At 48.1% G+C, this 71897-nt stretch overlaps 2 protein-coding genes and 1 pseudogene across 10 annotated transcripts; 1 reads left to right on the top strand and 2 right to left on the bottom strand.

Moving 5' to 3' along the window:
* The first annotated feature begins 15401 nt into the window (after positions 1 to 15401).
* LOC122371298 (troponin I-like) lies at positions 15402 to 34351 on the top strand. 9 transcript variants are annotated; one of them, XM_043347504.1, is made up of 12 exons: positions 15402 to 15543; positions 17939 to 17984; positions 21502 to 21523; positions 22008 to 22046; positions 23336 to 23464; positions 23721 to 23844; positions 25189 to 25289; positions 26583 to 26626; positions 26939 to 27080; positions 30477 to 30518; positions 33471 to 33525; positions 33947 to 34351. In XM_043347504.1, the coding sequence occupies exons 2-12, from the start codon at positions 17962 to 17964 to the stop codon at positions 34030 to 34032; spliced, it is 807 nt and encodes a 268-aa protein (XP_043203439.1). In that variant the 5' UTR covers positions 15402 to 15543; positions 17939 to 17961; the 3' UTR covers positions 34033 to 34351. The 9 variants fall into 9 exon arrangements, with proteins under 9 accessions (XP_043203439.1, XP_043203440.1, XP_043203445.1 ...); XM_043347505.1 differs by lacking the exon at positions 21502 to 21523 and adding an exon at positions 20748 to 20769 and having other exon boundaries at positions 22008 to 22025; XM_043347503.1 differs by lacking the exons at positions 21502 to 21523; positions 25189 to 25289 and adding exons at positions 20748 to 20769; positions 25471 to 25571 and having other exon boundaries at positions 15459 to 15543.
* A 288-nt stretch (positions 34352 to 34639) lies between these two features.
* On the bottom strand, positions 34640 to 61378 carry LOC122371297 (sodium-dependent proline transporter-like). The gene is made up of 15 exons (XM_043347501.1): positions 61043 to 61378; positions 57882 to 58231; positions 54198 to 54369; positions 52164 to 52295; positions 45070 to 45234; positions 43792 to 43927; positions 40704 to 40836; positions 40241 to 40381; positions 39329 to 39557; positions 38864 to 39108; positions 38473 to 38673; positions 37991 to 38155; positions 37411 to 37656; positions 36673 to 36903; positions 34640 to 36322 (listed from the first exon to the last, which is right to left on the bottom strand). The coding sequence occupies exons 2-15, from the start codon at positions 58215 to 58217 to the stop codon at positions 36155 to 36157; spliced, it is 2700 nt and encodes an 899-aa protein (XP_043203436.1). The 5' UTR covers positions 58218 to 58231; positions 61043 to 61378; the 3' UTR covers positions 34640 to 36154.
* Positions 61379 to 71268: 9890 nt separating this feature from the next.
* LOC122371292 overlaps positions 71269 to 71897 on the bottom strand; it is a 2515-nt pseudogene continuing 1886 nt past the window's right edge.

Here is a 71897-nt window from a genome sequence, read left to right as displayed (position 1 = left end):
CAATTTTCTTTTTGCACCTGTCCAACTCACAGTTTTTGACTGATTTCCTTCAGACTTTCAGGATGTGCTAAGTTCACCGAGTTGTATAACATATAGTTCGGGTTTTTTGAGGTCACTGACCTGAGGTCAGTTAGAGGTCATTACGTCGCAATGTTAAGCCTATGGGAAAATACTAAATTCGGAAAATACTGGAGAAATCCGCTTCGCTCCATCACTTTTGTGCTTTGAAACCACAGTACTTAACAGCAGGTCACTTGGTGCCTCTTTGTTTGGTGTACTTATCCATGGGTCAGGTCAAATGAGGTCAACTGAGGTCAAATGACGTTTTTGCCAATAACTTGGCACATAATGACGCTAGAGCTTAAAAAATGATATCATTGTGTTCCTGGTGATCAGTCGAATCGAATGATATGCGATATGATGCAATTTGGTTATCTTGAACTTAATTTATAAATTTAAGTTTACTTAAGATTTAAGAAAAACTTTAAGTACACTTAAGAAAGCTAAAAAGTATATCATTCGACGCGCCTTGACGTGCTGAGTTCACTGGTGCTTTTCTTTTTGCTCTATCTTAATTTAATCAAAAGTTATAAGCGAAAAACTTTTGACCTGTTTTTAGCGAAATTTTTACATTTATACCCCCTAAACCCCCCTAAATATTGACCTAGAGCAACCAAATTTGCACAGGGGCGAGAACTCCAGGGGGCCCACCTACCTACCAAATTTGGTGTTTCTACGTGCCATAGGAGCCAATCGCGAGGGGGGTCGCATCGACCCCCCCCCCCCCTGCCAGGCCGTGTTATGAAAAATGCCCTGCCAGGGCGAGGGTTAAGCGAACTTAATAACTGGCTGAAGTTTAAATGGATTTGTGAGTTCTTCACCTAATAGCAAGGGACATTATTCGACGCGCATTGACGGGCTGAACACGCTCGTGACCTTATTTGATGCTGCTCATTCATTGCTAGAAGGAAAGTTATTTGAACGTTTAACTGTTACTAGAGGTACAGGTTTGCGCGATAACTGTATGTTTTGATTAATTATATGTGACGGATGCATTAGTTTGGGTGAGTAGCTTGTATTTTAGCTGTATTATTTGGGTAGATTTGGGTAGCTGTTTTTAATATAATAGCGATAGTTGCGGAGTGTCCAAGTCTTTTGTATGTTAGGCCCTTTTTTAACTCAACCCTACCCCTACCCTACCCCTACCCTACCTTACCCCTACCCTACCTTACCCCTACCCTACTCCTACACTACACTACACTACACTACACTACACTACACTACACTACACTACCCTACCCTACCCTACCCTACCCTACCCTACACTACCCTACCCTAGGCCCTATTTTAACTCAACCCTACCCCTACCCTACCCTACCCTACCCCTACCCCTACCCCTACCCTACTCCTACACTACACTACACTACACTACACTACACTACACTACACTACACTACACTACCCTACCCTACCCTACCCTACCCTACCCTACCCTACCCTACCCTACACTACCACCGACAGTCCAAGTTTCAGGTAAATCGGCCCAGAAACGGCTGAGATATTGCAAAAATAAATTAATTGTATTTTCTGGTGAATCCTCTTGGCGAGCGGTGCCTTGTGTCGGCCTTCGTTGTCAAAGGCCAATGACATGCCGGCCCACTCAGTTTTTTTAAGCGAACAACTGAGCCTAAAGCACGTGCCCTCTGCTCGGCGCCGGTCGCGGCCTCACCACGTGCACACCGCTGAACCAACCCCCTCGAAAATTTAATACGACAAATGAGTGCACGCGTCCGACTTGCAGTGAAAATTTCACCCCCGTAGCCCTTACCGTTCCCGAGCAATAGCGTGTTTTTGCCGATTCTAATGTTAACCCTATGGGCACGCGAGCACGCGCCGCGGGCGCACCCCCGGCCGCATCATGTCCAAAAGTTAATACGACCTACGTGTAAAGGTGGCCCACATCTCTGTAAAATTTCACGGCCGTAGGTCAACAGACGCCGCCGCAATAAGCGCTACAAAGTGACTACGTCGCACACGGCGGCGGCGGATTATTTAGGATTTATAATATACCGGGTGGCCCAGAAAAAACGTTCCCAATTTTAAATCAATATTTCTCGGAAAGTGATAAAGATACAACATTGAAACTTCCAATAATCAATGCGGCATATATTTTTAGCAAATGGTATGATTTTTATGTTATTCGGTCAATTACTTTTTAAACGGTTTGTGTTTCTAGCATGCCATGTAAAAATCACTTTTTTGCTCAGATGTTTACTAAAAATGTGAGTGAACGGGCCACTTCCATCTCGGCACCACGGCCTGCAGCCATGACTGCTACTGGCAACTAGCCTCATTGATGGTTCAGGCCTCAGGGTGACACATTCCCTCTAGCTTTTTTCCTCATTCGGTCAATTTACTATTTGATCTTCTTGAAGGGAGGGCGATCAGCAGTAGCCCATGCACCGTGCCGCTCCTTCTCTTCGAAACAGGACTTGTGTTGAAACGAATGACATCCATTAACGCAAGTTTGGCCTAGCATTTGAATATTTGGCACATAAGTGGGACAAAAATATTTAAAATAACCACACGTGCTGGTATCATCCACGTGTTCTATTTTTCTATTTTTTTCTAACATGGTACGTCTAAGCCAATCATTACGACCGTTTAACAACGGCAAAAAAAGCAAAAACGTCTTACTTAATTCAACATAAGATTGCTGGCTTGAAAATGATGGTACAGTGTTATAATTTGGCATACCAATGCGCAAAGAAATGACGCAAACTTGGTGAAAATTTTGGCTCGTTATTTGCACTCGAATTTGAGATATAGGCCTCCAAAGTTCGGAACGTTTTTTTTGGGCCACCCGGTAGACTAGAGGTACAGGTTTGCGCGAAACTGTATGTTTTGATTAATTATATGTGACGGATGCATTAGTTTGGGTGAGTAGCTTGTATTTTTAGCTGTATTATTTGGGTAGATTTGGGTAGCTGTTTTTAATATAATAGCGATAGTTGCGGGGTGTCCAAGTCTTCTGTATGTTAGGCCCTTTTTTAACTCAACCCTACCCCTACCCTACCCCTACCCTACCCTACCCTACCCTACCCTACCCCTACCCCTACCCTACTCCTACACTACACTACACTACACTACACTACACTACACTATACTACACTACACTACACTACCCTACCCTACCCTACCCTACACTACCAGCGACAGTCCAAGTTTCAGCTAAATCGGCCCAGAAACGGCTGAGATGTTGCAAAAATAAATTAATTGTATTTTCTGGTGAATCCCCTTGGCCAGCGGTGCCTTGTGTCGGCCTTCGTTGTCAAATGTCAATGACCTCCCGGCTCTGATTATTTCCACTCGGTCTTTTTAAGCGAACAACTGAGCCTAAAGCACGTGCCCTCTGCTCGGCGCCGGTCGCGGCCCCACCACGTGCACACCGCTGAACCCGCACCCCCAAAAAATTGATACGACAAATGGGTGCACGCATCCGACTTTCCGTGAAAATTTCACCCCCGTAGCCCTTACCGTTCCCGAGCAATAGCCTGTTTTTGCCGTTTTTAATGTTAACCCTATGGCGCACTTGAGCACGCGCCAAGGGCGCACCCCCGGCCACATCATGTCCAAAAGTTAATACGACCTACGTGTAAAGGTGGCCCACATTTCTGTAAAATTTCACGGCCCTAGGTCAACGGACGCCGCCGCAATAAGCGCTACAAAGTGACTACGTCGCACACGGCGGGGTACTTTTTAGGATTTATAATATAGACTAGAGGTACAGGTTTACGCGATAACTGTATGTTTTGATATGTATGATTAACGGATGCATTAGTTTGGGTGTAGAAACTTGCATTTTTATTGGTATGATTTTTGTAGAACTGGGTAACTGCTTTTAATTGAACTGTAAAGTATGATGGTGATGCATGCGAGTTGTTCGAGCCCTTTGTAAGTTAGGATGTTACTAAACGCAACCCTACCCTACCCTACCCTACCCTACCCTACCCCTACACTACCCTACCCTACCCTATCCTACCCTATCCTACCCTACCCTACCCTACCCCTACACTACCCTACCCTACCCCTACACTACCCTACCCTACCCTACACACCCTACCCTACCTTACCACTACCCTACCTACCCTACCCTACCCTACCCTACCCTACCCTACCCTACCCTACCCTACCTACCCTACCCTACCCTACCCTACCCTACCCTACTCCTACCCTACCCTACCCCACCCTACCCTACCCTACCCTTACCCTACCCTACTCCTACACTACCCTACCCTACCCTACCTTACCCTACCCTACCCTTACACTACCCTACCCTACCCTACCCTACCCTACCCTACCCTACCCTACCCTACCCTTACACTACCCTACCCTACCCTACCCTACCCTACCCTACCCCTACCCTACCCCTACCCTACTCCTACCCTACTCTACCCTACCCTACTCCTACCCTACCCTACCCTACCCTACCCTTACACTACCCTACCCTACCCTACCCTACCCTACCCTACCCTACCCTACCCTACCCTTACACTACCCTACCCTACCCTACCTTACCCTACCCTACCCTACCCTACCCTACCCTACCCTACCTAACTGTACCCTACTTAACTCTACCCTACCCTACCCTACACTACCCTACCCTACCCTACAATCCCCTACCAAACCCTACCCTACAATCCCCTACCCTACCCTACCCTACCCTACAATCCCCTACCCAACCCTACCCTACAATCCCCTACCCTACCCTACCCTACCCTACCCTACCCTACCCTACACTACACTTCCACCGACAGTCCAAGTTTCAGCTAAATCGGCCCAGAAACGGCTGAGATATTGCAAAAACAAATTAATTGTATTTACTGGCGAATCCCCTTGGCGAGCGGTGCCTTGTGTCGGCCTTCGTTGGCTCTGATGCTTTTCACTCAGTTTTCTAAGCGAACAACTGAGCCTAAAGCACGTGCCCTCTGCTCGGCGCCGGTCGCGGCCCCACCACGTGCACACCGCTGAACCAACCCCCTCGAAAATTTAATACGACAAATGAGTGCACGCGTCCGACTTGCAGTGAAAATTTCACCCCCGTAGCCCTTACCGTTCCCGAGCAATAGCGTGTTTTTGCCGATTCTAATGTTAACCCTATGGGCACGCGAGCACGCGCCACGGGCGCACCCCCGGCCGCATCATGTCCAAAATTTAATACGACCTACGTGTAAAGGTGGCCCACATCGCTGTAAAATTTCACGGCCGTAGGTCAACAGACGCCGCCGCAATAAGCGCTACAAAGTGACTACGTCGCACACGGCGTGGGCGGCGGCGGGGTACTTTTTAGGATTTATAATATAGACTAGAGGTACAGGTTTACGCGATAACTGTATGTTTTGATACGTATGATTAACGGATGCATTAGTTTGGGTGTAGAAACTTGCATTTTTATTGGTATGATTTTTGTAGAACTGGGTAACTGCTTTTAATTGAACTGTAAAGTATGATGGTGATGCATGCGAGTTGTTTGAGCCCTTTGTAAGTTAGGATGTTACTGAACGCAACCCTACCCTACCCTACCCTACCCTACCCTACCCTACACTACCCCTACACTACCCTACCCTACCATACCCTACCCTACCCTACCCCTAGGCCTACACTACCCTACCCTACCCCTACACTACCCTACCCTACCCTACCTTACCACTACCCTACCTACCCTACCCTACCCTACCCTACCTACCCTACCCTACCCTACTCCTACCCTACCCTACCCCACCCTACCCTACCCTTACCCTACCCTACCCTTACACTGCCCTACCCTACCCTACCCTACCCTTACACTACACTACCCTACCCTACCCCTACCCTACTCCTACCCTACCCTACCCCTACCCTACCCTACCCTTACACTACCCTACCCTACCCTACCCTACCCTACCCTTACACTACCCTACCCTACCCTACCCTTACCCTACCCTACCCTACCCTTACCTACCCTACCCTACCCTACCTAACTGTACCCTACTTAACTCTACCCTACCCTACCCTACACTACCCTACCCTACCCTACAATCCCCTACCCAACCCTACCCTACAATCCCCTACCCTACCCTACCCTACCCTACAATCCCCTACCCTACCCTACAATCCCCTACCCAACCCTACCCTACAATCCCCTACCCTACCCTACCCTACCCTACACTACACTTCCACCGACAGTCCAAGTTTCAGCTAAATCGGCCCAGAAACGGCTGAGATATTGCAAAAACAAATTAATTGTATTTACTGGCGAATCCCCTTGGCGAGCGGTGCCTTGTGTCGGCCTTCGTTGGCTCTGATGCTTTTCACTCAGTTTTCTAAGCGAACAACTGAGCCTAAAGCACGTGCCCTCTGCTCGGCGCCGGTCGCGGCCCCACCACGTGCACACCGCTGAACCCACCCCCTCGAAAATTTAATACGTCAAATGAGTGCACGCGTTCGACTTGCAGTGAAAATTTCACCCCCGTAGCCCTTACCGTTCCCGAGCAATAGCGTGTTTTTGCCGATTCTAATGTTAACCCTATGGGCACGCGAGCACGCGCCGCGGGCGCACCCCCGGCCGCATCATGTCCAAAAGTTAATACGACCTACGTGTAAAGGTGGCCCACATCGCTGTAAAATTTCACGGCCGTAGGTCAACAGACGCCGCCGCAATAAGCGCTACAAAGTGACTACGACGCACACGGCGGGGTACTTTTTAGGATTTATAATATAGACTAGAGGTACAGGTTTACGCGATAACTGTATGTTTTGATTTATGTTATGTTACGGGTGCATTAGTTTGGGTGATTGACTTGTATTTTTATCTGTATTATTTGGGTAGATTTGGGTAGCTGTTTTTAATTAAACTGTAAGGCGGGCCCGGGCAGCGCTTGTCGAACAGCACTGCGGATCCGAAGGTTGGGACTTGAATTGTGAAAAACCGCCCGCCCGCCGCAAAACGCAAACACCGCAAAACGCGCAAAACGCCAACGCAAACTTCGCAAAAAAGAAACAATCGCCCGCCCGTCGAAAACCGCAGAAAAAAAAAACCGCAAAAAAAACCGCAAAAAAACGCCCGTCCGCCGCAAAACGCAAACACCGCAAAAAAAACGCAAACACCGCCGCCGCAAAAAAACCGCATCGCCCGCCGCCAACCGCGAAACGCCGCAAAAAACGGCCGCCCGCCGCAAACCGCAACACCGCAAATAACGGCCGGCCGCCGGCAACCGCAAAACGCCGCAAAAAAACGGCCGCCCGCCGGAAACCGCCGCAAAAAACGGCCGTCCGCCGCCAAACGCAGACACCGCAAAAACACCCGCAACGCCCGCCCGCCCGCCGCCAAACACAAACACCGCAAAAAACGCAAATACCGCCGCAAAAAACGCCCGCGACGCCCGCCCGCCCGCCTACCCTACTCTACCCTGCTCCTACTCTACCCTACTCCTACTCTACCCTACCCCTACTCTACCCTACTCCTACTCTACCCTACTCCTACACTACCCCTACACTACCCCTACACTACCCCTACTCCTACACTACCCTACTCCTACTCCTACACTACCCCTTCTCCTACACTACCCTACTCCTACACTACACTACACTACACTACACTACACTACACTACACTACACTACACTACACTACACTACACTACACTACCCTACCCTACCCTACCCTACCCTACCCTACCCTACCCTACCCTACACTACACTACCACCGACAGTCCAAGTTTCAGCTAAATCGGCCCAGAAACGGCTGAGATATTGCAAAAACAAATTAATAGTATTTACTGGCGAATCCCCTTGGCGAGCGGTGCCTTGTGTCGGCCTTCGTTGTCAAAGGTCAATGACCTGCCGGCCCACTCAGTTTTTTAAGCGAACAACTGAGCCTAAAGCACGAGCGTTTTGCTCGGCGCCGACCGCGGCACGTCGAAAATTTAATACGACAAATGGGTGCACGCATCCGACTTGCAGTGAAAATTTCACCCTCGTAGCCCTTACCGTTCCCGAGCAATAGCGTGTTTTTGCCAATTGTAATGTTAACCCTATGGGCGCGCGAGCACGCGCCGCGGGCGCACCCCCGGCCGCATCATGCCCAAAATTTAATATGACCTACGTGTAAAGGTGGCCCACATCGCTGTAAAATTTCACGGCCGTAGGTCAACGGACGCCGCCGCAATAAGCGCTACAAAGTGACTACGTCGCACACGGCGTGGGCGGGGTACTTTTTAGGATTTATAATATAGATTGAGACCTGCCGATGTTTACATTGTTCTAATAAACTAATGCTTCAAAAAAGAAGTTTGTACTCAAAGGATATGCTGCATGAAGATATAGATGAATCTCTGGGCGATGCTCGAAAGCACAATAGCCGCTGTCACACGCACAAGAGTATTCACATCTTTTCTTGTGCCGTGTCCAGTAGCTGAAGTGCAGTCGAATTCGATGGTGCTGACGCACGGTGTCTTCAAACCGGTCGGGGTATTTTCTTCTTGCTGGGTGACCTACGGTACAGCTATTTCATAACTTTGTCAGATTAATAGTCTGCCTAGATGTCTACGAACAGGCGGATTGAAGCATTCAAAACCACTTACCAATGGTGCCCGTGGAGAAATGATATTCTGTCGTTATTGTTCCGGCTTCACTATAAAGTAGGGGAGAGTGGGGCAAAGCGGCCACCCTAACGCTTCTCACGATGCCAACGCTTGATTTTTAAACTTGGAAAGATTCTTTCTATACCAATGTGATCCCTGTTAAGTTGCCTTTTATTTCAACTGCGTTTTATTTCCAAAGGCGTTCACATATGAAAGATATTGACAAAACTTTAAACCTATGCATATTGGCCACTTTGCCCCATACCCTGGGGCAAAGCGGCCACCGGCGTTTTCTCAAGTCCCGATATGAGAAACAAAATAGTTGCCTCGTGTACGACTAGGGTATTTGATGGTGATAAGGTTAAGCGAGGATGGATGTTTACTTTATCATCTTCCACCTGTAGGTAAACAAAGAAAGGATTTTCATGAAAATAAACATTTAATTGCATTATTTGGTAACTCATGCAACTGAAAAGTGGCCAAGATGAATGCATGACGACAAATTTGAAGATCAATAATGTTTTTTATCCAGATGGAAGCAACTTATGGCCAATTGGGGGGTGGCCACTTTGCCCCGGCCACTTTGCCCCGCGCATACCGTCCGAGACAAAAATATTCCAGCTTAGCTATTGGTGGGGTAAAAGACATTAAAATTGGTAGAATACATGTACGATAACCATGCAATGCACGGACAAGAACGCTTATAAAAATTCCAAACGGTTGTGGAATAACATAACATTTAAAAATTGTAAACATAGTTGGTAACCTGGCAAGAAATGCTTTTCCGTGTTTCACAGAACAATGGTGATGGGCCTGAAACCCCGGTCTGGCTCATTCGAACGACCGTGAAGAGAAGCATAATTGGAAACCATAAATTTGAACTGACGCCAGCTATGAAGGGCTAAAACGATGGGTGGCCGCTTTGCCCCGGGTGGCCGCTTTGCCCCACTCTCCCCTATACGTTTTTATGTTTATCGATAGCTAAAACAGCTTGACAACTACGGTTGGAGTTTTTTACATGTAGTCAGTACTTTGTTTTTTCTTCCCATTTAATAGCAGGCTAATAGCGACACCTGCAAATAAGTAAAAACGCTTAAGGTGGATAGATAATCCCGATTCGTTTTGTGGTGCCATTTTTTCATTTTCATTTAAAAGAATGTTCAGAGTGGGCGAATCATAGAAGTTCTACTGACCTTACTGTCGCCAACATCACCGCTGCTGTTGCCGTGTCACTGCCGCTGCTCTTGCTGCTTCACTGCCGCTGCTGCGGTATCCTCCACCGCTGCTGCTGCCCCTGTCGCCACCACTGCTGCTGCAGCTCTCCCGGCCCCCAGACGCCTGACACCCGGCCGCCCCGGAGCGCTGCCACACCTCCGAGTGGCGCCCGCACTGTTGTCTGTTCGCTCTCCCGGCGATCGGTTTTGTACCCGACTGCTAACAGGATAGAGCTATCCGCTTTTGAAGACTGGCAAGTGGAAGTCGTAGTGTGGAGACTGGGGTGGGAGGCGGCCGGCCGTGTCCGCCGGAGAAGCCCCACCAGTGGAGCGGCCGCCGCTCCTCCTCCGGTGAGCCGAGCCGGCCAGTTCGGCACAGCTGAACCCTCGCCGGAAGCCAGGTGGCCGGCGAGCGAGCCCGGCAGGGGAGGGAAGCGCCTCGCGCCAGGCGGAAGCGACCGCACGCGACACCAACCGCAACCAGAATTGGATTATGCTGGACGTTTTTCCTTGGGTAGGAAAATTATGGCGCTTATCGTTTTCTTTATTTTAGGTGTGTATAGTTTACCCATAATAGGCGATATTGCTGGTTAAAATGGAAGGTGTTCTGGCCGTTGCATTTATACAGTTAAACGGTATACGAACAACTGATTACGAGGCGCGAAGAATAGTGAAAGATCACCGAAGGTTTGTGTTCAAAATCAATAGCTTAACCTTCCAGGCGGTGGGGGGGGGGGCAATTTTTTGCCCCCCCTTTAGTTTTTTCGATATATCTCGAGAACCGCTGCGCCGATCGTCACCAAACTTTCAGTACCCTCCCGGGAGCAGCTAGCGCACATGGTGACAAAAATTTTTTCCAAAGGCTATGATAGGTTGGCCGCTAATGACGTCAGAGTGACGTCATTTTTGCCGTTTTCGACCCAAAAAAAGGTTTCGCGGGAAGAGCTGTCAGGCCTACAGCTTTAGAGATACAGAAAAATGTTTCAGACATAAAAGGTGTGGAATTCAAAGGGCTACAAAACTGCTATTTCGGTTTTTCGAATTTTTTGGATTTTGACTCCCAAAAATCAAAAAAATAGATTTTTTGAATATAATAGCCAAAAAATCCAAAAAGTTTTTTGAATTTCGAAAAACCCGGAATATATGTGATAGCCCCTACCACCTTCTATCTACATACCAAATTTGAGATCGATACCTCTTTTTTTGGCCAAGTTATAGCGAAAAAACTGTTCAAAATTGATGACGTCAAATTTTCAAACTCAATTTTTAGCAATTCTAGACCTCGTAGCGCAAAACAAAGACCACCATTAGACTCCCCGTGACGAGCTGCATCGAATCGATACCCATTTTATGCAAAAATATCAACTTTGAAATTTGACCTTTTTTGACCTGACCTTGACCTAACCTCCACCAGAAAGTGACCTAAACCGTATCTGATGGTCTTATAACCAACACCATTGAGTTGGAAATGAAAAACTGGCCATAAAACACGCATCGCATAACCCTAGTAAAGTTGGGCTCATGTGGTGACCCTTGGTGACCTTTGGTGACCTGACCTGTGACCTGACCTGGTATGACCAGTGACCTCTAATAGCAACATATGTACTAGACAAATGACGCCTTATCGCTGATTTTCGACAAAATGCGTTTTACTCGGTGTTATAGCGCTTTCCCTAGAAGCCCCGTGAACGGTGAAACATTTTATCTTTGACCTGACCTGTGACGTCATCGGTGACCCCGAGGTCAATAAAATTTGGTTTCCCTCGACAAATTTGACAGGGCTATCGAACGCCGTTTGAATTTTCCGGATCCGTCCAGTAGTTTCGGAGATACGGGGGGGGGGGGCAAAAAATTGCCCCCCCCCCACCGCGCGGAAGGTGGCTGGTAGGCCCACCGCCTGCCGGGTTAAAACAATAATCGTTCAAACTGTGTTATGTTTCTTGAAATATTGGAATTTGGTTTGCATTTCGCTTTCAATTTTAGATATTGTAGGTAGGTGTATCGATTTAAAATTGTAAGCAAAAAGGACAAAAAGAAACATTGAACTGTGTGCACTTGGAAAGGCAACTGGCATTCTGATCACCGCCTAACGAGACAGTGAATCTCTAAGTTGCATTTGGAGTTAACCCTGAAATTTTTCAAACAAATGTTGGACGTATAGTGCAGCGGAAGGAATTCCAAGTCAAACTGAGACCGTTAGCCACTCCAGTCACGGCGTTTTTGCTAATGCTCTGTCCATGAAGTGCAATTGAAATTGACACCGAGTTGAACATAATCGCACTGTTCCATCGACTTTGCGCTGTAGGGCTGCATGGATAAGATCTTTGCTGACAAACCTCTTCACACGGCATTCCAGGAACTCGAAACCTATCTTCAAATCCGAATAGGTCAGATATCTTTCACTAGACAGCTGGCCGAGTGAGCGCGTCGGTGGCATTTTATAACGGTCAGCTCCACGTTGAAAATCCTCGACAGCTCCGGTCGGCTGAGCGGCCAATTTTAAATTGGCCGCCGGCCAGGCTCTCTGCGGCTCCGGCTGGCCGTGCCGAATGCGACACCAGCCGGCCTCGTCCAAGACTGGAGCATTGTTGGCTCGGAACGCGGCTGCTGCCGTCCAACTGCCACCCCGACCGGCGCCCACCCGCATATACTGCAGCCGGCACACAGTGCAGCCATTTGAAAAAGAGCCTCCCGCCGCCGCTAGGCAGTCGACGACTAAAAATATAAAGAATGTGGGAGAGAGTTAATGTTACCTACCAGCGCAAATGAATAGCATGGAACAGTCCTGCTTATGATAATGGGCTTCCGTTATGATTTTATAGCTTTGGCTGCTAAGCGCTATTAAAAAAGAGTTAAACTGCCATTCCAAGGCTAACATACATTTAAAGTGATTGACTTCTTTATATTCACTTTCTTTTTTAATATTCAAGGACAGGTTGTTGCTCTTACGATTCACAGTCCTAGTGAAAGGAAAATGAAATTGAACTTATAATCAGGTAGTTCTTCAACGATAAGTGGCAAATAATTAGGTAGGTGTTCGCCGCTAAATGATGTCTTTAAAATCAATTGCCAAGCACACGCACTGCAAAACATTAAGTTAGCAAAGGATTGGTGCATGCCATGAATTTGTTTCTCTTTGGTTTTAGTTTTAAAGTTTCGAATGATGCTTAGTGTCTATAAGCCCAGTTGAGTTCAGTAGTATAAAACTAATTTAGTTCAAATGGCAATGATGTTGTGGAAATAAAATAGAAATCTATAGCCTTAAGGTGTCAACTTACTGGTACAAGCATGGGGAGCTTACGCTCTGTCTGAGGTTGAATTTTGCTATGAGGAGCGTTTTACAAGATTTCATTCTTCAAAATACTAATTATGTGAGTTTTTGATAATATCAGACAATGTTGACGGAATGTATGTGACGCCAAAGTTTCAGTACAACTCAATAACTGTTGAGGTTTAAACTTTAATCCCCGGCACGGAGCCCTCCCATTCCCGCGCTGCCGACAGCGACGAACCGCCGCCCAGCACACGTATACGGCTTCATCCGGTTAGGGATTGCGGCCTACCTGGACCTCTTACTGACGTCCCGGGGCCGTCACCAGTTGGAAAATGTCGCAGTAATAGCATATATAAATTATCTAAATCAGTCATGTTTCCACCACAAAGGGATCCTCCGTTAGGCCTCGATTACCTACACACAGAAAAATATTAACACCGTTAGCGGTGTAATTGCACAGTACATATCTGAGCACTTGAGGAAAGTTAATTTAGTCCCTTCCCCGCTTAAATTACTCGCGCTTCTAAATGAACACCAGGAAGAAGGCAATAGAACACTGTTAGGAGGGTTGGGTGTTTTACTACATGTAGCAAAACACCCAACCCTCCTAACAGTGTTCTATTACCTTCTTCCTGGTGTTCATTTAGAAGCGCGAGTAATTTAAGCGGGGAAGGGACTAAATTAACTTTCCTCAAGTGCTCAGATATGTACTGTGCAATTACACCGCTAACGGTGTTAATATTTTTCTGTGTGTACGTTGATAAGTCGATAAGATTGGTCGATAGGTTAATTCCTGTTCGTACGAAGATCTTGCTGATGTGAGCAACTTTTGTTGGTTAGTGATACAGAATCCAGCTGAAAGTTGGCCTCCCGCTCGGCTGTCACTGACAGTCTACTGGCATGTGGTCATCGCATCGGGACACTCACGAAAAAGATGACGCAAAAGACAATCGCCCAGCTTATGCATTTTTCAACGCAATAAAAATGCCTCCGTCACTCCTCCAACACCTCCAGTGAGCCACTGGACCTGAGAAGATGCTCCTCACATGGTCTCATGAAAGACATGAAGACACCATCTTTACCCTTGCTGCGAGTTTGACTTTGATGTTACAATAGGCATCGTTGGTGTTGTTCTCAGCTACGCCACATAAGTAGTGGTTCAAAGTTTGCCGTGTTAAGACTTTAAGTTTGGTTTAAGACGCCAAATGTTCGGCCCGGTGAGGTTGAAGAAGTTCTCCAAAAGTGACTTTTGGCTCATCCCAGAGGGAACGTCAGGCGGTAAGTCCCGTTGGCATGCGAATCGATGTCTATATGGCCACCCTCTCCACCCATGGCCTTACTGTCGCGCCGGACAGCTTCACATAGCCACACGAGGGCAGCTGAAGGCCTCCTTTGAAGATGTGGTAAGCCATGCTGGTGCCGTCGCTGTACGGGCAATCGCCGTACCTTCTTCTGCAATCCAATGCGTCCATTTTTCTAGCGCAATTCTTTAATTTCACTCTGATGGGTTAACCAGCATTCAAAGAGTATTTATAAGTGCAGGAAACATGAAAAACGGCGCGGTTGATCATGATGCTCGTCACTGTCTTCCAAGATTATGGTAGGTTCTAATAAACCAAGCTTAACAAGCTTTCCGCCATTAACAAACAAAATTGTGTTCAATATTGCACTTCACAGATCAAGAACGCTCCAACTGGTTTGAAATGAAAGAGAAATGAATCTGTCAAATTTATCCCGAACACCCTGTATATCTCGATATTGAAGCTAAATGGACTTTATGAGTAAAAGAAAATGATTCGTGATCGGTCATTAGCAGTGCGCTGGGCAATGGGCACAACACTCGATATATAAGTAAAAGCCTGTATAACGGTAACGGTCAGCGTACCTGACCGATCCATCATCTTTTCAATGAGCCGTACCACCTTGTCAGCACGTTTCCCTGCCGTGTCTCATAACACATATCGCTCAGCCCCGCCCCACACGATGGCTTGTAACGCGTCGCCCCTAGGAGGAGGGGGTGGTTGTTCCGCTCGTACGGTCCCGTCACCGATACGACGGGCGAGCCGTTAACGTCGCAGCGGCGTACAAAACAGCGCTGCACCATGGGCGGTGGGGCCGCGTTCCGTCGCCGACACCACCGGCTGGCACGCCGGCGCGTCGTCCCATGCCACCGGGTCGCGTCACCGGGCCGCGCCCGGACCCTATCACGTTTCCTGGAGCCAAATGGTGAACGGGCCGGCCGCCGCCGCCGCCGCCGCTGCCGCCTCCGACAGCCCGCCGACGGCCGCCGCCGGCTGCCAGCTCGCGACGTGCCGGTCACGTGACCTGGCGCTGCTCCAGGCGGGCCGGTCAGGGCGCGCTGCGGCGTCGGCAGCGGCGGCAGCGGCAGTGGCTCGTCAGCTCCCGTGCCGCTCCGGTCCCGTCTTTCTCTGAAGGTACGTGTCGGCGCCGCTCCAGTGCCGTCTCGGAGCGAAGGCTGCGTGTCCAGTGTGGTCCAGAGGTCCGCGCCGCCGCCGCCGCCGCCGCCGCCGCCACCCCGTTTCGTTACCGTCCCGGAGAGCGGCAGAAGAGCTGTGACCGCGCCGGACCCGCCCGTGTGCCGTCAGCCAGGAGCCCGGCGCCCCGGCCTGCACCTTCGTCAGCTGTGTGGACCAGAGCATGTCATGTACCCCGTCAAACACACCTCCAGTGGCGCTTTACCCCTTGGTCTGCCGAAACGCTGAAACATAACAAAACTAAAGAAAAGTGCAGTGTCCAGCAACAGGCCCAGACGTGCCCGCTTCAACCTCGCCAAGTTTTCGGCTGCTTTGACTGTTATAAAAGCCAAGACATATTAACTGTGGCTCTACCAAAGAATTGCCCCAAGAAGCATGATCGTATGCCCCATGAACACGTCCCAGTTCTTGTTAAGATCAGAGAGAAACGATCTTCATTTATTTAACCGAATGCTGAACCTTATTTAGAACAGCTCAATTACCATAAGTTCTAACATGTTTTGAGGGGATGATGTTTCAATGACAGTGATTGTTTAGGTTATAGGTCAGGAAAGCTATGATGACAATCACTCATAAATCTCTTGAAAACGCACGTTTTTAATTTACTTTGTTTTATAAACAATAAGCACTCTTAAGACGCTTGTTGTTAATTTTAACAGGTTAATTGCTATCGTCTGAATATTTTTCCTTCGTAGTTTTACAAATTTTAGCAACGTTTGAGCATCATTTAGGTAGCGAACTCCACGCGGATGCGTTTGGTTTTACTGGTGGCAGAAGGTATGCTGTGCCGCACTACGCTACTGTTGTGCGGGACAGCCTACCTCTACGTGGGAGCGCGCGGGCGCGCGCGGGCCTCTACGGCCTTGATCGGATGAAACCTGTGATATTTCAATCGAAATTGTTTTGAATACTGTAAATACTTTTGTTTGGCGGCGCACCAAATTGGTATCGTGCCACCATCTAATTGCAGTGCAATCATTACCCTCTAAAATTATGTCGCTCTCGTTATGCTTTCATCACAGCACATTCTTTTCGCTTAATTAGAAATGTTTTGTTGCTTTGAAATCAAACCAAATTTATTATAAACTTGTATTCACCCCTACGCAGTGTGATGCACATGCAGATGCCAACGGTGCTCGTTTTCCGATGGGTCTCGACCATGTGCATTGCTCCGGACGTGGGGCAGTGCCGCCGCCCCGGCTCGTGCCTACGACAGAGGGGACCGGCGCCACCGCCGCCGCTGAGCCGCCGCGCTGCTATTGGCCGTTCGCCAGTGGTGACGCGTCATGCGGCCAAATATGGCGCTCCGGCGGCATCTAACGTTACCGGCGCGGCGACGCCGGCGCGCCGGCAGCTGGAGGCGGCGACCCGTGCGACGCTGTCGACACGGTCATTTGGCAAGGTGCCAGCTGACCTCTGTCGAGCCGGTGACACGGCGTGGTCACCCGCTAACAGCCCCCAGACAGCGCCCTCATGGGGTCGGCAGTGACCCCCAACGGCAAATATTTGGGGATGTGTCGGCGCAAGCAGGCCAGCTTCGAAATGAAGGCCATGTTTTGTGTTGGGGTGAAATTGTGTCAACATGGGTAGTTGGAAGCTCGACATCATATCGTCAAACGGTTGACAGATATACAAACTAGGCGACCTCGAACTTCGAAGATACTTTAAATGAGATTGTATTTTTGTATCGGAATGCAAAGCTTCTGTCTATTCCGGCAGTTTCAGCACACACAAAAAAAAAAGAAGTATTTTAGCAGAGCGGCTGACCAATGGTTATTGACCCACATCAAACATTGTTGAGCAAGGCCATGTGACCAATGGTGCACTGTAAGATAAAGCCAAGAAATTTGGCGAGTTAATTTGCACTCTCACGCCTGAGGACTGAGGTCATGACCCAGGGATTCCCACCCAAGGATACAGTACTATGATTTTTACTATTTTCGCTATCAAGGTGCGTAAAACCAATACATATAACTTCAGTGAGTAAGCTTCAGGAACCCAAAGTTGAAAATTATTTCAGTATTTCATCATGCAGTCATTGGTCTGAGATTGCAGGCGATGGGACATTGCCCTTCCGTTAAATTTCGAAATGCTACAACTGAGAGGCTGCGGTTCCTTTTGCCCGCATCTTAACATCTCTATCCGAAACAAGTCAGCTGCATAAGACCTTGCTGCGATGCAACCTCGTCAATGCTTGAGGTTTCGACAAACTCTGCCTAACAGTTTTTTGGGGGGAATTAAATAAAAGCACTGGTTTCCTGACATTTTTGTAATAAGAGCGACACTCATCTAACTATGGATATGTCCCATCTCTAACAGTGTGTCTCTGTTGCAGGTCCCGCTCTCCAGACTTCCAAAATGTCCGACGAGGAGGAGTACAGGTACGTTCACAGTCCGGAGATGAGGATAGATTACAGTGGATGTGTTCACTTTTATAGCTAAATAGGCAGCAATTCTTTGAACCGTCCGTATTGTGCATGAATCGCTGAGTGCAAGCTACTTTAGCTCATTTTGATTTGGGGCGGGGGGTGATAGTGGTAGTCATGAAACCAAAAATTGGAGCGATGGGTTTTTATATTAGGTATTTTGCTCTAAATGTGGCGATTTATTTGGCTTGTCAAATGCGGCATGGCTTTGAGGAGGTCACAGTTTTCAATTCAAAATCGTTTCTAGCAATTAATTATTTCACGCATTTAGTAAGAAAATTAACCTCACTCTCATGCTATCTAAAAGTAAATTCCGGATTCGAAATAAAACAAACTTTTTGAGAAGCTTTCGGCATTGCGCCATCATCAGCTCTCATCATTGAGAGCTGATGATGGCGCAATGCCGAAAGCTTCTAAAAAAGTTTGTTTTATTTCGAATCCGGAATTTACTTTTAGATAGAATGAGAGTGAGGTTAATTTTCTTACTATTTGTTACAATGTCTCTCAAGTTAGCGTTGAAACATAGGTATTCAAGACTATTTCACGCATTTCATCCAACAAGACTGATTTTCAAACGACATAACGACATAAAAAACATTTTTTTTAGCGGAGAAAAGTTCTTCGATATACCTGACTTCACCCGGAGATGTGAAAGCTCACTATGAGCAGAAATGTGCTGAAAATGTCCAATGCCGGGCACCTAGGTTTGGCTCGCTTTGGCTGCGCCCTGCTCTCCCACTAGTAGCGGTCCCAGTCTGGGTCTACCGGCCTGAGTCCGCCATTATACCTACCTCAGCCAATTCTATCGACATCATAATGGCCTTAACAGCAACAGCCTGTTTCGATCGACCTCAGCCAGTTTCTACCGGCCATATGCTGCTATTTTTAGTCGAGTGATGTGCCAGCCACCTAATCATATTCAGGAAGCGGAACCTTGCAGTCTGTGTATGCACGGCTCAGGATGCTTCTCATCCTCTTGGATCAAAGTCATTCATAATATTATTCTTGTGACTAAAATGAATGGCGTTGTCGATTTGGCTATCTTTGTTCCATACATTATGTGCAAGGCAGGGAAGCAGTTTGATTTTTGGTGGATATTTCGTTCCGCTGCACACCTGCGGGTGCTTCAACCATCAGATCTTTGAATGTGGCCCAGATCGTTTGCTTATATGGACGATGCATATTTCTGACCGACACTTATTCTTAAAGATTCTTTAGAATAATCGCCCCCACTGCTTGTTATTATAGTGAAAAGTGCGTTTATTTGTGTCGATTAAGGTCGTCAAAGCTATTCAGAAAAGCCTAAAAGCCACAAGACCAAAATTTCAGATGCAGTAGCGGCCCAAATGGTCGAAGGCTTGCTGGCAGCGGTCCCAAGAGGCGGAACCTTCTGCCAGTGTCTGCCTGTGTCGCGGACAGCTGGGTGATTATCCCGACCCAGTTATCAGTGCAGAGCGTGGGAGGAAGAGAGAGGAGGAGAGGAGACAACGTGTCCCGGTGCACGGGCCCGCCTCTGACCTTGGCTGGCGCGCCGGCCGGCCGCCTGAGCTCCCTGCGAGCAGCCGCGACGGCCGGGAATGCCCGGCGGAGCCACAGAAATCCGAGCGGCCGACCCCCGAAATAGCTGCGCCGACCTGGTGACGGGTGCCAGCGGCCGGCCGGTGCAGCACCTGTTCGGCCGGCCGCCCTCCGCGGGAGCAGGGGCGCCGCAACCGGGTCACCGGCGCAGCACTGACCTGAGAGAGGCTACCGCAACCTGAGAGAGGCTATCGCAAAACGAGAGGATTCATCACGACCTGAGAGAGGTCGTCATCGCGAACCGAGCCGGGCGACAGCGACCCGAGCGGAGTCACAGCCGCGAGTGATGACCATTCGAGCCAGGTCACTGTGACAAAAGCGATGGTCACCGCGGACGGGGTAGCGTCGCAGCGGCGATTGCCACCAGGCTGGCAGTGTGGAGAGGCAAAGTGCTACTATATGCATAGCAATAGACTGGAGAAATTTCGAATGACAGCCGAAGATGTTATTTATTCAGAACAGGCGGTAACTCAGATGGAGCTGATTCGACGGGGTGAGGCGAGTCTTTCGAGTGCTCTTACGATACTGAAGAAAGGAATGCGTTGGTCTGTACCTCTTATAGCTCTAAAACCTTAGCGTGCGAAGCTCCCGAGCTCAAAGGGCCTTCGACCCATACCTTGAACGGAGCCTTCGAGAAGGGAGGAAAGGCACAGCAGTGAATCCCAGAATGAACGAATCACGCAAAAGCAGATAGGAAGAGAAAGAAAGAAGAAGGGAAAGGGAAAGAGAAATGTAGGGGGAGCAGCAGGCCGCTGCTTCACTATTCCAGTGATAGCGGAATATGCCAATTTTCATGAGTGGCAGAAACTGCACCCACAAACAACGGAAAATAAAAACATGCTACTTTGTCCGTTTACGTTTATCATATCCTAACGATTCTGTTCGGCCTGCCTGATCTACTTATTAAATTCAGTTTCATTGATATTTATTTTACCTAGAGGCATTGTGGTTAGAATCACAGAACACAAATCCCTTACCCTCTTATAGTGCACCCTGTACGTAGTAGAGGACCTGGTTTCGGCGCAGCGTGGCCGCACTGCGGGCTGAGCTCCCATCTGTCTGTGACCAGCGGCTGTGTGGGCGGGGCGGGGTCGGTGGCTGTCGGTACAGTCGGTGACCGGGACTGTCTGTTTCTGGCAGTTCCGAGGAGGAGATGGATGAGGTAGGCGGTCGCTGCTGGCCCACTGGTGACAGTTTGTACCGCATGTCCCCGCTCTGCCCCTCCCTCCCCCCCCCCCCCAACTGTCATCAACGACCCTCGACGTCGCCAGCTTACATCGGGCCCTCGTGCAATGCGCTTTGTGTTTGGTATAGTGTTTGGTTTCGTTTTGCCGTCTAACACATCCTGCTGAAATTGGCCGTGTTGTAAGTTTTCGTGCGCAAAATTCCATTTTGCAATTGGTTGGTGGATAACTCATGAATAGACATAAACAGACACATACATTTCTTGTTATTGCTTTTACTTTTACTTGAACATGAGACCATTCAAACCCAACCCTTTTTTGTTTTTATTTAATTAATTCATTTTTATATTTGCTTTGGCATCATTAAATACTGAGATCAAAGACCTGTACACCGTACACACAGTACACACATGGCATAATCTTACTTCTTCCAACACACAGTAACAACACAAACAATTCGCTAAACTCCATCCCATTTGTACATAAATACACCCCTTTAATGCTACATTTATTTGTTTGCTATTGATAACCGCTCAAAATATATTTCTTAATACAGGCGGTGTGCAGACAATCCGTTTAATTGTGTGCAGGCGTGGTTGTCAGTTGCGTTTATATAACCAATAACTGAGTCGCCACATAACTCCGCGAATATCGCGAGGCGCCGTTGTGAGCATGTGTCAGACGTTCTAACACCGCTGTTTTCGTTCCAGCTCGGATGATGAGGAGTCTGGGGTATGATTATATGATATATTTACCCACCTGCACGCTGACATACCTCTCATAGAATATAGCTGATAGATAGAATGTCACTATGTGCATTGCCATGTTCCCCTACCTAAGCTGATTCCCCGATATAGCGTGCGCAAGTCGTTTAGATCAAGTAATATTGCTGTGCTACATCAGAATAGCCTTCTTAGAGTCCACATTCTTGTGCTGCGTTGGTAATGGTTTAAAGTATCTGATTGGCTCTGCATCAACTTCTGGGACATTGTAATCTCATCTTATCCCGTGTAGTATCAAATACCATCATATCACCTTACGAAGGACCGGAACCTGTATGTGGTCATTTTCCACCGAAGGTCATTAGGTGTTTGTGTAGCGCCGCCTTTTTCTAGCCGTGGTACCGCCGTCAGTAGAGGGTAAGTGCGCCGTAGTGTGGTGGGTGAGATGGACCGCTGCTGACCTCCACCCGTGCCGTCTGCTCCCGTGATTTCAGGCGCAGAGGGCCGCCGAGGCACGTAGGCGTTTACAGGCAGTAAGTGTGGCTTGCAGTGACTAACACATACCTGGACCTTGCGGGATAATTCAGAGAAAAATCGGATATATTTGCTGATATTTATAAACCAGTTGCCAGAAGGGTAAAAAGATAATTTTTAAGAATGATAGCTAAAAGTCATTTTACAGTAATCGGAGTCTTTCTGTGAACTAATGATAACTGTAATCGTTTTGCCCATGCTACCCACATTTAGTAAGCAATATGCAACTATCAAATTCAAAATGAAGGTGGATAGGATAATTTTCATCCATAGCCGTATGCATATCTTTTACTATAAGAAATATATTACCATGTAAACTCCCAAGCCCATATCACCAATTAAGTGCGAGTAACATCGTTGTACTCTTCGTAAAGTTATCCACAGCCTCGATTATTCAAAAGAAATGGTATCCATAAGGTCCCAGTTCAGGTATGGTGAATGCCCCTTTAGTTTTTAGAATGTAGATCATGTAGCCTAGCAGCCTAGATGTATATTCCCTTGATTATTTTTCCCCTTAGTGTCGCTGACGTAGTATTACCTGTTGAACATCGTTGCGTTGTTCACGACGTAGATGTAGTGCAGCTGTGTCAGTGTTTTTTTTAACCCTCTCCCACGCTTTATACTGCTGTAAATGAAACGCTGCTCTGTCGTCTAGCACATGCCAGTTGACTTCGCACTGTGTTCTGAATAAGACGTAGTCAATGCTTAGCTGTGGGGAGTCGATTGCCTCTGCCTTCCCGGTATTGCTGAGTGCTGGTGATCGTAGTTCGTAGTTTTCGTGCCATATCTTTGTGTTTAGTGTAATTTGAGGTCTGGCTTGTGCAGTAAGGCAACGGCCATCTGTCAGAACTGTTCCCTTTGAGCGAATCCAGCTCAATTTACTGTCCAATGCACGATTAGTACCACCCACCCCAAGCATGCTATCAGAGTACATATGTTAGTTGTTGATGCTCTGTACAAACTAACATCGTCCTCTCATTTGGACGTCTGTCGCATAAGAAGCAATGCTCTTCAGAGCCAAGTGACATTGAGTTGTCTCTGTCTAAGCATAAGTTCATCATTATATATTTACTGGTCGTTTGCAGTCCGTTTTAAAATTAGATCTTTGTCGTGCAATCCCGACTGCTCACTAACTTTTTCTACAGACGGATCTCTCTCTTTTCTTTCCTTTTATCGCGTATTTTCTGCATTGTTAGGTGATTTGCTATGAAATAGGTATGCTCAATCGCCTATACATGACCAAGCCAGTGTCATTTTCATAACATCTCGCTGCTCGTGGGGTCCATAGGAGGAGAAGAAGAAGAGGGCCGAGGTCGACCGAAAGAAGGCTGAGGTCCGAAAGCGCCTCGAGGAGACCTCTCTCGCCAAGAAGGCCAAGAAGGGTTTCATGACCCCAGAGAGGAAGAAGAAACTCAGGGTAAGAAAGAAAACTTGAATTGCAATCAGATGACTTAATGATAATGAAAGTGAGTTAAAATTTTGATTTTGATTGCTTTCTAGGCTCATACCATAAGCCGATGTCAATAACACAATTGTATCGTAAAGTATCGACGCTAATACAAAATATCCATTACATGAAGATAATATTGATGAGGTGTGACGGTTGAACAATGATAATGATCGATCACCTAGTGGCAGTCATCTTAGCCCGAATGCATCTTTGCGTTGTGCAGTTACTGCTGAGAAAGAAGGCCGCTGAGGAGCTGAAGAAGGAACAGGAGAGGAAAGCAGAGGAAAGGAGGAGGATCATCTCCCAGAGGTGTGGTCAGAAGAAAAACACAGACGGCGCCAATGAAGGTAAGAGAGAAGACAGACACGGCAACGGATAAATGACGAAATTTATGTGGAAATGAGAGAATCTGGCGTATTACTTGTTGTGTAACTGTAGCCTGCTGGTTTTCATCGTTGAATTTTTTTTTTTCGCTATTTCTATTCTAAGATTTAAGCAGGTGATTTATCTAATTATTGTGATAGGCAGGTAGATAACAAAAAAATGTCCTTTAAAGTTGTAATTCATTCTTAATGACGAATTTCACACCATCGTCTAACATATAACAACAACAACAAATGTATGCATTTGTTGTTATTTGTTGCATATTTGTTGTATGCATTTGTTATATTTGCAGTTGTTATTTCACTTTTGCTAGATCTTGGGAGTTGAAGTTAAAGGGACTCTCACCTTTAACATGGGGTTTGAGTTGAGATAGCCAAGTTTGCGGCGAGGTTCAGAAACCACTATCTATCTAGGTTGCAACCCCCGCGGCCTTTTGGTGTTGAAGAAATTCGTTCCCTTCATTTGAAAATGGGCCTTGTACAAGGCCCTATCTTCAACATGGAGCGACCGTTAGTGTGACGTCACCTCATTTAGTCATTCTGAATTAAATGGGTTTGTTCGTTGAAAAATCGCTTAAAACTTGGTCTGAACTTTGTTGTGGTGCCTACAGAGTAAAAAGAATCAGCTTTATGACAGTAATGTGGCCTGGGGAAGGAGGTAATTTTGGGCTGTGACGTCACATATTTGAAAGTTTGTGTTTGGAATATGGGAAGCCTAAGATGTTTAATGAAAAATAAATGCCAGAACCGTGTTCCTGGTCATCCAATCTATAAAGTCGGGCACAATTTAACTGGTTTTAACAACATTTTAGAAGGTGGGATAGTCCCTTTAAAATATCGAGTCTTCTCACGTTTAAACAAATCGAGAATACGTTCGGTAAAAATGGTATATCACACGATATGTTTATTCTAATGCTTTTTGGTGGTGTAATCGGAATTTCATGTATATGATGATAAATAGTAAATACTGTTGAAAGTGTAAACCCATCTCCTACCCTTTGTATTTAGCTCAGAATGTAGCGTACCTTAATGGTATGCTCGTAATAATAACAGTCTTGTCGCACCCTGAGAGTAGGTAGTTCTTTAATTTTGCACGGCAAATAGGTCTTTTTATGAACTTCCACTTGTTTTCACCTTTGCCTTGTATCTGCCTATTATCCCCGTCAGATATCGATTGCATCATCGTTGATGGTTATTCGCTGGCTAAAAGTACTGGTTCACCATTTTTCTCGCTGAGAAATGACCCTTCGTCTGCCATTAAAGTGCGCATCCTTTTACAAGTAGCACGTGCATGTGTGCTGTTTCTAGCCGACCTCGTGCAGATTTGCCAGGCGTACCAGCAGAAAATCGAGGAGCTCGAGGCCTCCAAGTGGGACCTTGAGCAGGAGGTGGAAGTCAAGGACGCTCAGGTCTGTGACCCTAACCCTCCCCCACCACTGCTGTCTCTAATCGACCCACCCTCCATTCTGCTCTTACTTCTTTTTCCAGATAATCGACGATTCTTCAGCGCTTACTATAGGGGATGTGATAGGTTAGGACTATTCGTCGCGGGATAATCATGTAACAGACTTGTCCCCTTCTTCCTTATAGCCGAGCTGCAGACGATTTGTAGAGAATATCACGAGCACATTGCCAGGCTGGAAGCCGACAAATATGATGTCGATTGGGGTGTTAAAATCAGAGACTATCAGGTAACTTTTTCCATAGCGCAGACGGCCTTGGTAGCTTTGAGTAGCTGATTGAGCAGTAGCACCTATGAGTTTCGAGCTACTGGTTGTGAGATCTGAGCATCGCCTACCCTATAGATATGATCCGTCTGTGGTAAATGACCTATTTAGCAGGTCTCATTTGATCCAGGAAGAGCATGTCCAATCCCCAGCTTCGTATTTACTCCCCAATTAAAGGTCATGCTTGGTTGTAGGTATTCCGATATTTATTTCTAAACTTTTCAAAAATGTCAGGCCATTGAATTGATACAATGAAGTGTGAGCAAAATTCGTTTATGAATGGGCGGCCCAGCTGGGTTATTAGTTTGCACCTTGTAGCCTAGCTAAGCACGCGCATCTAAACACGTTTCAAAATGACTATTCCGTTTAATTGCACACCGTAGAATGGATCAATTTGATACGGATAGTAGTTGATTGTCGGCAGCTAGAATCATTCAAACTGTTAGAGACACTGTTTGAGTGTCTTTTGACTCATATAAACGTTTGGATTCAGCTTGCGTGAAAACGATTGTGGAACAATATATTATCCAACCTTAAGTTGTTTTGAATGCGTAGTGTATTTAGCTGAACATTGTCATCACACTGCATGAATTCCAACGTACCTTCCTATCTAACTGTATCCGTTTTAACAACCACATACGATACGTTTTTAGTCTCGCCTCCCAGTGGATGGTGTGTGCAAACAAGAAATGTCCCATTTCTTACACTGTAAGACTTTTTGCAAACATTCTTAATAGCCTACTCTCGATTTCGTCATAGCCGATATGATGTTCTAGCCAGAACTCTAATTATTGGCGCAATCTTCATAAACATCAAACTTAAATATGCAGATTTGTGGCTCCTTTCTAATGATCCGCTAACGTAGCTCTAGATCACTTAACGTTTCAAGATCATTATAAATTGGTGGCGTTTAATACTGCCTTCCGTTGATCATGCTCATACTCGTACAGTTGACCGTATTCATGCCATTTTCAGATCAACGAGCTTAACATCTCGGTGAATGACCTCCGCGGAAAATTGTAAGTCTCACCAAATTTGCTTGCAAATTTTAGCTTGTGTAGTACCTAGATTGTAAATTAGTAAAGAGTAATTTTTACTCACCAAATCGGCAGAGTTGTGAATGTTAATCCATGACTTTGACACCAAGCATAAAAGCGATGTCATGAAACTTCTGTTTGACCGTGTATGCCTTCGATATTTTAGGCTCAATTTATCCGTATTGAGTAGAGACTAGAGATCCTAAGTCTGGCAAGCAGAGACAAATAGCCATTCTGACTCAGTAGGTTCCAAATGTAACAAGCACATCTTTCTGACATTGCTCCCTCCTCCAGCATCAAGCCAACCCTCAAGAAGATCTCCAAATACGAGAACAAGTTCGCCAAGCTCCAGAAGAAGGCGGCTGAGTTCAACTTCCGGAACCAGCTCAAGCAGGTCAAGAAGAAGGAGTTCACCCTTGACGACGAGGACAAGGACGTGAGTATAGATCCGGCGCCCGGCCCCCTCTGGACCACCGCCGTGAGGGCCGGTCCCACAGCTGCAGTGTGTTTGTCTGTCTGGGTGCGTTCCGGGGTGTGTCTGTGAGCGTCTGTGTAAACGTATGAGTGGTGAGTGCTCACGCCTGGACCCAAAGCGCTTCGTGTGCTGCAGCAATTTGCTCCCAAATAGGATGTTCTTAGCTTTTGAGGTAAGTTTTAACCAGTGGCAAAGGGAGACATTTTTGGCGAGTGAGTCATCAAAATTATCATCGGTGCGTAGCAACTATGTATTTTAGTATTGCACAGAATAAGCATGTTACATTCCGTTAATTGTTGTATTCATAGTGAATGTATTATGTACGTAGTTAATGATGTAAGGAGAATTAAGTATCACTTTGCATCAGAATTGTGAGATAGCAGATTCGAGTTATCGTGTTCAGTAGCCGTATCGTTGTTTGAACAGTAGTATGTGTAGTTTCAGTGTGATTTGAAATGCAGCCGTAGTCAAAGGGTTGGCCAGAGCCGGCCTTCGAGGCTACTAGTGCGATGCCCCTGGTCACGTCTGTGGTGATAAAGTCGCTAGGGGTGTGACGCTTGCTTGGCTGCGTGCTGGCCGCCGTGCCTCTGGCGCTGGGCCCGACCTGAGCCGGCCAGGAATAGCCTGCGGCGGCGGCGGGTCGGGCCGGCCGCCAGCGGGCTGCGCCGCCGCCCCGGCTGACGCACCGCCCGCCCGGCGCCCCTCCCCGTCTCTCTTCCAGAACAAGGGCAAAGAGAAGGCCGAGTGGCAGAAGAAGGCGTAATGTGTGTGTCTGCCTCTGTCTGTGTCCCACTCGCCCGGCCGGGGTCGTTCTCGGGGCTGCCATTGTGATTTGTTCGCGCGCCTGGTGAGCGGAGGGCGTCTCGCGGTGCTCCCGGTCGGCGGTCGGAGCCACGCCCCGCTCCGCGGCCCCGCGCGCCCGGCGGCCGCCGGCCCGACCGCCGCACAGTGTGGCCGAACACCAGTTTAGCGCGAATTTAATCCCAGCGCCGCTCGGATCCACTGAAAATGGTTCTCTGGTTCCAAAACTGACACTTACCCCTCGCCGGACTTATTGGTTTTCAAAATACGCGCCGGCCGAAGGGGGGGGGGGGTTGGTACGACCCCCGTCGCTGTTTCGCCCATGATGGAGCTAGAGCCCCGCGGGAAAAAACGAGCGTGTGCGCCGTTACGAGACGCAGCGACTGGTATCCGAATTTAAGGTCTCAGGCCAACCTGTGACCTCTGAGGTCAAGTCAAGTGACCCAGGCGCGGATTCATTTTTTATTGATAACTTCGCGAAAAAATGCCGCAGACCCGCAATTTTGGTATCATCATGTTCGCCTCACTCAGGCGCGTCGAATGGTATACTTTTTGTTCGGCTGAAGTTAACTTAAGGTGTTGACCGTGGGTCAAGGTCAGGTCGGAGTCCTCCAGGTCACGAAGTTGGTTGAAGGAGGTCATGTTGCATATCATTCGATTCGGCAAGTCTTCCTGAGTCCATTGGTGGCTTTCTCGACTCGCTAGCTCAATTTAATCGGGAGTTATTGACGAAAAACTCTTATTACCCTAGTGACGTCATAAATGACGTCACGTAAGACCAACAATGCATAAGTGAAGCATCGGACCTTGCAAGGAGCGCATGAAATCACGATTTCGTGTGCTTGAGATAGTTTATTAGGCTGGAGCCTGTCCGACCGCGCCGCCCCCGACCTTGGTCAGGTCACATAGGGCGGCCGACTAGACATGTTCAAAGCTGAGTTGACGGCAAATAGGCAAAAACTGGCAGCTGAAACTTGCTCGCTTATGTTCAGAAAGGTGCGGAGAGTTCAGCCATGCCCTATTCGTCATATCCATTTTTATCCATTTTGACATTTTCCAACTTCTTTGTTAAATACTATCGTGAGAACGATACACATGCAGGGCTCTTGTTCTAACTCATTAAACTAAAAAACCATTCATTGAAAAGCTACCATGATAGCAGAAACAGCTTTATCATGAATTGTGCTATCCGATGATATGCTATTTTCTCATATATCTTCTCGAAACTTCCGTAAAATTTACGTTGAAAACTGGACATATTTATCAGTACCATAGCCCGATTTTAGGAACCGGAGCGTGGGTCTACTTTCGGCAGGGATATAAGTCCTCAAATGGTAAAGTGGCTTAAAAATAAGGTTCTATCCGATAACTTCAGACAATTTCCTACCCACTGATAGGTATAAATAACAGCTTATCGAAAGTCGGGTTTTTGATTAAATTCGCGCTAATCTGGTATTCGGCAAGACCGTGCGCCGACCGGAGCGGGCGTCCCCGGCTGACCGCAGCGGGCAGGGGCCGCCGCCAGCGAGCCACCGCGGCCCGTCTGCCCCGCGCTCCTCTCATGTATATCAGTCACTGTTACACCATTCTGGCACGTTTCCGTACCGGAAGCGCAGCGAAACCGCGCTCGGAAATAAACGAAAAGTAACATCACACGCCGCGTAGTTTGTCCCAGCGGATAGAGTTCCACATGAGCCGTAGAGGCGAGCCATGACTGACTGAGGATATTGGCTGCCACAGGGAGGTAAGATCATAGCGCGTATTAAACTTTATCCGCATGACTGCCTCTTTGGCAGGCCCGATCTACGCCATTCCAATGTATCGGCGCGCGCACATCCAGTGGGACAATCTCATCGTAACTCTTGTGTCGTCCGTCCTCTCTGTTTCTTTACTTTTTTCCTCTCCAAGCAAAGGTGTCACATTGTGTCGCCGACAGTCTGCTCCTTTTGTGACGGATATGTACCGACTGATTGACTGTGACTGAGCTCCGTGCCTAGATTTGACTAGGATGTGACCGGCTCTTTCTCCACATTTGCTCTCCTTGCTTGGCCTCTGAACCCCGCTTTTCATCGCAGCGCTGCAGAGTAACCGTCTTATTCACAGGCACGGCTGGAGGAAAGGTGGGATGACCTGGCACTGCAAACTGCATGTGTTCATCTTTTCGCCTTTTGTTTCTTTTACGTAGATACTAAGCTGCCGCTACAATGCGAAATCATTGTTTCACATAAGGAACAGGAAAAACAGGGCTCCATACAGTCCCATTCAGGTTTCGCAGCAGAAACATCCACCGTTAATGTAAAGGACAACTTCTTGCTTAAAGCGATTGTTTTGCTGTTTAATGTGCTATCCTCAATTTAGGTCTTTATCATAGATGGATAATGTAGCATACCTGCCGTTCAATACCAAAATCCAGCATGTTCAGTTTTAGTGTGGTTGCTAAACAAAAATGCAAAGCCATATTAAACACGATCTCAATCATTCATCGCTTTCTTACTGCTGTGTGCGTCTCGGCTGACATTTTTTGTTCAAATCTCTGACGGACCGCTGTGTTTTCAGTCTGGCAAGCCGGCGTGGGCACCAAAGCACGATGAGAAGAAGGTAGAGACAGCGGCAACCTAGGGCGGCCCGGTGGCCTCTCTCCCCCTGTGAAATCGACTGGTGTCCTGTGTAGATAGTCTGACGCTGGCAGCGCAGCGCATGTCACACTGTCCTGCATCCAACGCTGTTTTCCTGAGTGTTCGGTCATTTATTCTGCATCCACTTAGGACGGTGTAACGCCCTTTCATAGAAACAATCTGGCCATGCCCTTCAAATGCTGTTTGAGGTGGCAGTAGATCCGAACGCTGATGATGGTAGGCTCAAGCGTTTGATTGCACCTCAGTAGAAAGTCATCTAGGGGCTGTGGGAGTTGTGAAAATGGGGGGTGATTAGATGTTTGTTCTGATGTCCGCAGTCTGTCCGGTTGGCCTGTAAAGTTATACATGGACAACTATTGACCATTGGTCTATTTAGTGGCGTGAAGTGTCACTGTGAGATTTAGCGTGCACCATAGGGTGAAATCCTTAACCCGGCCATGACTTAGTTATAGCACTTAGCAGTAGTAATAGTCACTCCTAGCTTGATCGACCCAGGCTCTAGACACATTAGTGGTGAGTATCCACTTTATTTGTTAGTGTAGTACTCGTATATTTAACATTCGTTTTGTATCCGATCATTCCCTACATTGTTTCACCTCAAAAGACTCCAGTGACTAAGTTCGGTCAAACCTCACCTTTACTACCAAATGTGTAGCCCCAAGCTTTTGATATAATACTGTGCTTTGATTTCAAATGCTGCTGTTTTGTATGGCCCTTTACATTCTCTGGCGCAGTGAAGCGGGGCATTCCACGTCAAATCAAACACCGAAATCCGTCGTCCCCTTCGATTTTTCTGAAAATTTGTAGGCAGACTGGGCATGGCTCAAAACTGAGTTACGTATAATATTTTCGAAATTTGATAACGTATCGCTGAGATATAGGTCATCGAATATAGCGAAAAATGCCACACATCAATTTTTTAAATGGCTATAACTCTGGTTCCTTTTCTGGTATCAAAATGATATTAACAGGGTCTTATAGGCAATTGATAAGGCTTTGGTTTTTAATTATAAAATTAAATTGAAGTGACCTTGAAATGCATTTGACCTTGAATTAAAACAGGAAAATTTAAATAGCAAAAAACACGTCACCTTCGATTTGGGTAATTTTTACATATTATGTCCGTCACAATGTTCCTAACCATCTGTGAAAAAATTGGAGTGGGCCATTCATAACTTTCGCGGCAAACGCCGTTTTCATGCATCAACATCACGCAACCGCGCGTGACCTTGAAAGACAGAGTCAAGACATGCTTGCTTGTGTACACTTTCTGAAATGAATGATTGCTGATTAGTGATATCCCAAACTCTGCGAGAATGGAAATGCATAGTCATCGTAGTCAAGCATTCACGTTCCATAGTAAAAGTGTCTCAGGCAAACGGTATTTTGCGGTGAATTTTGAGCTGTGTGGAAATGCATCATGAAGTAAATTCAACGAAAACATTATCACGCAACGATATCTTCACGTCTTTTGATCTTCACTATACGAAAGAACATACATTTTTTAGTAGGTATGTATGGGGAATTTCTACTTAATCCAATAATAAATATGGCAGTTAGAGGCCTGCTAAGAGTAACATGTCGCCGGCTGAGGCGGGCTCGGCCGATGCGGGAAACGCAGCAATCACAATTTTGTGTTTACACGTTCATATTTCAATTGTTTACCAACCGATTTTCAAAATTCTTTCACCATAAGATTGCCTGTACATTTTTTAGTCTTCTCACAAAATTTGACGCGAATCGAATGTAATCAGCGGTAGGGAGCGCGATGTAAAGACGGAACCGTTCCGTTCCGTCCCAGCACAGTCTACAATTCAGGCGGCGCGTAGCGGTCGGCGCCGGCTGCCGAGTCGCCGCGTCGCTGCGGCGACAGGATGTTCACTTTACACCGCTATTACTAGAACAGTTGTGAACCGATTTTCTTATTGCTTGCACGATGAGATGTCCAATTCAATTTTTGACAGGAAGCCATAATTAATTTCGCATTAATCTTATGAGATATTGGCGAAAAACAGGAGGGGTGGGCGAAATTCGCTCTTCCCCCTCCACTGCGCGTGCTAGCATACGTTTGCATTTGTGCAGTTTCCTTCAAAACTTATGAATGGCCCACTCTAATTTTTTTCACAGGTTGTTAAGAATATAGTAGGCAATAAAATATATGAAAATGAGCCAAATCGAAGGTGACGTGTTTTTTGCTATTTCAATATTTGTGCTTAAGAACAGAGTTAAGCAAATTTCAAGGTCATATATTTAAGTAGGTGCAATTCTAAACAAATGCTTAAGAAATTACCTAAGCAGTAAGGTTTATTTCATTCAAATCAAATAAGTACAACCAAAGTTATGGTCGTTCAAAAATATAAAGATGCAACATTTTGTAAAAATTTGATGCCCTTTATTTAGAAGACCTGTGGTCAGAATGTGCAAAAAACATCAATGTTATGTCCGGGGCCACACAGGAACTCGCTCACAAATTTATAATGAAATCGCTGATGGTAAGGTGCAAAACAGCCGATTTTTGTTCGATTTGACGTGGAATGCCCCAAGCACCAGCCTGTTTTGACTTCTTACTTTTCCCTTTCTTACATTCATGTTTTGTGACACATATTTTAAGGTGATGCTTTGCATTTTTACCATAACGTCTTTGTTCCATCTCAATACTTTGAACTGAATTACATGATTGTTTCTCCGTTAGCTGATAGTACCCTTTTGCGAGCTTGATGATGCAGTAATGGTGCATTCAGATTAGAGCATATATCGCCTTTGATCTCGGAACGCTCGGTCGTGTTCCCGAATATCTGCCATGCATTGGCACCGGTGGCTAATATCTACAGTAACTTTTGTATGACATCTGCCACCGACCTCTGACTTGTCTCTGTGACCTACCGCTGACCTCTGCCCCACCGCTGTGCCACAGCCGGCCTCTGAGAAGGGCGAGGATGGCGAGGCGACCGACGACGCCCCTCCCGAAGGTCAGTGAGTCAGCCCCGTCCCCGTCGACACCACACCTGAAGCGCAGACGTGACGACTCGGACAGCGTTTAGCCCTGCTCGGTCCTAGAAAGTGGGCCTGCTTTAGGACGACCAATCAAGCTGCACGTTTTGAACTGCAATTATAACTTAATTCTGCTTAACTCGAGATAATTACGATTGGGACTCTTGTGATAATCGCTCAGGGTACAACTCCATTGACGCATAGACGAATATGTTTCGGCCTGCAATCGACAGTCAGGCGATGTCTAGCCACGCTGCTAGCATATTAAAAGTGCATTGCTGATTATCTGTCACTGTGACGTCCGTTTTCACGTACCATTGGTGTCTGTGTCACCTCAGCCATCAACCTTATCAGTCTCGATAGTGTGTAACCGCCCCTGACCTCTATATTGACCGGCAGACCCGGGTGAGGAGGCGCCCCCCGCCAGTGAGGAGGCGCCCGCGGCCAGTGAGGACGCGCCCCCGGAGGAGGTGACCGTCGAGTGACGCTGCCGCTGCCGCCCACCCCGCTGCTCCGCTGTCCGCCCGCCTGTCCGTCTGCCGCCGCGAGCGCCGCGCCTCTCGCTCGCACGGTGCCGGGCCGCCGCAGCCGGGCACCGCGGCTCCGGCGGCCCGGCCGGCCGGCGCCGGCGCGCGCGCGGCCACTCCAATTGTCACACATTTGTCGTCTGTGGGTACGTTTTCCAAGCGTGCGAGACGCTTGGCCACAGAGGTAGCGGCCGCTTCGCTTCGCTACGCTTCGTGAATAGTGGCGGTGCTTTATTTTGCCCGAAAGGCAAAGACAATAAAAGGAATCCTGTTTATAGACTGGCGTTTCATTGGTGATCGGGGGATAGTGTTTGGGTAAAAGAGTTTTGACGAGTTAAGTCTGTTCGTAAGCCCCCAAGAATTCGATCTGGGTACATGTGGCCGATATTTTGAGTTTTTCCCAAGGTATCTGATACATTTGAAAGTTGCAAGCCCGGTGGACTTCCGACCGAAAGTAAGAACATTGGGGATATTTGAGATTGGACTGAAAAGCATGCGAGCCTGTTGTTACATTTGCCTTGGGAAGTTGTGATTCGGAAGAGATCTCGTTCTGTCTCAAACCCCATTTCGTAAGTACCGCCGATTTATTGCTCGCAACTTACGTCTAAAAACATTCACCATGCACCAATGTGGTAATCTGGCATTATTATCATTATTTCACTCATTCCGCTCCCGTACAATCAAGGAAGCTCACCTTTCATCGTTACCAGCCACTCTATCTTCGCTTTCTCACAATCATGGAAGCTCAAATTTTGCTACCACTATCATTTTTATCACTTATGGATTAGGTAAATTACGAATTCACGCGACTGTTAACCAAGCAGCATCGCGGTAATCGTAAGTCTCACGCGCATTGTAGGTAACATTACATAGAACTGTAACATCACAAAAGCACTGGTCTTCGACATTATATCTCAAACAAAACAGCCTGTAAGGCACCGACTTCCAGCTAACTAAATACCTATATCGCTGTTCATTACCTTGCTTGTCGCAATACAAGACAGCGTAACGCTTCGAGCATCGTAACTCGCACAAATGAGCGTCTGCACTTCGCGCGTTCGCTCCTACACCCTAACACACACAAGCACAGCGATTTGCACAGTTCCTGAGCAGTTCAAGCCCATAAAAAACATACGTCGGGTGTAAATCCATCACCGGTCTGCCTGCTACCTCTCGGCAGTCATTCTCTATCGCTGCTAAAGACGAAGCAGAGTGGAATTCGGTTATGCAGCATGTCAATGAGCAGCGCTGGTGTGCCTGCAGACGAAGATACGCGAGCTCAGGGCGGAAGATTCTCAACATTGGTCCATCATTTCATCGATTCAAATGAAGACGGTATTCAACGGCTAACGCACATTGCTCTTGCTCGCTCGCACAGTTCGGTAATATTGCCTGCATCAAGCAGATAACAATCAGTCCAAAAACAGCCATTCGTCTGACCGTAAGACACCAGTGTCAGGTGAACTTGCGTCATCGAGCTTATAGGCGCCTTGTGAATGCATGGTTCACTGAGCTTACCGCAACAAATCGAAGTCCGTCATTACTACATATATTATGGTCATGGACACGGCTTGTCAGATGACATTTCATAACTCGTACGCTACAAAACACACGCAATAACACAATATTTATCAGTTCTTGTAATGCATCGCTTGTCTTTCTCGGGTAGTTTTATTCTTTTTCTTGGTCTGAGCGGCAGGATCCTTAGCGTGCTGTTCACGGAGCGATCGTATTGTTACACGATAAAAATATGTTCTCAGTCACCGTTTAAACGGTCAAAGGCATACCCTTAGCTCCTCAGCTCACCGATAGTCACTACAGTCTCTCCCAACAGTTCAGCGCTGTCATATTCTGGAATGGTAGAGGATCAAGAGGAATGTGACCATCACTCTATAACTATTGATGACGCTGCTTCGTTGGCATCAACGCTTATCTTGGTCTCTCTCGGTACTAGATTTGCTCTGGCACAGCTGATCCAGAATCTGTCGACATCGAGAAGAGTTTTTCTTCATCCGCGCTGCAGAGGGCGACACTCTCCTTTCCCCCTCTCTCCCTCTCTCTATCCTCTCCCTCCTCCCTCTCACAGCTGCGAGGTGCGCCGTGTGTGCTCGTAACCATCATTGTCACACCCACTCTCCTCTGATTCGGTGACGGTTCTCAGTCGACTCGGGTCCAGCGGCACGGCGGGGTCGGAGATGGAGGCCAGCCGGGGCGCCGGGTCCACGCTGCTGGATCTCCGCTGCGCGTCCTGAGGAAGGTGCGCGTTGGGTCACCGTCCAATGAAGTAGACCATAGGGTGGTTACCGGTACAACTAAAAAAAGCTGAGCACATCTGATGGCGGTATTAGACGTAAAATAATTATTCGTGACGCTTATGACGTGCTGGCCAGTTGGGGCTATTCGCTTTATCGCATGGTCATTGCCTGCATAAATGATTTTCTGAAGTGGAATAAGTGAATACCTATTCAAATACGTTTGGAATTACGATAATAAAGTCGTAACGTAGATAATTGTCATAAGTAACGGCAAATAAAGGCACTAAAAAGCCAATAAAACAATGTTTTACTGTAGCTCCGGCGGCTCACACACCGCACTAACCGTCTGGCCGGTGCCGATGGCGGCGTCGGAGCCCAGCCGGGACAGGCTGCTCTCCAGACGCCGGCGGAGCAGCGCCGCCTGGACCAAGATCGACTTCCTTCGCCCCAGACCCGGGTCGCCGCCGTAGCTGCTCGAAGACGACACTGTGCTCTGCGACTCGCTCTCCGAGGACGTAGTGCACTCCTTGATGACCACCGACTTGGAGACGGACTCCATCTGCTTCCGCATCATCTGTGGAAGTGAAAAGGTTGGTTGGTGTTATGCTATTCGGCGCAGTAGGAAGCTAGGTGCCGGTACCTGGCGCCATCTGTGGAAAAGATTGACTGTTACGCATTGCGGCACAGCATAGATGCAGGCGCTTTACACTAGCGCCATCTATGCACTGGACTGGGTATTACGCATTGCGGCACAGCATCGTATAGGCGCTCTACACCAGCGCCATCTATGAATGAGTTTGACTTCTTGCGGTACAGTATAGATACAGGCGCCCGTTCTCAGCGCCATCTATGAATAAGTTTGACGCATGTCCTGCGGTACAGCATAGATGCAGGCGCTTTACACTAGCGCCATCTATGGATAAGTTTGGCGCATGCATTGCGGTACAGCATAGATGCAGGCGTTCATTACCTACCAGTGTCAGACTCATCTGGCGCGAGAAGTATGTGCATTAAACGCGCCTTCATCCAACTCCCCCCACGCCCCCCCCCCCCCCACACACACACAGTCACAGACACTGACCAGTCTGCGCTGCAGCGCCTTGCGCAGCTCCTCCTGCTGCCGGAGCACGTCGCTGGCCTCGGCGTCCTTGGCGCTGGGGTGCAGGTAGAAGCCGTGCGGGATGCCGCCGTACATCTCCGGCTTCAGGATCGAGTCCACGTGCACCATCAGGATGGGCTCGGGGGCGACGAAGGTGACGCCGTAGGTCTCCCAGCGGTGCTGCTCCTTGGCCGGGCCCCAGCTGGCGTCCGGCTGCCACAGAGAGGTCTGCCAGAGCGGGAGCATACGGATGGTGATAATCGGTGTTGGTGAAAGGGTGAACAGATCAAGTCAAAATGAGTTGTAATTTTTATAGATTGAAAAATGCTTACTGTAAGAAGGCATACGCTGTTCTTGACTATAATATGCGTTTTGCAACATGCGCTTTTCCGAAGTGCACATCTTGTAGGTAGTACATGCACTTTGTAGAATAGATTGTCAACGCAATTGTTTCGCAAAATTGCTATCATTTAACCCCATCTTCCCATCGATGTCATTTCCACTTCGTCCCGACATTCCCATTATGTTATTACCTTATTCCGACTATATATCCGCCTCATACCTGTCCATTTTTGAGTGGCCGGATGGCATCCAGTGTAAGAAGTATGAACGCCACCAGGAGGGGCGCCATCCCCACCAGACCCGCCATCACGTTCACCCAGAGAGGCAGCGTGTCGCCGCCGTACCGCGGCACAGCGTAGTCGGCTATACCAAACACTAGCAGTATCTGTGGGTGGGAGAGAGGGAGGGAGTCAGAGAGAGAGAGAGAGAGAGAGAGAGAGAGAGAGAGAGAGAGAGAGAGAGAGAGAGAGAGAGAGAGAGAGGGATGGAGGAGATTAGCAATGATAAACAAAAAGACAGATATCGCGTGCAAGAAATAATGATTCAATGTTTTATTTCTTTAAAAAAATGTAATGAGTCGGAGCAATTTCAATTAACAAAATTCCCCGCTTTTACGAAAGGGTTCGCATTACCTTCGCTCGTGTATAATCACATGAGCCAAAGCTAATCTTCTTAGCACATTCAGACATAAAACTAGCTCACCATATGCACTACTGGGATGACGAATTTCCAGCAGTATGTCCACCAGACTGACGGGCCGTTTCCCAGCATGACCTCCATGTTCCCAGCCCACCTCTGTACGCCGTATACCCAGCAGAGCGCGATACTCTCTACCGCTCCGACCAGCAGCGGGCCCCAGGTCAGCAGGTGCCGGTCCAGAGCGCAGATCAGGTCCACGCCGTGCTGAAAGGGCGACAGAAATACACAGGTCAAGGTTAGAACGTCCAACCATTTCATATATATTCGATGATGTGGAAAGGAAATATGTAAAAACCGCTTAAGCATTTTTTAACCATCAGCAGTATTCCACGTCCGCAAAAATATCTCCTTTCCATCCTCAAAACGCATACACCACCGCCCCAATCCAACTTACCGACCCGACCAGTGCCAGTCCGGCTCCCATCATCAGAAGGCAGCAGCCGATCACCACTTGGAGCCGCTTCCTGCGCCAGCGATCGAAGCGCAGCTCGAACGGAGCGCGCAGCACCGGCTCCACCCAGAAGCAGAGGTAGTGGTGGCCGATGACGGCCAGGAGCAGGAAGAACAGTGCCGACCAGAAGGGCGGCGCCGGCAGCAGCAGCATCGCCTGGCTGGCCACCACCATCAGCAGCTCCGGGCCTGGCCACAGCAGCAGAGGGGTAGGGAGTTATTGTCGTAATACGAAGAAATTGAATAGCTCCTTCAGTACACCAACATACTAAATAGAGCTGAGAGTTAAGCGGTGCATTGATGAATGGCTAGACACATGAATTTATGAATTCTTTCTCAATCCTAGCTTTCATTTGACATCCAATCCTAGACGATAAAGCTTAAAGCAATATAGAAATATCTAACGCACCATTTTGGATGACATCGGCGACATCCTCGTCCAGTCGCTGGGCCAGGAAGCCCAGTATGATAAAGGCCGCCAGGGTGATCACCACCGCCGCCACCATCTTGATGGTGAAGATGACCAGCATGTCTCTGCGCAGGTTGTGCCTGAAGCGGTGCCGGCTGCCGAAGCAGATCACGCTGCCTGTGCAGACGCCGAACGAGAGCACCAGCTGCCCGAACGCGTCCAGCCAGATCTGAGGGGGTGGTGGGATGAGCGGGATGTGAGGGGTGATGTGGAGCATTGAGATGTAATGGGATGAGGCGTAAGATGAGAGGAGACGAAAAGAGACGTGCCGAGACGGAAGAAGATGAAATAGCATGGGACGTGATCGGACGGGGCGGGACAGGACGAATGGGAACGCGACGAGAGCGGAACGAAAAGGGACGGAACAGAAGGGATGGAACATGTCACTAAAAGGAAAGAGGTTAAACGGGACGGGACTGTTAGAGTTTGGAACGGAATGGAACTGGGCGTGCTTTGTCTGAACAGGTGTGAATCTAATGATATCGATAAGAGTGAGCGAGACGGGACAGGAGAGTGTTAAAGTTGGAGGCCAGTCGGAGACGAAACGAACATAAGCGGAACCAGCGACAACTTTGCTAAACTGCGGCAAGTTCTCATGCTAGGCAGTGGCGTGCGAGACGGTGACAGTCATACTGACTGTCGATTACATAGAGACGTTATCTGATGCATCTGAACAGCCTATTGATCCTTGAACAATAAATATCAGTCGGTTAATCCCATAATCAGTTCATATCTCGTTGAGTGTATCCCGACTCGTTCATCATTCGATCATTTGAACCCATGACGTGAGACCACTTGCGTAACAATGTTACCACCTTCCCAGTGATCAATGATCATGAAAATACCGCTGACCTCTGAGTGTCCGAGGCAGTCCCAGGAGAAGCTGAACAGGTAGCTGAGGCCGCGGTAGGCGCCGTCACCCTCCTCCAGCACGCCCACAGAGATGATGACCACCACGAACACAGCCAGCAGGGCGGTCAGCGTGTTCAGGACCTGGGGACGCCGGTTCATCTCAGTGGTTGTCCGGGGAGGTGCAATGGCGATGAGAGGCACGTATATGAAAAGGGCGTAACTAAATTGGCGAGGAAAAACTGTTGCTTTACAAAATGAACACTTGAAGCGTGGAAATAATGCATGTGTTTGCCTAGTATGCGTCCGAATATCCACTTAAGGTATGTTAAAGCCAATTAATGTGTTTCTGTGGCAAACGGCACGCTTGTTAGAAAATAAATCACTGCTTCCATTCCGCTATCTTTAAATAAGATAATTTTATCATAAAGAGCCAACAAACATATATCTACGGTAGGGCGCCCACCTTCGATTTGTAGTTGACTTTGCGTGTGAACGAGAAACAGATAAAACACCAGATAACCAGTAGACAGAGAACAAGGCGCCAGTTGTGATAACAGATCTCGTCTTCAGGACAGGCGCGGTCGGCCACGTCGTACCTGAAAAAAAAAAACGTATCAAATATCATCGAGCTATACCATAAATCAAATCATTTGACGATAAACTCCGACAGCTTACTTTGCCGTCTTTTAACGTACCTTTTGTGCACCAATGACAACTAATTTCATCATATTCATCTCAATCATCCTTTGCTGGTTCATCCACATTAGTTAATTGCTCCATTCTTGCGTTTTTAAAGGTAGTGTGCCACCTTTGAAAGATTTCCCGTTTTATTTTTCCTAGGATAAGAAGCTTCTGTTTTTACCTAATATCGCAAAAAAAATCAAAAATGGGCCTGGAATAGTGCCTTTTTCGCCTAAAAGTTTATCGGTTTTTAGATATGTATAACAACTGTAGTGGGCTCACCTGCAAACAGGCGTCGGGCAACAATCGCGAATGCGGCGCACTTGTGACAATAAGCAAAGGTCATTATAGTGTTACGACCATACGACGTACGGGAATGAGTTATCAGCTGTCTAATCGTAGACAACACAATGTCGAGCCTTAAACTGTAAGCCTGTATTGGTATTGTTTCTTAAATTTGGCTGTCGAACATTAATTTGTGGTTTGAAATATGATTTTATGTAAAATAATTGATATGAAACAGCGTCTCTTAACCCGCGCCCCGCTGGGGGGGGGGGCAGAATCTGCCCCCCCCCTCCCGTTTTTCGCCAATAACTTTTAAACGCGTTACGCCAGCGACGTCAAACTTTCAGTACCTTATCATACATCAATTTGACACGTTCCCTGAAAATTTGAGCGAAATCCGTCGGAAAATTTTTGAGAAATTGACGTTTTAGTGACGTCATGTTCGCCATTTTCGCCTCAAAAACGGCAAAATTTCAAACGCCGCTAACATCTTCATTTTTAAAGGAATCAAGACGTAACAAAAAAGGTTATACGTGATTCTTCTTTGTCTATCAAATGGCTATCTCTTTTTTTTGGAAATTTTGGATTTTGGCCAAAATTTTTCCAAAAAACTGACTTTTTTGCGAAAATATTTATAAAATCCAAAATTTTGAGTTGATCGAAAAAAACCGGAATATATGTCAAAGAAGTGGTCTATGTGCACCTACATACCGATTTTTAGAAGAATCAGTTCAAAAATGTGGGAGTTATTCAAAATTTTATGACGTTACGACGCACAAATTTTTTGAAAAATGATTTTTTTGGAAGTTCTGGACCTCGTACGGAAACAAAAATAGCACCATTCGATTCGCCGTGAAAAACTGCATCGGATAGACACCTTTTTAGGCCTTAACAACCAACTTCAAAATTTGACCTCACTTGACCTGACCTTGACCTGACCTCGACCTGAAATTCATCCAGAGGTGGTCCATATCACTTATTGAGTGTGCCTATTGAATTCCATGCGTAAAATGACCCATAAAACATGTGTCGCACATGCCCTTTTCTATATTTTGTTTTTGGTGACCTGACCTGACCTGACCTGACCTTGACCTTGACCTTTGAATGACATTGTGTGCAACGAATATTGTCTTGGTAGTCTAAGAACACGTTTTGGGCAATCAGTCTCAGTCCATTCTTCGGCAACTACGGTGCAAGGCCGATACTGTAGAAACTTGCATTTTGTACCCTTGACCTGACCTTGACCTGACCTCTGACCTACTTAAGCAAAAAAATTTTGGCTGTTAAGATCCGCCTTGTTGAGAGCTTTCGATTGCCGTTTTCCCCGTCTTTCTACGACCATCGGTTCGGAAGTTAGACAGGGGGGGGGGGCAGAATCTGCCCCCCCCCAGCAGGGCGCGTATGGCTGAATAGCCCAGCGGGGCGCGGGTTAAGTTATGACCCCATTACACCACACGCAAGTGGCAGAAATGACAATGATCAGCTGACGCATTTTTCTTGGCCGAAGTCAGAGCGCGCGGCCCGACGCACCACGCGTATTTGGAAATTCCGACCTCGACGAGCATCAGAAGCCACCTAACAGGCGTGTTCGAAACCGCAGGAGATGATGATGAACGGGTTTATCGAAACTTGATTGGATGAGCCTATCGGTAATAGCGATTTTAGTGTGTGCATTTATTGTTCATAGTGGTGTGAAATGTGGTTGGGGTACGACCGACAACCCGTCGGGGCGAATTTCGCACTGGGGTACTCAAAATTTGAAGAATTTAAGACGTTTCCATAAGTTTTGAAGGTATGGATAAGTTCTAAAAATCCGGTTCTCCTTATCCGGGTCATTAACTCCATATGGTCCAAGAAAGCTGGCACACTACCTTTAAGCAACAAATAGAACGGTGGTGATATCTAAGTCAGCCCTCTCTGCCGGAGTGTGCTGCGATTTAAAAAAGCCATCTTCACGAATCTAAGAAGCATGCTTAGCTGCTTACACCTTATGTTTCAACAGAAGAGCAAAAAATGTGTGTTTGTGCTTTTATGTAAATATATGTATGTGTTTGCACAGCTGTGTTTCAATCACCTCCGCCGCGAAAATACTTTCGCCTGATAACGGCACGAAGGTGGCATGCCAGGCAGTCGTGGCGTAACAATGGGACCCACAATCGACACCGATAGTGGCTGAGAGGTGCTTCAGATCCAACAAATGCCGACTTTACTCCCCACTTGGCACAGGCTCCCTGGTCAGGTCTATCACTACCACCTGTGTTCTGAGGACCGTGCGAGGCGGGTGTGGCGCTCTGAGCGACAAATGCGACGCTGCACTTCAGCAGGCTGCTTGGTTCGATAGCCACGACGTGACGCGTACCCAGTTTTAGCACGCAATCATTCGGAGTCATGGGGTGTCAGCATCAGTAAATGTGTTTGCTGAAACTCTTGATAGTTGATACAGTTAAATGATGCATTGTGATCGGACAATTGTGAGATAGTTGAAGGTACCTTTTAAACCTGCGACAATATTGAGCAAGTGTGCAGCTTTATTGTGTTATCTCACGGTGGATATCTCCGCTGATTGCAAGCGTTGGCGTTCGTACCAAAAGAAGGCCTCGGAAGAGACGATCAGTTGCGCCGGGTAGCTGGCCAAAGTCGCTGAGATGCCTGTGAGGCCCCCGGAGGCGCCTTCCGCAGCCGCTGATAGCACCGTAATGTTGCCATCTACGATAATCTTATCTGAAACATCGCCACCAATAGGTATCGGTCCTTCGATGGACAGATGACCTGTCGGGTCCGACGGTACTACATTGGGGAGAGAGGACGTAGGACAGATGTATGGGCAGAGGGGCAGACGGTGAGCAGACAAAGGCAGAAGACGAAGGATAGACGGAGCCAGCGGATGAAAGACAGACGGATAAAGACAACATGGAAGATAGACGGCTATAGACGGAAGATAGACAGACATAGACGGGAGACATATGGATATGGACGGATAGCCGACGGATAAAGACGAAGGACTAAGGAGACGGAGAGCAGGTGAAAGACAGACGGGTAAGACGGAAGACAGGTGGATATAGACGGAATACAGCCGTAAATAGACGGAATATTAATGTACACGGAAGACAGACGTAAATGGACGGAAGACCGATGGATGTAGACGGAGACAGACATATGCAAGCGGAGGATAGGCGAAATGTAGGCGGAGGACAAAATGACAAACTCAGAACGGACGGAGAACGAGCAAGGCATAGACGGAATACGAACGGGAGATAGAAGACGTCATGGACCGGCAGAAAATCACTAGCCGGCAAACATTGATGAACAGTACAATAACTATAAGCAAGCATCATCATTATATCATCATTATAGCAATCATCAACTTGAATTGACGTGCAAAAACCATTGTTTCATCGCAAAGCATGAACTGACTAATGCTCCGTAATCTACCTCCGTGGTTAGTCGTCAAAATGGATTACTCACTTCTCATCAGGATGGCAGTACCAGTCTAGTTTTGCCTAGTCCCAGTTTGTACATACCATGGTACCAAGTGGGCAGAAATGATAAGGTTCCATGCGCTTAGGATTACTCATTGATATATGAAAATCAATGGAAGATGTAAGTAGTAACTGGAAGATATATGTACCTGTTACTGTAATGAAGAATGTAAAGCTAGACTCTACCCATTATACGCAATTAAAAGACTCGTTAAAATAGTTGTGCAGTTAACTGATTGCTTCAACTGTCAACAGAAACTAATGACGACTATGATTTGTTCGTTTATCTAAGTTCGATCCTCACTGTGAAATATGTAAGCAAAATGTATAGAGTAGCTTCATCCATTCATGCATTTATTCATCCATAAATAAACATTGTCTTACCAGTATAAACTTCGGTGCAGTTTTCAATGTGCCACTCCGGCTTGCACCTCTGCCACGGCACCTCTTTATTCATGGACGAGAACAGGTAAAGCATGGACCACGCTACCACCACACTGCCGTAGACGGCGATCAGAAACGACAGCAGCACCATCGCGAAACCGAACCCTGCAGAAGGACAGCGAGCACTCGACGTTAGTCACACCGATAACGTCTGGTGGTCATCGTTAGAACAGTCCACGGTCAATATGCATTTAACCACTTATCTGCACAGATGTCAGTAGATCTAGGTCAACCGCTGTACGGTTCCGTTCACACCGTGAGATTTATCGTGGTCAAGCAGTGCTGGGCTGAACAGTGGGCAGCAGCGGCCGGCCTTGTGCGACATTGATAAAGCTATCACAATCAGTGGCGCAGCCAGGGGGGGGTCAGAGGGTCAGCTGACCCCCCCGAAATTTCTGTCAGGGGCCCGCTCGAGAGAGAGAGAAAGAGAGAGAGAGAGAGAGAGAGAGAGAGAGAGAGAGAGAGAGAGGGAGAGGGAGGGAGGAGAGAGGCCCTAATCTAACCGGACGAGAGAAGTGGCCCGGGCCCCCTGGGTGGATGGGGCCCGGGCCCCCGTGGATGGGTCCGGGCCCCCGAGAGAACGGACCCCGGGCCCCGGGTGGACGGGGCCCGGACCCCCGGTTGGATGGGGCCCGGGCCCCCGGGAGAACTGGCTCGGGCCCCTGGGAGAACGGGCCCGGACCCCCTGGGTGGATGGGGCCCGGGCCCCCGTGGATGGGTCCGGGCCCCCGGGAGAACGGGCCCGGGCCTCCCGGGAGAACGGGCCCGGGCCTCCCGGAGAACGGGCCCGGGCCCCCGGGAGAACTGGCCCGGGCCCCTGGGAGAACGGGCCCGGGCCCCCTGTGGATGGGTCCGGGGCCCCGGGAGAACGGGTCCCGGATGGACGGGGCCCGGACCCCCGTTGGATGGGGCCCGGGCCCCGGGAGAACTGGCTCGGGCCCCTGGGTGGATGGGGCCCGGGCCCCGTGGATCCCCCGGGAGAACGGGCCCCGGGTGGACGGGGCCCGGACCCCCGGTTAGATGGGCTCCGCGCCCCCGGGAGAACAGGCCCGGGCCCCCGGGAGAACTGGCCCGGGCCCCTGGGAGAACGGGACCGGGCCCCTCGTGGATGGGTCCGGGGCCCCGGGAGAACGGGCCCCTGGTGGATGGGGCCCGGAACCCCGGTTGGATGGGGCCCGGGCCCCCGTGAATGTGTCCGGGCCCCCAGGAGAACGGGCCCGGGCCTCCCGGAGAACGGGCCTGGGCTCCCGGGAGAACGGGCCCCGGGTCCCGGGTGGACGGGGCCCGGACCCCCGGGTGGCCCACGGGAGAACGGGGCCCGGGCCCCTGGATTGATGGGACCCGGGTCCCCTGGTGGACGGGGCCCGGGCCCCCATGTGGATAGGGCCCGCGCCCCCGTGTGGATAGGGTCCGGGTCCCCGGTTGAATGGGGCCCGCTAGGGTGACCCGCTTGCTCCGCAACACAAATAAGGGGCATTTTCGATCGGTGGGCGTTTGGTTGGTCTTGTGTCCGTGGGTTATGTATCCATTTCGGTCGATTGTTTTTGACGGCTAAGCATTTTGGTTTGGGAAAAAATATCCATCACCTCGAGGTGCTGGTGTCTGATGAGCATGCGTTCTACTATAGAACATGTCATGTGTAGTTTATAACAAAGGTTGACGTAGGTCATTGAAAAATGAAAGCCATCGATGAGTTACTATGTAGAGGTTTGAAACATTTATATTTTTAAGAATACTGCTGCACGTCATGCAAAAGCGATGGTTGGATTTTGGACAAAATTGAATGCTCTTTCCAACTATGCCATTTTCAACTGTCAAACGTACCAGGTTATGCAGTAAAACCCGTGTAATTAAATAAGCCATTAACAAATACCATTTTCTCCAGCGATTTGTTTCACCTTGTTTTTGATCAATTAGCTTTTCACAATTTTTCCATGCGAGGCTGTGCATTTCTTTTGCCAACAGGCGTTGTTAGAACCCGCTTCGTCAAACAGTCACCCGAAAATAGCATAAAGTCCCAAATCTGTCCGAAACGTCAATTTTCCAGCATAAGTGCCCTCACGGGTGCACGTGGCGCGTGCCATCCCTGCACCGCACACCATTGGATAGCCCGTTCGATTCTCTACACGATACTGTGTTCCCCGATCGGGCCCACGGTTACCGAGATACTGCACGGGGACCGGACCCGTGTCGGGCAAATTTAGCCATTTTCGCACGATTTTGCAAGCCGATTTATACATGTATTGTAAAGTCTATGACGCGAATTTGCACTTTTTAAGCACGCGCCCATGTGCTCGCTATCGATCCGATCGAGCTGAGACCCGCAAAGGCACGTTACCCATCCTTGATCTATAAATCACGAAAATTTCAGCGCACTAGGCGCAACGGTCTGGCCTGTACTCCGCGCTAAGTAACACCATGCCGGGATCTCGATAGCAGACAGAATCTACGTCACCACATCACCACACCACAACAAACCCGGCCCAAGGCAATACATGTCCCATATGAGCGCGTTAACCCTCGCCGGCACAAGCCATTCCAGCCATTTTGCATCCTTCGACGGCACAAGGGGAAGGGTGGTACGGTACGACCCCCCCCCGCGTTTGGCCCATGATCGAGCTTGAGCTTCGCGGAAAAAAAGGAGCGTGTTGCCCGTGACGAGAGTAAGCCGTTGATACTCAATTTTAAGGTTCTTGGTCATTAGTTGACCTTCCAGGTCAGGTCAATGACCCAAAAATCGGGAAAATCGGGACCTGTTAGAACGTCGTAAAGTGTGGCTGCTATAGGGTTTTTCGGGGTGCTGATCACGAATAGTTATCATGTTAGTTTTGATCACAGATGATGTCTTTATGCTAAATGCAGGTCAGGTCGGGTCAGGTCAGGTCAGGTCAACCAGTAGGAGTCCTGCCGGGTATTTGTAGTACCTACGTGTCAGCCGCCTCTAGCAGCTTCGTAACATGTTACGAAGGCACCAAAACTACTTCGTGAATGTTCAAATGGTTGCTAAATTCGAATTCAGCTCCATAAACTAGCCTAAAAACATGTATAATTTGAAAAAGTACCGAGGTCATAGGTCAATGACTTGACCTGACCTTCAGGTGACCTTGACACCCACTCTAATGCATGGGAGCAGCATCAACTCACATGTTTGAACGCTTGAAACCACGAAAAGACTGCAAACGCGCGGCTAATGCGAGTCGGCATACGCCGAAACGCGATTCTGGCCAAACATGGTCTCGGAAATTAGGTCACAGGTGAAAAGTCATTTGAGTCAGGGTCATGCAATTTCTAGGGTAGGTGTAAAACTGCTCAACGCGAGGGTACTGAAAGTGTTGTTCGCGATCAGCCGCTTTTTACGCAAGTTATTCGTGAAAACCCTTAAGGGGTTGCATCATCCCCTCCCCCCTGTGCCGGCGAGGTTAAAACTTCTTGTGATCGAATTTACGTAATGAAGAAGGATAAAGGCACAATCTTCTACAGCAGCCAATAGATGACTTAGAACAGGCATATGGAACTACATAAATCTTGTCTGATAGAAGCAGGCTACAGCTCCGTTTGCATATAGGTATGCTATGCATATTGCGGAAAGGGCACATTTCGTCCTCGAAAGATACGAATTCATACGTCATAGTAACATATTTCTGTCATGGTCAATTCGCGTAGAAATTGAACACCGGGTGATTACCGAGCTATTGTTCTATCAAAATTTTCCGATTCAAACTCGCTCAGGGTTATCGTGTAGGTAAAGGGGGCCCGCTCAGCAGAATGCGTATGAAATATGGAAAGATTCTAAAAAATGGGTGGGGGCCCGCACACTAGGGGGCCCGCTTTGGAGGCGATGACCCCCCCGAAACGAAATCCTGGCTGCGCCACTGATCACAATGGACCCCTCGCTTGCAACGGTGTGGACGGCGACTGCCTGAACCCTGACCAATAGCCTTGCTGTAAACGGTGAAAGTAGCCATGAACTCCTCTGCGCTATGCAAAATTAGTTTATTGTTATAAAGTATATCATAGAAAGTGAATGTTCAACATCACAACATGTATTTGGTTGACTGTACACTGCAATGACTTCAAAAGTGGACATAAATAATCTCTCTGATAATAGTTGGATCGTTGCACACACTCCTTGTCTTATTGCATGACACTAAACCACTCACCAAACCAGAAGTTTCCCTCTTCCCACCCCCACCCCCCACCCCACCCCCCCACCCCCACCTCGCTAAATCGACCTTCATTGCACTTCCAGACCAATCGGGCCGTTTCAAATGGGCATTCTTGATGCTTTAAACAATTACTCCCAAGATTAAACCTAATATATTGAGTGAGTCTCAGACGTTTTTGGTTTAAGATGGCTTAGACAGCTTTAGACGAAACATTCTGGGACTGTTTTCGTCCTCCGTGGTCTAAACCCAGCCAGCAATTTTGCTCCGGGCCCAAGCAGGCTCAAGTGCGGATTGCCCGAGATTTTTAGTCGGGCTAAAGTCGGCTAGGGCTTGGGCTAAAGTCGGCGTATGACACAGAAACGCCGACTAAAGCCCATGCTCTGCCGGAGGTATGCCCGCTCTGCGAGCTCCGGGCAGCCGTAGTTTAGCCCTAGTTGAGCGACGATTGGCGTTAGCCCGATTTAAGCCCGAGCAGTGAATCCATTTATATAATGGAGATTACTCTGGGCCCGAGCGGGCTGAACTCCGGCAAGCCCACTCTGTGTGCCCTGTCTATCCCGACTTAAGCCATAGAAGTGAATGGGGTTTATACATTGCAAACTGCTGTGGCTTTGCTCGGGTTCGGCTCGAGTGACGGCTCCTGTTTTCTCAAGTCTCGACTTGACTTCATCTTGCTTTTGCTTCACACTGGATCAAGTAGCAAGGAGCAGCCAATGCACTTTCAGCAGGTTGTGTGGTTTTAATGCATATTTAAAATTGCTACGGTCACTCATATGCTCTGTTAACCGGTCATCGAGCATTGCGAAAGGAAAGTAGTGGTTGACTTTGATTTAATGTTTATTTCAAACGACTACAGACACGTCAAATGAAACACAAATACATGAAACAGTGGACTGCAAACTGCAGCCAAGGCCATCTATAGAAGGTACAGTCACTCCCCCGCCGACCAATCAGAGACAGATCCTGAGTGACGTCACCCCTGATGCTCGAAAGGGGTACTCCATTCCTTTACAACGTAAAAATGACTAACTTCATTTGAAGATTGTTGGTGACACTCTACACATATCGCTCAATTATTGATGTCGTTGAAAAGTCCAGCTAATTTTCTAGCGATAAAAAAGAGCAGCAATATGCTAAGAAATGGCCGGTTTTGAAGATATGGACGATTTAAAAACCCTCTGCAGCAGCAGGAAAGCAACGTAAAAACGCATCGTGCTTATATTTTTACTATGAATAAATCATTTTTCAGTAAGTTTTTAGATATGGTATCGATTTATTCAACAACTTTATTACAATATTTTTATTACTTTGAACTTTATTTCAAAATAATATTTTCAAAAATGGCAACTGTTGGCAAGTAGCTTTGAAGCATTTGTGGCGCGCCGCGCCATTATTGTCCTGAGGCCCCCATATGATGTCATCAAAAGTGGAGTGACATGGGCCTGACTGCAGCAATAATATGGCATGAGTCATGAAAACGCGCCATCAAAACTATAAATCAATCACAAGACCCGCTAGCCTTCCTCCCCGTTCGGCGTTCATAATACTTGGTTGAACACTTAACCGAAAGCATAAAGTAAGGACAGCAAGTAATCGCTCATAAGACATAAAGCAATTAGCAAACAATCGTTTATAAAGAACTTCACTCTGGTGAATGGGAGCTTTGGAGGCGTCTGGCTCCTCCACACACACGCAGTAGGTGGTCGGCCAGCTTTCGGCGCAGTTTCCGTATATGTAGGTATACCTACTTAATTATAAGCAGGCAGTTTCCGCTAAACCACTTGGCGAGGGCGACAGCGGCGTCCACCCGGTCCTGGTTTGTATAACTATTCCATTTTTTGGAACCATTTGCTCTAATGGTACGTACCTGAAAAAGAGATCAATTGGTTTAATTTACATTGCATGTTTGCTCGAAAAATAACTTATTGTTGCATTAATACTGTAACAGCACTTCTCATTGATCCGTATAAAATGTTCATTCGAATTTTTCAACGCGGACAGAGAATGAGCGTGCTCGGTGAAAGCAGATAAATATTTGTGTTTTGTATTTCGTTTTCCTGGTTCAGAAGTGCTGGTATTTCACAAAGATATACATAAAGGCACGGAATGCGGCTTTTCTGAGCGAGGGTATAAGTCGCCAGGCTGAACAGCTATTCAGCTTCATGTTTGATGGCGTGAAACTCAGTCAAAATAATGACGTTTACATACGATCAAGCGCACCATTCAATACAATTACCTACCGTAAAACTCCATGCCAGTCCACTTGATAAGAGCAATGAGCACTATCCCTTCTTCGCGCTGTCACACGCGCCCAAACATCAACCACCAAATGCCCCAACACCGGTGTGTCGTTTCGTCGCACAGCGCGCAGACTGTCACAAACGCTGCACATGATTGGCGCAGAACTGCGCATGCGCGAACAGCCGAACAAGTATGGCTAAACTCCGGCTTTACTCCAGTTAGCCGAAGGACACAGCCAGCTTGATCAGCCCGCGCTCCGCCCAAGTTAAGCCTGTTTTGGATGCGCGGGCAGATGTCGGGCTGAGCTACTGCTATCCGCACGTGGGCATAGCTGCGGCATGCCCAAGCTCAGCCCTAGTAAAAAATGCATTGGTTTTGATCAAAGTGGGCAAACCCAAGCTAAGCCTAAGCTGCCCGACGTTTGCCACAGTTCAGCCCAAGTGAATTGCTGGCTGGGAAAGAGCCAGGAGTTAATCACTCAAGCGATTTTTGACCGTCATGCCTAGCATTCGAAATGTTATTGATATGCTAATGCAGCAATAACGTTAACAAAATATATATAATCGTATATGCGATGATTAAGTGACAGAAAAATACAACAAATAAATGCGGTATATATGTACTCACCAGCAAAGATGGGCGCGAACTTCCAGACGTGAATAGCGCTTCGACTGGAAAACTGTCCGAGAGCGAACTCCATGTAGAATGCCGGCAGTCCGATCAGTATTGTGAGGAACAGGTACACAACAAAGAAACTCACTGAGGGACCAGAAGCAGAGGGGACGGCAGAGTTAAAGATTGTCTCGTGACCACCTACGTTTCACTGCTTATCGCCCACCTGCGTTTATACGCAGCAGGTAAGTCAGAAGACCGTATCTGTTTGTATTCTCCGTTCTATTTGAGTAACTAATTTAAAATAATACGAACTAAAGAAATGATGATGCAAGATTTATAAAAAAGGACCAAAAAACGGTCCGTAGCGGTCGGATGTATGCGGGGCATGCGGCATTAAGTCACGATCCACACACCTCTGCCATATCGATAATACATGGCGATACATAAAACCGTTCCGTTCAGGACCAGAGAATGCATTGAACGACACGAAAACGGCGTCAAAAGGCCGCCTACCGGTCACGGCGAACCGAACACAATGGCATTGTGGCGGCCACGACCGCCGGTGGCGCGTGGAGTTCTGACTCACCGACCCGCACCTCCCACGGACAGACAGACAGACATACAGACACCGCTGGGGTAGTGACAGGGTGGAGTCGGCAAGGCAGCAGCACCTTTTGAATGACGACCGTGGTAATTCCGCGCCGAATTGTTGAGAGGGCGATAGAAATAGGGAGGCCAGAGGGATATCCCGCAGGAGTATATTGAATTGCATGCCGTTCGATCATTAACCCTCGCCCCGTTGGGGGGGCCATTTTGGCCCCCCCCCCCTGTGGTTTTTCCTGAATAGCAAGAAAACGGCGGCGCGCAGCGCCGCTAAATTTTCAGTACCTTCCCGGGCATCAATTTGACACCTTCACACCAAATTTCAAGTCTTAGGTCACCTTAGGTCAGGAGTTATTGAGGTCAAACTGAGGTCATGTTCGAGCAAAAATGAGCAAAAAACATGCAATCTTGAAACGCTCACCAAATCTACAGTTATCAAGCAATTTCAAAGTTCTTTATATGGTCTAGTAGACAAAAAGCGGCGCTACAAAACTGCTATCTCGGATTTTCAAAATTTTTGGTTTTTGACAAAAAAAAATTCAAAAAATTGATTTTTTTAGAAAAACTTTGAAAAAATCCAAAAAATTTCCGAATTTCGAAAAAACCGGAATATATGTGATAGTCCCAGTGCTCTTCCATATACATACCAAATTTCAGATCGATATTTCGATTTTTGGCCAAGTTATAGCGAAAAAACTGTTCAAAAATGATGACGTCAAATTTTTGAACTCAATTTTTAGCAATTCTAGACCACGTACAGCAAAACAAAGACCACCATTGAACTCCCCGTGACGAGTTGCATCGATTCGATACCCATTTTATGCAAAAATATTAACTTTGAAATTTGACCTAATTTGACCTGACCTTGACCTGACCTTGACCTGACCTTGACCAAAACGTGATCTAAGCTGGCCCCAAAGGCTGCCTGACCCATATAATCGCATTTGTCATGTAAAATGGACCATAAAACATGTATAACACGACACTTTCATATTGTGACCCCCCCGTGACCTGACCTCTGTGACCTGACCTGGTATCAGTGACCTCAGATAGCAAAATATGTGTTTGAAGAACATTTCCCCATCGATGATTTTCAATGAAATGCATTTTACTCGATTTTACAACGCATTTCTTGAAGTGCCTGTAAACGGTGAAAATTGGACCTTTGACCTGACCTGTGACGTCATCGGTTTGACCTAGGTCAATAAAATTGGGTCACAAGGTAGTTCCCCGTTGGGGCTATCCAACGCCGTTTACCGCTTGTCGCTATGTTGCGTGGTTCTCGAGATCTTAGGGGGGGGGGCCAAAATGCCCCCCCCCCCAACCGGGCGCGTTGCTCGGCAGAGCCCAACGGGGCGCGGGTTAATTAATTACCGTAGCATCCTCGTCGTTAAATATAGCCACCGGAACCACCGTGCAGGACATTTTCCCGCGGGCACTCACCGCCGTACTTGTGACACATGTAAGGCATCCTCCAGAGCGTGGCCAGGTCTGTAGCGATGCCGAGTCGCGATAGGACTGACGTCAGCCGGCACACGTCACTGCTGTCCATGACGTCTTCCTCGCTGGCGTCAGTCTCGTCACTGCCGTCATCAGAGCCGGCATCAGTGGACCTCTGCGGGGACGGGGGGACGGGGGGGTTACCGTCCGGATGTGGGTACAACTGGGGACTGGGGAGGGAGGGGCATATACTAGAGTCATGCTTCATGAACTCGAGGCACTGATTCAGACAGGGTTGTGTCAAGTTTTGAGGAACGAATACGGATGCGGCCGGCGGTTTCTTGAGTGGATATCGTGAATGATATCCACACCTGAGACGCGGAACTGCAATTTAACCCCAGCCCGTGTCATAACTTCAAAACAGTAGAAATCAAATAGCATCACCCAGTGTTTGGTTGAGCTGTCGTTTCTGACTGATCACAGGACGCCGATCGGACACCACACCGGCACCTCGTGTGACCTCCGTTCACGTGGTCCGGCTCCATCTAACTCCGCAGACTCGTGCTAGTAAGCACTGGCGGTGCAGAGCTCGGCTCGTGCGGCCGTGCTGGAACGGCAATTTTCGTCACGTCCAATCTGTGATCAACAGTCGGTTTTGACCGGTTTCGGCCGGATGTTGGGTGTGACGTATAGCGCCATAGCTTCTGGTAGCACGTGGAGGTGGTGGGTGCCACGACGTGGAACGGTTTGACAGGCAGCGACCAGTCGACAGGGCTTTGGCTGCAGGGCTGGAGTGGAGAAGCCCGCTTTATAGAAAGGGCCTCCACGGACTGTGGCTGGCTGGAGAGACTTGTTTAGAAAGGGTCTTTCACTCCTAGCCGCATGAAGTGACAATGAGGCACTTAAATTGTTTGTTGGAGATAGTTGGTGAAATGTCATACCTACACCTATAGTCCAAACAAATCATTATTCTTAATTACAAATGCAAAAAGGAGCATTGGTTTATTGCACACAACTGCTATAAATCAGATTAAGGTTCCTCCAGACAACCAAGCTTAGGCATTGTGCATCAAGGCATAGCGCCACAAAAAAAGAACATTAAAGGTATCTGGAGCCAGTTACATTTCAACAGCTCCGTCTCCCCTCAAAATATTCGCTCTCACTAAGTTATAAAAAGTTACAAAGCCTTTCAGTGTTGGTAAAAAGCCTAAATATTTATAACAGTTCAATATTTTTGCATGTGCCATAACTTTACAGTTGATGATTTTGACGATATTTATGAACTTATCGCCGATCCATCTTTGTATCGCTTTCCATGCACACGTCCAAGCAAAAAGTAATACAACCGTCTGGTCATTTGTACTTTGTGGTGTCACATACGAGCGAGATGTGTTCCAGTCCCAAAGCTCGGGCGTGGAAACTGCCATGGTTCATAAGTGGCCGGTATTCCCTCGTGTCCCACGTGAGCACCGCCCAGAGGCTCCCAGTTGTATGTCGTGTTCTGGGTCATCGCGCTGGATCAGTTACCGATGGACTCAGAGCCCATGTTTTATGACACTTTTTGTGTAGCCCCGCCTTTAATTTCACGAGAGTGTAGCCCATATAATCTTTCGGGAATTGGTGGCCTGGAACTTGTTTAGGTTCGAGGAGCTATGATTTGGACATGTGTTTATTCTAGCATTCGCTTCTGTGCGCTCCTGCACAGCTGACCGCGACACTGTGCCGCCAATCCAGACAAGTGTGAAGAAAGTAGAGAATTGGATGAAGGACTAACACTACACAGTGCTAAGAAAGTGAACTATCACGACCACATGCATGCTGGCTCCCTTAGGTAAAGGCTCGCTGTGAGATACATTAAATGCGAATCCTTAACGCTCCGGAAAGTGAAGTCATTTTGACCGTTAACGAGTTGGTATATCCTGCAGCCGTTCGCCATACGCTTATATCTTCTAGCCATGTACATTGTAAGTACATACAGCACGATGTTTGTCTCCCAGCCGCGGGAATTGTGCCTTCCGTTCGCCTGGCTTCCGTTACCCGTCACGCTGCCCTCCGTCACCCGTCACGGTGCTCTCGTTTACCCCGTCACGCCGCTTCCCGTGCCGCTCGAATTGTCACGGAAATGGCCGGCGTTACCTTCGCGTCTGGCACTCCGGGCCGGCGGTATGCAGACCGGCCTCTGTGTGTCCGGACACAGACAAGGCCGCTGGCGGCCACAGAACAGCCGGATTAAAGCGACGAACAAACAACCCATCTGGGGCGCAGATCGGCTAAAGGAGCGAATCGAAGCGGATCAATGTTCAGACGGCTCGGCAGTATGAAAAATTGGGAATGGAGGAGTCTGCAGGCAGGAGCTCGATAGCGGATAGGATAACGGAAAATCCTTCTGTACAATGAAGAAACGTTGCAGAACAATTTTACAATGCACCTAATCAAGGTTGGGAGAAAAAGAGTAACTGCACCAATGCAGCATTCCTCACTTTGTGCAAAGCGTTGTCTGAAAATGTTTCCGCAACCACAAGGTCAATCATTTGTTTATCAAGAAATACCTCTCTGACTTATCGTGAAACAATGCATTCCTCGACTTAAAGGTGTGTTTAAGAAGATTCCGACTTCCGAGGAAAAGTGATGTAACATATATAGACTCAGGAAATGTCAGACACAAACTTGAGGTAAATAAGTCATGCGGCCTTCACGGTGGAATTCAGTCATTATAACCCACACTGGCGAGCCCGGGGTCGGGTGAGCGAGTGTCTGTCGAGACAGGTGAACAATGAATGCATGTCTGTTCCGAGTCATCACCCATGCATCGTATACCTACGTCTACAGAACACGGTGATGTCATTGAAGTTCAGCAATGTTGAAATCATGGCTCTATCAGAACAATGTATTGACGTTTTTTATCACTTTTTATTTATTTTTAAATAATTTCGTCACAATTCATCATGTGACAAGATGTGTCAGATGCGTTACCCATAGGCGGCGGAACGGGGAGGGCACCGGGGCACCGTGCCCCCCTTTGATTTTGGCATTTTAACATTAGACCTATGGGCGTTTCATGGAAAGAATGGGACCAAAAGTTGGCAGTGCCCCCCCCCCCCTTAATTGAAGGTGGTCCACCGCTACTGGCGTTACCCATATTCATTTAAATGCTCGTGATGTGATCTTTCTCCATTAATAGGACCATGCGCTTATTTGTTTGCCTGGACTCTGATATTGTGGGCCACTTCCACTTGAGTTTCTCGAACCGCTCAGGAACAGGCAGGCCATAGAACACAGCTGCAAAACCGGTAAAACATTTTTCTTCAGACATTTTTTTACCAATAGTCTGTAATCAAAACTTCGGTCCGGTATAACACCGGTTCGGGCGGGTACAGGCTGGTTATCGGAGCCTAAGCCCTCACATCGACCATGGGATGTGGATTGTGGGGGCATTAAGAATATTTTGCACGACGGAATTATCTTTGGATCTTACATAACACACATGACCTGATGTAATGACATCTCAACGTTCTCTTCAACGAGGAAAGAATAGGAGAGATTACTGTGGAGGGGACTTGCTTAGGCTAGTAAACAGCCACGTCTAGGCCAGTCTTGACTTTGAGAGACATGTCTATAGCCTATATGGCAGCAACTAAGGTGAGACTGAGCACTCGAGCAGCCATCCCGTCTCCCCAGTGTACTCACATTACCGATGGCCACTGCCTGGCCGGCGGCCGTCGGCTTATCGTCCGTGACCCGGGACGCCACCGAGTGCCTCCCGTCCGAGCTGGCGTCCTCCTCCTCATAGATCGGCACCACCAGCTGACCGGCCACGCTGTCGTCAATAACCTCCACCGCCGACGGCCGGCGTGCCCAGCGCGCCTGCGGCACCGTCAACTGGTCCATCAGGTCGTCCCCCAGAGCCACGGCGTCCGATCGGCGGCGCGTCCATGAGCTGCCCTCCTGACCGGGCACGGCCAGCTGGTCGAGGCCGGGCCGCGGCCGGCCCTCGGCCGTCGAGCCGCGACGAGATGAGGTCATCTTCGTGCTGTGACCTGCACAGAGAGGGGCATTGTTAGAGGCAGCCTTACCGGGGCAAAGGCCAAAGGATGGTGCTGAGGGCAGGCTTGAATAGGGGAGAGAATGGTGTTGATGTTAATTCACCCATGATCAGATATCATCACAATAAAAGCCAGTTATCAGCTACATAATGAAATGGCAATAAAAACACAGCTCAATATTGGTTATGGCGTCGTTTGTTGGGATTAAAATGATAACGTAACCTTAATTCGTCTTTTAGCATTCGCTGAGGAAAAAATAAGCCCTATAATGCCATGATTCGTTGCTGGGGCCAGATAAGCGCCGTCTTCAGATAGCAATAAATCATAGTAACAAACACAGCCATAAAAGCTGCACCTGTCAAATGCACAATCACTACTCACTAGTGTAAAGTGTATTGCACAATAGGCTCTCTCGCATACTCGACGAATAAGCTTAAAATAGGGGTGCAGTAGGGACCAATAGGGGCGCATGGAAACCCTACATAAGCGTGACACTATTATTCTGAAAGTGCGAAACGACCGCGGTGTCACTCAGCTGTGCTCGGGTCATCGCTGCTGGCATCTGACCGACAACGATGACCCTCAATGCCTACTACGACTACCTCAATGTATACTCATATTTAATTGGCACAGCATTTTTAACTAATTACACATCTGCTTACCGCTATGATAACAAAGGAATCGTTATACGATGAATCATATTGAACTGTGTCTTTAAGTCGACGGTTTCCGTTTTATTCCTCCCACTGCTTAGTAAGAGAGACGGTCTGTTAAGATCGCTTTTGCAACAAGTCTATGCAGTGTAACGGATTCTCGTGTCATTCGATCGGGACCATCGCCCCTCTCACGGCCGTGTGGGACGAACACCTGTGCACACAGCCCAATGAACACTGAACAGTTCCGCATACCGGCGGCGGGGCAGTGTAACGAGTACCCATCACCGGCCTTGGATCAGCGACTCAACCGCGTCCCGGAACGACGCATCGGAGAGATCCATATGTACCTACGATGCTCAGATTGAGTGTGCATTTGGATCGCATTTGTGCTTTGTTGCTTGCTCTTCTTCATCATGTCCAAACACACATAACTATAATCAATCCAAGTGCAACGATAACCGGCATAAGTGACTGATTTAACCTCGTCACCTGGCGACACTGCAACGCGTTGACCTCGCCGGCTGGGTTTCCACAACCTGTCTCCTCTTGGCCGCGGTGCTAAGCTGATGGCGCCGACATACATACCTACATCCAGCGATTGGTCGTGGCCCTTCACTGAATGGCACCTTGAACCGTATACGCCTCAGACCTCGGTTCGAGCCCTATCATTTCACGCTACCAGCTTCTCCCATAGCCGCTTCTGAACTTCAGGGAGGGAATGGTGTAAGTGCGGGGCTGACAAAGCTCGAGGCTGGATGTATTGTGTACCTAATAAGTGTAGCTGATGATAATGTTGCGTGATAAGTCCGAGCCCGTGGAAGCTGACACTATAAACACACACTCTATGGTGGAACTGGATAGAAGATACAATGGGGTGGTTATATGGGTTCTTTTTGTTGATGCTGGAAAATCCATGCAATGAGTTGGTAGGTCTGCATGTTTGTAAGCACAGAATAGACTTCCGCGGACTCCCGGACTTCCGCAACACATTGCAACGCCATGCCGGGACCTCAACAATTAACACGTCAGATTCAAAGCTGCATCTTTGTACCATTGCATTATGCGCCAGAAGGGCCAGTTTCAATAGGAAAATCCTAGACTTTGATAGCCACTATCGAAGCCGCTTGGACGGCGCGGTTGCAGCATGCACCTGAAAACGTAAACTCACATTCACCGGTAATAATTGCTATAAGCTTCAATGGGCACGATTCTATATAATTCAACAGATATTGTCACATAACACCGAAATCCTTAGTAGATCATAAACATAACTATATCCGTAGCGTAGGTTCCGATTGGCAAAGCACCTCGGCAGCGAGATTATATGCAACACGGCCCATGGGATCAAACTGCTTCTGCGCTCGGTAAATAAGATTCCTAACGGACATGACTAGCAGTTGAAGCTCCAGCCAGGTTGTCAGTCAGTGGGACATACCATGCCCGGCTGTTTGCGGGCAAGATCAACTTCTCGCAGCTGCACAGGCTCTCCTTTAGCACGAATTGCAAATAAGTGATAGCAAGGTTTTGAAGGCGCCAAGGGCTTATTTGCATAAGCTCATCCTATACTTTTCCGCCATCAGTGATGCCTTCCTCGTTTGTCGTAGTCATTTGAACTTTGTTTACACGCATCAGCGAATATCGATCAAGGACAGATCTGGAGGTCGGTTTACGTGACCTTTCTAGCTCTCCGGCACGGTCGAACTTCAACTGTGCACATAACCGTTACCTTGAGGCTTAATTATTTGCTGAGCACTTATACATACATCTTCAATCGGATTGGTAATTCAGCACTGTTTCGTATATCACGCTTAAATCGTCGCAATTTTGCAGAGACCAGTAATATTTAGTACCTACTGCTGCACGGATAGTCAGGCAAAATAGATTTCAAGTGCGCTATAAATGTAAACGTAAAAATGCACGGCACTTCATAACTCAAACTGCATGCTGTTACTGATGATAAACTTGCTGATTGACGGCTTATTGGTGGCTGATGACTTTCAGCGATCGGCGAAGGGCTTTATTCCGGTTCTCTAGTCCACGAACTAACAGACATGTTCCCCATTCGTTCCGGTTAATTTGCGCCCATCCACTGCTTTCTAACGAGGAAGGTGATCGGACGAAGTTCCAGTACGGAGTACAGTTTACTCACCTTATTGACTCTGCAGTGTACACCGTGAATTTCAACTCACTCCTTCCCGTCACACACCACCACGAGCTGCACTTTCGTCGACTTGTCGCGGACTTTTGAGTGCTCCCGAGAGAACCACACTATTTTCCCTGCCTCACAGCTCACAGACGCCACTCGTCACCGCTGTGATCCGTCACACGGTCGTCACAGTCGCCACACCGCGGTCGTCACCCGTCACGGTGGATCACACAGTCCGGTTCGTCCACGGTCCACCCGTCACACCGACACGCCGACCACAGTCCACCCGCCGCTAACGTCAGCACTCCGCCCGTCGCCGCTCAGCGCCGGACCGCTACTGAGCGAGCGGTGCGGTACATACGGCGGACGGCGGGCGGCGGGCGGAGGGAGGGCGGAGGGCAGCGGAGGGCAGTGGTGAGGGCCACGGACTGACAGGTGTCGCTCCACCGGTGACGTGTGACCACCCGACCGCCGTCATAAACAGTCATCAGCTCACTCACTCACAGGCGGGTCTACCGGTTACAGAGACGCCCATCACAAAATTGAAAACACCCTATTATACATAGACAGCCGACAAAGCGGCACATAATAAAGAAATAAATATATCACTCGAACAAGCTTTCAACACATACAGATCACCGCACACCCTGCCAAAATTTGGAATTTGACCAGCATGCAAACCTTTTCCGGGAACGTGGTATAAACAAACAGCTCTGCACCTCCAGGGACAAGTCGACGCATTCGTTTCGTGTATACTGTATAGTTTTCACATCCCAGAAAAATGCCTCTAATCTTTAATAGCCCCGCTCCAGAGATGCTGAGAGAGCCACCCTCTGTCGTCCGGAAGGTCGGCACTCGGTACTGCGAAGTTTGCTGCACAAGTGCACTCGGTGATTTATCGAACACAGCTGAACAACGGAAATAATGACCCGACATTAAGGGCAGACGGCAGACACGTTAGATGTAATTGGCGTCACCGGAAATATTCCACGGTACAATTAGTAGCTTCGGTAGATAATAAGGTGTTTACAGCATTGGCAATATGAATAATTACCACCATATACAAATAATAAGTTCTGAAATCTTTAAAGGGGACGAAGGGCTGAAGGTCATTTCACTCGGCCTGAACACTGAGCAGCAGGCACTAACTGACATTCGAGGTCACTGCCAGTCTCTTGCATCGGTGCAGTTCATATCCGAGAGGCAATTGTCGATCATCAGCAGTTCGGCTTATTCGGGTAAACAGGTGCCGTCTCACGCGAGCGTCGGCGACTTATTCGGCTATCGCGTGTCTCCCCCGTAGCAGCGCTCTCCAATAGCATGTCGGCCGCTCTCTGGCGGCGCGGGACCGCTCCAATAGCAGCCGACAGGGGTGTCGTCAACCGCTCGTTATACGAGGTGTGGGGCGCCGCTGTCCCACCAATCGAGACGGGAGAGTGCGTCATCGACTTCGCGAGGGTCCAGGGGACACGAGGCGCGGGACCAATCAGATGACCGGACCCCATGGGGAGGGGGAGACTTGTCCAATGAGAGGAGCCGAGATGGCGACAAAGCCTCCAATCACGAGCGGCATGTGCGTTATGCACTTCTTGTGCTTCTGTAGTTAATCTAGTGATATGCGTGAGGTAATCAGACACGTAACGATCGGTTATATAACTCAGCATCGTGTAACGGACCACGTCATTCCACATCATGGTTGCCAGGGCTGCTTGATTATTTGCTCATTGTGTTGCCTCTTCGCTCAATTAGTCCGAACGCCTAAAGGAGATAACATAAGCCGACTGCAGACTGTCCTCTCTATAGGGTTGGCATACGTTACCTTTTCACCATCATGAGTAAACTATAGAGATAGAGAGAGTGAGACGGCTCTGTCTGCGGCGGCACCGCGTTGTGGTCGACGGCGGCGGTTCAGCAGGTATAACTCCAGTGTTTGGGACGGGAGACACGGAGAAAGCTGCGGCTTACACCGTCAGCTGCATCCATCGGGCTGGACTGGGTGACATAAAACTGCAGAGGCGCAGTTAGAACTGGCCGCGGCACGATGGTCAATCCCATCTCGGACCCAAGCATTCCAACAATCTAGCATTTGGCGTAGTGAGATACCGGTCCAATGTTGGATGTGAAACGAACCGGTCTCGTATGCATGCTCTAACGTAACAAAGCCGTGACATAATGTGTAACTATTCAGTAACGCTGAGGGCTCTCCAACAATGGAGGCCGCCTAGATAATTCGTGAGGTCGCTGCTTGGTACGGTCAGCCTTCACGGTCCAGGAAATGTTTTCGCGTGATGAAATATTTACCTCGGTGGTGTGGTAATCATCAGGATCAAAAACAGGTTTACGGTTTTTCGGAAAACTCCACGCGCTGAGTCCACATATGGATTTATCTGATGATAATGCTGACAAGGACGGTGTAGTAATGTCTAGTTACATCGAACCAGACTGCTAAAATCTTGAAGCTGTGTAAGTGCAGGACGTACGCTCACGGGAATCGCTTAAATAAACGTTATTGGTAAGGGCGCTTATGGCTAGTTTTAGGATGGCAAAGCCACTCTTACCATGCAGCGCTACAGAGTTTATATGAAAATGGCAGATTTATTGGGAAGGCTTGGGCCCTACCAGACCTACCTATCTGTCTATGAGTGCTGAAGGGCCGTTGACCTCAAGTTGAAAAAAGAAAAACTGTATCGATACAACGCAACATACATGATACGTTGTCATGGGTAAGTTCCGCGAAGCAAAAAGCAAAAAGTCGTGATATTAAAGCAAGTGGTAACAACAGCGATGCTACAAGATGCAGCCGCCAATCAAATATCCCGAAAGTCTGCATAATATCAAAAGTGACAGCTATAGCGGCTCACTGATGACCGGATATTTTCATTTCTCCCCAGGCCAGCCCACAGTACGTCATCTTTGTTGCTTGGCTCACAAGATCCACCAGTGGCATTTGTTTGTCGGGCCTGCAGTCCGTGCGCGCCTGTCGAGCAGGAGTGCTGTATACGGCCGAGCGACTGAGGAGGGGCACGGGTCTGTCGCCGCCGATAAACAGCCGTCGACGGCCTGTGACAACAGACAGCAGTGCCCTGTCTCCCACGTGGGGTCGTTTTTGCCGGCGGGGCGTTGCTATCGCCGTATTTATCGTTGCCCCCGTCGAGCGGACGACGAGGTTGCGAGGGTCACCAGTGACTTTGACGAGGAGGTCGTTTGTAAGAGATGTGCTGGTGAGGCATGCTATATGCTGCACTTGCAACGAGGAGGAAGAGAGAGAGACAGAATGCGTAGGTGTTCGATTCTTCCTAGGAAGATAACTTAGTGTGCATAAGAAGGACGAGTGTGCAATGCACACGCTATCAAAGTGTTTGCAATATGTAGATTACTTTAATTGCAACGACAAGCAAATCAGGAAGAATGCCAGCCATTATGGTGAGAATTATCGCTTATGTACTCTTTTTATCAACAGTGAGGTCTCCTGATTTCACGAGATACTTTAAATTTGCATTTCCCGAACAAGCGAAGACCTCATTCCCCATTTTATAGACCATCTTACATAAAGCTATAAGGCCAACTTGTAAACCAATCTTTTGGGTAAAGACCTTTAAATAAAGTTATTGTACTGTTTCATCTCTAAACATTAAATTTTCATTAATCCCATGCAGTTTCGTAAGAACAACATATTTCTGAATCAAAAATGAGCCCCAGTTCAGCCCAGTTTAGCACTGAAACAGGCAAGGCACATCAATGTGCCCTAACGTATAAATGCTTTCATAACTACGTGTATACCAAAGTGATAAATGAAGACACAACGTGCCTAAACAGTTTTTTTTATCCACAGCAGACGGGACCTCACCCTCGAACACATCTGCGAGTGTTGAAACGTAAAATGATTCACAAAATCGTCATAAAAGCATATATAATCATAAGATGCGCTAATACGGTCGTATTGCATCGTACCATCGTTATCACAATGTGCTTCGTGAGGTCAATTGCCTTGTTGATTATTTCACACGTAATTCACATTTCACATAATCATGCTGGCCTACACTGAAAATATACGTTCATAGGATATGTTGGTGGGCCTTTACAAGCATTGATTTATGAAAATGTTTTTCATTTATTCATACATAGGTAGATAACATGAATAGACAACATGATTCATGTTATCTATGATTCATAATACCAAGAAACACACCCGTTAAAGATGTATACGTAAGTACCTATAGAATGTTGCATTGGTATCCGTAGAGATACATATACCTATGCCTATACGAACAACGGACATTTCCGTGATGACATTGAATGTCACGCGTACCTGTGGAGGGGTTTGGAGATGGGTATTTAGGATGCATGCAAGCTGCAATAGGTCACTTATCAACATGATCATTTAAATAAGGCCTGGCTCACATGTATAACTGATTTGATCCGAAGCCTTGTAGAAAACAGCGATTTCCTAACATTCATTACAAACTGGGATTACAGTTAATAAAGAAAACACCGACAATGAGCGAAGTATCCAATGTATGAGCATTGAGCAGCTCCCATTTCCATTGGTCAAATTTCAGGGTCTATATTCCTTTCTACGCTGAGGTCTTTCACACCGCATGATCACCTGAGTGCAACTTTTAATCGGGTTTACATATCACATCTGGATTGGATCTTAATACCTCCATCTGGCTACTGAGCTGTCTCCACGCAATCAGCCCATAGAGCTAAGATGGATTCTCCATTCAAAATTATCTACGGTGCAATGATTATCAAGCGTACATGTTCGATGCATGTATGTCAGGGTCGTCAGTGAGCATTCAGCAGGAAATAAAAGGATCAAACTAAGATTTACTTACACAGCATGGCGTGCATAGATAATTGCTACCTGTTTTTACAAAATTCCACTGGGCTCAAAACTAATCGGCTTATCTTAATTCTTAAACGCTGAATTACGTAAACGACGACCCTGCTGAACGGTTCCATAACTAAAATGATCAAACGTGGTACCGGTTAAATAGGCAAGAGATGAGAAAATGACGCATGGGTGTAAATTTGCGTCAAAGCCAAATCAAATTTATGTGCCACTACACTTATTAGTTTACCATTTATTGTCATAGCATTACAGAAAGGCCCCTTTCCAACTAGCCTGGTAGTTCGAATTATTATACCGCAGCAGTCGAGAAGTGCACGTCCGGGAACGATATCCGTTCGTCCACGGATAAATGACGGTTGCCTCTATTCCAGAATGTACGGTATCATCAGACCGCACTCACTGATAACTGTGCCTGAAGTTGCCTCTTGCCGTCTTGAGAATGAAGTCACTCTCGCTCGGCTCGGTACAGAATCGCGGCCACGTCACACGGCAGACAGAGACCCTGCTCTGGTCTGCCGGTGATCCGAGCCTGGTCTCACACCGCGCGCACAGACCCGTCCGTTCTGCGCCAACCAGAGATCCTCCCTGACTGGATCTCTCTCAGAGACAGCTGGAGTAACCTTCGGCCCGTCTCAACGCTACCGGTAGCACCACCGCACAACAGTCCTCGCCGCCACCGCCGGCGGTCAGCGCGTGAAACAAATCACAGCTCAAATCACGGCACTGAGCAAACAGAGCTGCGCCTCCTCGGGTGCCGCTCTGACTGATACCGGAGAGATAGCGGCGCGATGTGTCTCCACGGGCGGCGCGATGTATCTCCGCTGGCGGCGCTCCGACCTGGCGACCCGGGGTGGGACGGCCACAGGTCCCGCGCGTGTGAGCCGCACCGCGGCACACCGGACGGGCGCTGCAGACCGACTGCGCACGGGCACTCGGAGAACCCCCCGAAACGGCCCCACGGTGGGGCACACGAGGTAAACTGGCTGGTCCGGAGAGGCCCTACCCGGTCCTGTCAGCCACACCTTCAGCCTCAGCGTGGCGGGCTTTTTTACAATTGCCAGACATGGAGTGATCAGGCAATGGGCCTGCCTGTCGAGCTAAAATTGCGGTTAACGAAATTGAAAGCATCGGCGGGCGAGCATGACGCTTTAAAGGCTGCAAGGGAGGACGAGGGAATGCCAGCTTTCAAGACGAGTAATGAAATGAGCCCGACAAAACTTATGTAGGTAATCTGATAACACTTGATCGAGCTATTGAAAGCTTTGAAAATAATAAAGATAATTTAACTAAAAGTCAATCGAAGCCTACGTAGGTGGTAACGATGAATAGCGAGCTTTGAAGTGACGCCAAAGATAGCACAACAATAGGTGTCATGCTCACTGAGCATTGAGCAGACATTGATCGATGTTGAGAAATCTGATAAGCTAGTCATAAACCTCAGGCGACCGAAGGCATAAGGCAGATACATATTATGGGCAAAGGAAATATCTTACTTCAAAAAGGAGTGTAATTCATCAACAATTACAACCTATCAGTCTCGGTCGTAAGCACCGTCCCGTTTATGAACACCTCACCGGTTTGAAAGCTAACAATGACACCTAGATTCGTGAGACTTTCAACCTGCCAAAAATAGCCTTCATGTGCCTGATACTCCTAGCATGCCCATTGTCCACCCCCAGTTGTTCTCAGGGACACGGCTTCATTTATGTATGCACTTTGGGATCGCCGTCCTAGTAGTTTGAAAACTGCGGCGACCTTGCATCGACGCCAGGCGTTTTTCTTGTCGTAAATTATAGATAAAGCATTCCGATAAACGAAACATAGCTGTCTGGGAAATCACGATCAACAGTCCGCCCACTTTGGCCGGCAAGCATGCAACCAGTCGTATGGGGCGAGAAAATCGCAAAACGTTTACCGTAAAAATAAACCATTAAAGCACTTGAATATCTGCATTTGTCGATATCCTTGATGAGAAAGATGGTATTTTAGAAGGTTGAACCCCTGTCGGTTATCAATAGACTCAGCAAGTTCTTCACAAGTGAAATTCAGTCCGAGCTCCAATTATGTCCACGCTGCACAGGATAAGCTTATTATTTGGCTCACGAAGGGCAAGCTTCGTAAAATGAGTTGAATTTATTCATGCTAGCTCGACCTATGTCTAAGCACAATGGGGATTTTGTCGAGAAAAAAATGCAGAAACCCAGAATCGTAGGCATTTCCCTTACAGTCACTGCACGAGCCTCAGCCAAGGCCGGCCTTTACCCCTTACCCATGCAATGTTGACTTGGCGTCAAGTCAATACCGTCCCCCATTAACCCGCGCCCCGTAGGGCTACCGGCGGACCCTACCACCCTGTCGCGGAGGCGCGGAAGGAGAGACGACTGAGCGGGCCGAGACTTGTATTGCAACTGTGGTTCTGATCCTGATTCGCCAGTGCCTGTGCGTTATATGCAGGGTGGTTGCACAATGAAGGACCGGTCCGCCGACCCGCCGGGTCGGTGGACGGTGCCGACACGTGGGGAAAGTGACGGCTATTTCTATGTAACAAAGCTTGAACGTGTACTCTCTTTATCATGATATGGAAGAAGGGAATCGGTCCCACATTATCTTCCCTCCCCCAGGGAAGCGTAGGGAACCGAAGCGATCATAACAAAGAGAGGAAACGTTTAGCTGACGGAGAAAGAAATTTCCATATGAGCGTATCACAAAATGGTATGAACAGATAAGTAAGTTTCGTGACAATTACACCTACTACCGGGCGATCCCTCCGCACTCTTGGCGGGGACCGTCCCTGGGCATCTCCATGGCCCTCGGCATCTCTGGCCGAATATCAATACAATATAATTTCAGTGAATTGACCACGATTAACGTATTTGAATGTTCATACCGACTTCAGAATATGCTCTTTTTATGCTTATTAGTGTCAAAGTGACACTGCAAAATGCAGGCAAAAATTAAGCGCATTTGCAATTTCTCCGTAAATTTTGGGGTGAGCAACCACAATGAAGCACAACAAACGACAGAACACTGACGAAAACGGATAATGAAACAGTACGGTTTTTGAAACACATCGAAGTTAAAACAAATTTCACAGCACAATTTCACTGTCACTTTTTGACGAAAATACAGCAAAAGTTCATAATGGGTGAATTTTCTTGATTTCGGTGCCAAGTTGTCTTGAATTTAGCGTTGATATTTTTTTTTTCTTCTCTTCTCTCCTCCGATCTTGAGTCCTTCAGCGAGGTGGTGTCCATCACTCGATGATGCTGAGGAGGACGGCGCGGGCTGATGAGCCGTGCGCTGTCGGCGGGCTCCGTAGTAGTCCAGGGTAGCTGATGACCTTGCCGCAGGGCAGATAGTCTTGCTGGGCAGAGCTACTCACTGGAGACGGTGCTGCTGGACGATGACGAGTCCAGGATGGTCAGCTCCCTAGTCGATGACGTGACGTAGGGGCGATACACCGTCACGGAGCACGGACTAACCAGTCTGCGATGTCAGTGCAGATGTAGAGGCTGGGGTCCGTGTTGAGGGGCACAAGTCCCCTCGACCGCCGCTGCCACCATTGTCGCGGAGGCGCGGAAGGAGAGACGACTGAGCGGGCCGAGACTTGTATTGCAACTGTGGTTCTGATCCTGATTCGCCAGTGCCTGTGCGTTATATGCAGGGTGGTTGCACAATGAAGGACCGGTCCGCCGACCCGCCGGGTCGGTGGACGGTGCCGACACGTGGGGAAAGTGACGGCTATTTCTATGTAACAAAGCTTGAACGTGTACTCTCTTTATCATGATATGGAAGAAGGGAATCGGTCCCACAACCCGTAGGGGGGGGGGGCCGTTTCGGCCCCCCCTAAGATCTCGGAAAGTTACCGGCCGATTTTCAAAATTCAAACGGCGTTCGATAGCCCCACCCGGGAACTACCTTGTGACCAAATTTCATTGACCTAGGTCAAACCGATGACGTCACAGGTCAGGTCAAAGGTCAGATTTTCACCGTTCACAGGTATTTCAAGAAATGTGTTGTGAAATCGAGTAAATTGGTAATTTATTGAAAACCATCGATGGTACATTGTTCGTCAAACACATACTTTGCTATCTGAGGTCACTGATACCAGGTCAGGTCACAGCGAGGTCAGGTCACCGGGGGTCACATTATGAAAGTGTCGTGTGATACATGTTTTATGGTCCATTTTACATGACAAATGCGATTATGTGGGTTAGGTAGCCTTTGGGGCCAGCCTAGGTCACGTTTTGGTGAAGGTCAGGTCAAGGTCAGGTCAAATTAGGTCAAATTTCAAAGTTGATATTTTTGCATAAAATGGGTATCGATTCGATGCAGCTCGTCACGGGGAGTCCAATGGTGGTCTTTGTTTTGCTCTACGAGGTCTAGAATTGCCAAAAATTGAGTTTGAAAATTTGACGTCATCATTTTTGAACAGTTTTTTCGTTATAACTTGGCCAAAAAACGAGGTATCGATCTGAAATTTGGTATGTAGGTAGAAGACGGTAGGTACTATCACATATATTCCGGGTTTTTTGAAAATCAAAAAACTTTTTGGATTTTTCGGCTTATATATCCAAAAAAATGCATTTTTGATTTTTGGGGGTCAAAACTCGAAAATTTCAAAAATCCGAGATAGCAGTTTTGTAGCTCTGTCAATTCTACACCTTTTGTGTCTTGATCATTTTTCTGTATCTTCAAAGCTGTAGGCCTGACAGGTCTTCTCGCGAAGGTCTTTTTTCGGTCGAAAATGACAGAACATGACGTCATTCTGACGTCATTTATGGCCAACCTATCATAGCCTCTGGAAAAAATTTTTGGTCACAATGTGTAAAATCGATGCCCGGAGGGGTCCTGAAAGTTTGGTGGCGATATCTCCAGCCGTTTAGGAGATATCGACCGAAAAGGACGGGGGGGGCGTTTCGGCCCCCCCCCCCTACGGGGCGCGGGTTAACTGACTTTGGCTATACACCACCCACACCGGCTGACCTCGTCTGGGGAGTGTCGAAACGGACGCCCCTGATCGTCTGTGAGCATAGTGGGGAAATGGCGGCTCCGCAGAAAGGTGACTCGATGAGCAAACGTCCTCCGGCGCCCAGTCTGATCAGAGTTCCGGGCAGTTTCAATGCGTCTCACGCAAGGTCAAACCGTGCTGCCGCAGCTCTCGTCCTTGTTCGGCATTTAGCGCTGATGTGAATACCGCCGGTAGATTGGTAGTGGCAAGACAGAAGATCATTCGCATGAATGCAAACATTGCGAGAAAGTTGAACGCGACATTTTGACAGCTCCCCAGCAACAAAGCGCAGAATGTCGGACCACCTCGCACACATTTACATCGTTCGCCTGTTCGCTACACCATGATCTGAAAACAAAGTGATGGCTTTGCAAGGTGTATTTTACATCGTTAGAATACACAGAGTAAAAACATTTCCTAAATACCTGACGGCGGGCACACCCCTTTGTGATTGAGCGTCGACACTTGTGGGAAGAGAGGAAGAGGGCAGTGAGACCATTGAGGTTGGACATCACCCTGAGCCCTGGCGGGCTGCGTCCCAGCTGAGGAGACCGGGCGGTCCTCGGCGAATGAAGTAAGACTCAGGGCGCACTACCAGAGCACGAGCCAGCGGTCGGACTGCTGTCTGACAGCGTCGAGCGGCGGCCACGAGCGCAAAGGGTGACTCTCACGCGGACCAGACAGATATACGATTCGGACAGACTGGCTGGAATGGGCGGCGGCCGAGCAGATATTTAGGAAAGCCCGCGCGTCTCGGCGGCCGGCTGGTCGGCGCCGAGACGGGCAGGCGCGCCGACGGAGGTGAGGGGCACGAGTGAGCGACCCGTCCGCCTCCATCGCTCCGCCCCGCACACAAGATAAAACCACCGGCGCCCGCGTCCCTCACCCACGCTCCCCTCCCCTGTCGAGTAAAACCATTCAGTAAAAGTAAGACCAGCGCCACCAATGAAGAGACCAGTCCAGAGCACGATTCGACGGCCGTGAACGCGCCG

The sequence above is a fragment of the Amphibalanus amphitrite genome, unplaced genomic scaffold (assembly GCF_019059575.1).
Source record: "Amphibalanus amphitrite isolate SeventyFive unplaced genomic scaffold, NRLGWU_Aamphi_draft 001229F_arrow, whole genome shotgun sequence".
Classification (NCBI taxonomy): domain Eukaryota; kingdom Metazoa; phylum Arthropoda; class Thecostraca; order Balanomorpha; family Balanidae; genus Amphibalanus; species Amphibalanus amphitrite.
The sequence above is the reverse complement of the archived record's forward strand: the minus strand, read 5'-3'. Positions and strand labels throughout refer to the sequence as shown.

What these genes read in the sequence shown, in the direction of transcription:
- LOC122371297 (XM_043347501.1), bottom strand. Translation starts at nt 58,217, where the DNA reads ATGACCTCATCTCGTCGCGGCTCGACGGCCGAGGGCCGGCCGCGGCCC. An exon ending in CTGCACCGAAGTTTATACTG is followed by an intron (nt 43,928 to 45,069) that starts GTAAGACAATGT and finishes GCGATGTTTCAG; the next exon opens with ATAAGATTATCGTAGATGGC. An exon ending in ACTGCCTCGGACACTCAGAG is followed by an intron (nt 39,558 to 40,240) that starts GTCAGCGGTATT and finishes CCACCCCCTCAG; the next exon opens with ATCTGGCTGGACGCGTTCGG.
- LOC122371298 (XM_043347504.1), top strand. Translation starts at nt 17,962, where the DNA reads ATGTCCGACGAGGAGGAGTACAG. An exon ending in TTGACGACGAGGACAAGGAC is followed by an intron (nt 27,081 to 30,476) that starts GTGAGTATAGAT and finishes CTGTGTTTTCAG; the next exon opens with TCTGGCAAGCCGGCGTGGGC. An exon ending in CAAAGCACGATGAGAAGAAG is followed by an intron (nt 30,519 to 33,470) that starts GTAGAGACAGCG and finishes GCTGTGCCACAG; the next exon opens with CCGGCCTCTGAGAAGGGCGA.